The sequence below is a fragment of the Tyto alba genome, unplaced genomic scaffold, assembly GCF_018691265.1.
Source record: "Tyto alba isolate M040663 unplaced genomic scaffold, T.alba_DEE_v4.0 Super-Scaffold_17, whole genome shotgun sequence".
NCBI lineage: Eukaryota > Metazoa > Chordata > Aves > Strigiformes > Tytonidae > Tyto > Tyto alba.
Window position 1 is genome coordinate 3,257,588 of NW_024881279.1, and position 71,402 is coordinate 3,328,989.

Below are 71,402 nucleotides of genomic sequence, written 5' to 3' on the forward strand. Positions count from 1 at the left end.
TCCTTGAATATTGAACTTTTTTGAAAGTCAAACAATCTATTTATGTGACATTTTATTCTTATTAGTGTTAATGTAGATGATATTTAAAAGGTTTAATTAATATTTTTTTTCAGAATCTGAGGATTGAAACTCCAGAAAATATAGATGTAAGTAAAACTGCCTTTTTTTTTTTTTAATTAACTTTTTCATAAATTTAGTCATTAGAAATAGAGGTAGTTTTTAAATGGTTATCTCCTAAAATACTCTATTTGTATTTAAGAACTAACAATGACTTTAAATGTAGCTATTATAAGATATAGAATGTTACTGAAGTTATTAAATGTTATTTTAAGATATTAAATGTTATTTTAAGACATAAAATGTTATTAAAAGCAACATGTTGAGTCAAAGGAAAATATGCTGTGATACAAAAGTAGCCAAGGGCAGCAATTATTCTTGTTCTATGCTGTTGTAAATCTGCCGTAGAACACACACACACAGAGTGATTTTTCTGAATCAGCTTTTTAAATGTAGGACAGTTAGAAAGGAAAGCACAAACTCATTCACATTTCTTGTCTGTCTGCAAAAATACTTATTTTTAGTCTACTTTGCTTAGTCTACTTTTAGACATGGCTTTTTATACCTTTACCATCAGTATGGGGATTAAATAGTTGTATTACCACATCTTGTCCGAAGGATGGTGTTAATGCCCCAAGAACAAGACACCAGCTACTGTATGTCCATGACTGAGGTCTGTCTTAAAGATCAAATTCTTCTTTATGCATTTGCCATCTCCTTTTCCATCTCTAATAAATTTCTCCTCTTCCCTCTTGGCTTAAAGGCTCTTTTCTTTGTGAGCCGACTTTAAACAACTTCCTCTCGATGCAGATGCTGCTAACAAGACTTTTTCTTCTGCTGTGCATCAACTGGAAACTTGGTTTCAGCATGAGATGACAGCCCAGCACAGAGCTCTTCAGATAATATGGCCATTTGTGGGAATGTAATCTGAGTCATTAATTTATTGAAAGAGCAGAATAATTCACATCTGTGCAGTAAAATAGCTGCAGGAGGGTGGGGTTTTTTTTGGTGGCAAACCCAGCCCATTCCTTGTAAATGAGGTGTAAAGTTCCCAGCTCTGTCACTTCTCACTGGATCCGTCTGGAAGAGCTCTCTTCCCCAGCTGGGGCTTGGGCTGGGTTTAACCCCGAGCTTTTAAAAACGAAAACAGAGGCAGAGTCAGCGGTGTCGAACGCCAGCAGCTCGCTCGTCCCTCTCTCTGCGGAGGTTCCCGGCGGTGCCTCGGGGAGAAGAGCGGCTCCCTCCCGCCTGTGCTCCCGACACGGAGAATTTCCCAGTGTCTCCGCGTGCGTTGCTCATCGGTGGCAGAAGCGGGCAGCTTCCCAAGCCAGGTCGTGGGAAAAACGATCCTCCTCATCGTGCAGCCCCCAGGAACGACTGATGGGAGCCCATGGGTAGCTCGAGAATGGCATGAGCATGACGCTGGCCTTCCGCAGCGTTTCCTCCGATCGTTGCTGATTAGTTTTTGCTTCGTTTTTCATCACTTTCCTCTCCCATCACACTTCAATCTCTTCCTGCCGCTGATGGTAGCATCCTCTCCTCCTTTTCTTCTCCGCGAGTTTAGCGGATCCCTTCCAAAACAACCCTGTGCTGGTGAGTGAAACCATCACCACCCTTTGCTCTGCTTCCATCCCCTGTCCCCTCTAGCCCTTCTGGCCACCTTTCCTGGACCAGAAGGTCTCGGAGACAAATGCCAGCTACCGCTCGGTAGAAGAAGACCAGTGTGCCCAGTGCACGGCCACCTTTGGGATGGGACAAGCAGGGCTGTGAGATGAGAACATGAGCATTGTCCCCATCCCTCCTGGCACGCAGATGTCAGCTGTCACAGAGGTTAATGTTCGGAGTAGTTTCAGGTTCATTTATTTGCCTTCCCTCGCGTTCAGACAGCTCTGGCTTCTGGGGCAGAAAGCATCTCGCATCCAAACTGAAGACATAAACCTGCTGACGCGAGCAGATGTAAGAAATCAAACCGGTCTTCAGATGGCTGCAGAAGAGACAGGGCTAAGTCTTTAGATAATGATATGGTTCATTTGGATGTTACAAAACACGCACTAGCAGAAATTATCATCTGCCAGGTTTCTGTCCACAGAGTAAATAAGTGTTAAGCATGTTTTCCTAAGTCGTTTGCAAATATGAGCCCAGAAGTTGGTAACAACTTCTTTGCTACCCAAGCAGTTGGATGTAACCCAAGATGATTTTTAATAAACTTATTGTAGTTCATGGTTACAAATTCTTGTATCTCAGTTTTGCTATTTCTTCCATCTTAGGATGTGAATTGTGTCCACACAATTTTTGAAGGAACGGAACAGCTGAAAACTATTCCAGCCATGAAAAAATTCAGTGTTTTTTTCCAAAAGTTTGAAAGACTTAAGCAATCACTTGCACCAAGCCTGGCAAAAGAGGTAGGAATTTATTTCTTATCTAAAAGAGATCATGCAGCAGAAATGTAATAAAATATGATCCATAATTCATAACTAAGCCCTTATTTCTACAAGAGAGAGAATAATTTTTGTACTCACTTGTGTTGAGTACATGGAAGAAGAAATCCTGGCATTATTTCACATTTCTACCCTTCCCTTGTTCTAGCCTTCAGCTCGACTCACCTCTAATTTTGTCATCAGCATATTTAAGGTTTAAGGAAAATCATATCATTTATAAAATTATTTCAAGATTAAAAAGCTCTACATAACAGTTAAATATTATGTAATTTCATTTTCTTTATTAACTTTTCAGGGGAAATGTGATACAGAAAGAAGGAATGCAACACTATTCATAGAAAAGCTGATGACATTCATCCGAAAAGCATCAAAAAATGCAAGACTGTAGAGTTATCATTTTCTAGAATTGCTGTAAATTTAAATTATCAGTAAAACGTTTATTTGTTTTAAAAGTACTCTTCCTTTGTGTTAAAATCTGACAGGGCGCATCCTCAGTTTCAGTCGTACTGTACTGCTTTGTGTTTGGCATGCAAGCTCTGAAATTGTCAATGGCAAAATGCCATTTGTATTTCTAGAGGAAAATTTAAATGTTTGATAGATCAAATTGCACAGGGGATTCTGAAAGGACCTGACTAGGCATAAACCTTTGGGGTTTTTCATGAAAAGTTAATTTCTGAACAGTCACAAGGAGAATGAACAACAGATGGATGTGAGTAAAAGCAGCTGTGCCTGATCTAACCATTGCCTGGCCCCGTGGCTTTCACATAAACATTGACTGATATGTCGAGCTGTGAGATGAATACATTTCCTTTGCTTTTCCTCAAGACCAGGGTGGACCAATGTCGGGGGGGCGGGCTGTCAAGCACTCGAGCAATATGGGCTGGGGACCTTAGAACTTTTCAGGTTTAAGGTCAAATTTTTGCTGGAAAATTTTGCGGGTATTATTCCTGATAACATTTCTGGAAGAGCAAGAACCTGTGTATAGACCATTAAACCAGTATATAACTGATGCTGCTGAAATAGGTGATTTAGCTCAGGGAACTGGTATGGATATACTGGGAAAATCTCAACATTGTAATATCCATCTATAGGAAAGAGGATTAATCAGTATAACTACAGGAGCAAAACTTTTCTGGTATGGACCTGGCTGTGCCACTGCTTTGAAGCCAGATGAGGATGAACTGCAAAAGTCATATTCTCACAATATTCCACCTGTTAAGCTCTACCCAAGCTTTGCTGTATCTATGCGTATCACTCATCAGCAAGGAATACCAGAACGTTGTGCTCACACATGGTTTGGCACACTTAGCACTCTGCCCAAAACCTTTCACAAGCGCTGAGCAACACACCCTGAGATTCTCCTCCACCTGCAGCTTTGGTAGATCAGTGTAAATTTGGCAAATACAGATTTGTAAGGATCTGGGCATATGCCACTTAGAGTTAGTGTTTTTCCTAAAGCTAATGGCGAGGATAGTAATGTTTAGATCAGTATGAATTTATTTTTACGGTGTCAATTAAATTATATTACATTTTATAGATATATGTATTTTGGAGAAAATATTTATTCTGTGTTTTTACTACTTTTAATAAAGTGAACAAATGTTTGTGTCTGCCTTTTTTTTTTTTTCCCCCTAAATTTCTTCAGAGCTATTCCTACACGTGAGCAAATCTAGTTATTGTAACATCTCTGATAGTCAAATGAATTAGATCCTTGAGGTGGGCAAGCAAGATTATTGCTAGAAGCTGTTTCTAATGATGCACAAATTAAAACCCAGAGAGCCTATTAAGGTGCATACCTCTGTGATGGAGCTGAGCTTGCATGTTTGATTTTACTTTACCAGAACTGCTGAGGGGCCCCTGCTAGAACACAGAGTGATGGGCCATGGAGACCTACGTGGCTGGTCACAGGAAAGCTTATTGGTGTCTCTCTTTCCAACAATTAAAATAGAAGGGGAGAGAATCCAAGTGACAGTCTAACTGCAAAACTTGCTCCAGGTGGTGGCAATGCCTGAGGCTTGAAGCCAAACATTTTTTTGGTGCTTATTCTCAGATGCAGACACCCACCAGCATCTGACCAAGCATCCTACATACAGATTGTCTGACTTAGCTGAGTAACTCCGAGCAATGGGGATAAACATGCTGCAAACAGAGGAAAAAAACAGCCAGTGAGGTTCCTAATGTAAAATAAATACCTTTTAAATAAACAAGCAAGCATCTCCTCAGACCTGCAATGGAAATTACAGCCCTTGCCATTCGCAAATAAACGTTTGCAAAGAAAGTACCTGAGGTGGAAAATGTTTTCACCCTCCTCCTGGGAGCTGGAGGCTTCCATGCTGAGAGCATCCCCAGAGCTGGCTGGGTCCACAGCTCTGGAGCCCCCGGCTGAGCAGAGCCCCCCCCAGACACCGAAACACCGTTAGCCGTCCTCAATTGCTCTCTCAGCTCAAAACAAAATCCCAGCCTACACAACCCCCGGATGACAGCTCTGGGCATTGCAGTCTGCCTATTAAAAATACTAGAAATAGGATGTTGTGATGAAGAACACTTAATAAAGTGGGGAGTGCAGAAGCTGGATGCTGGCTGTAGGTCCTTCCTGTGCTAATTGTACGTCACCCAGAACACAGGCAGAACTCCTCGGTTTGGCAGAGGGTTTTAGACACCCAGCTGCAGTCAGCACTCCAAGCAGGCAGGAAAAATAATACTAACTAGAAATTACTACAGAGGGAAAAAAAAAAAAAAAAAAAAAAAAGAGCCAGAAGGGATTTTGCAGCATTTCAGACTTAATTGGGATAAGACAAAAATATCTAAATATTTTACATGAACAAAAACTAAGGAGAGATCTGATTCAAAGGGCCGGCAGGATTCCTTGCAGGGTGAGCTCTGCTCTGCTGAACAACTCCCCACCAGACCCAAGAAGTCCCTCCATCAGCATTTTGTCACCTTCTGGGACCTGATCCTGTTTTTCCCCATTTGCCCCCTCTCTGGAGCAGGCAGGGAGGAGGCAGCCAGCACCACAGGCTCGTTGTGCCCTGCAGCGTTACGCTTGGGACGCCCATGGCACGTGGATCTGCATTTATTTCTTTCCTTTTAGTCTGTGTCCAGCCTGAGGCATGAGCTCCCCCTTGCCAGGTATCCCTGGGGAGGCTGTGGGTATTGAAAAATAATTGTTTTTGTTTTTTAACTAATTTTTTATAGCTTTTTTTTTGTAATTTCAAATTATTCCTTAATCTCTTTTGGCTTGCACAATGGTGATTCTGCCTTTTATCTGCCAGGGGACTGCTTGGATGCCATTTGGAGACAGTTTTAGCCTTCTGAAGATGCTTTCTGGTTTTGACTGCTCTCCTCTGCCCTGCTGTACTGTTTTTCTGGATTTCTTCCACATTTTCACAAGACATTTTGATAGATAAGCACTTGCATACTGACTTCCAAAATACATGTTGTCAAACAGCTTCCTGACCACCTGCAGAAATTTATGCACAAACAGATGGAAGAAATGTTTCTGATATTTGTATTAGAATTATCAGCTCCTAGAAAGCACAGTAGGTTGGAGAATATTAAACAGGCTTTACAGAAAACCTGAAACTGGGGGAGTCTTGGGCACATTCATCCTTCTTCAGCTCTGCAGGTAGCACAAAGCCACTCCAAAATTTCCAGCCAAAGCAGCTTTCTCAGGGAACACTCCTGCAGGTTTGTGGCTTGTAGGGTGGGTCTGTCCCCAGCCACAGTTCTAAAACCCTCTTAGATGACACCTCAAATTAGTAGAACTAGCAATTTTACCCATGCAAGAGCAACTACAAACCTGGTTAGCAGCTATTACAGCCATGGACAATGCATCTAACCCCAGAAAACCCTTGTGTCAGGTACCTCAGACGAACCTGCCACTTGTGTTAGCTTCTGCTTCTTAATCAGAATAAAACCAGGTTGTATAATATATTACAAAAAAAAAAAAAACAAAACAAAACAAAACAAAACAAAACCAAGCTTTATTTGAACCTAAAATCTAGTTTTCATTTTTCAGCACAGACTCCTTCATTTTTGCAAGCTCTTTCTGAGCTCAGGGCAGCAAAAATGGGCAAGTACTCCCAGGGGCAAGCCCAGGTTGGTGTGCTGCCCGCAGCCTGACTCGAGCAGAGAATGGAGGAGGCAGGATACCAATAATATTGTCGCTCCAGAACCCTAGTGCCAGGTATATTTAAAATCCTGATATTAACCCGGTATTGGTCTATCTTCATCCCAAATTTAATTCATCACCACAAAAAAAGCTCTGCTTTCAGCTGGAGAAAAACAAAGTGAGATCCCTGGAGAAAAGTTCAGGCTGCCTTGTCAATGGGTTTCCTCTAGTTCCCCAGATGATGCTTGCATTTTTTGCTATAAGTATCCCAGTGTAAATGAATTCCTTAAAATAAAAAAAAAAAAAGTTTTAAGTATAGGAGAAAGGAATGAGAAGCAAACTGAGATGAGATTTTTGGTGAGAGAGAGAGGTGGTTTCCTCCAGTGTCCTTCTAATCACAGAAAAAAGCTTCTTGCAAAACTTACCAATTGTGACATCATGAAAAAAGGAAACTGAGTAACTGAGCAAGGCACCTGCAGTCACAGTGTTCCCAAGCACTTGATTTCATTTGTTCTAAATTTCCAGGGTCTGACGTGTCTTTATACAACCTGACAACGTTACTACTCCTTTTTCAGGTGCATCTCCAAGAAACCCTCACTGAAGCAGGGGTGTGAATCCTGTGATACCAGAACAAATATGCAGCAGTAAAACATTTTCTCATCACAACAGTACTGATTTTCTCAGTGTTTTCAAGTGTTATCATCCAACTTTTATGAAGGAAAAATACAGTTTTTCACAGTACAACTCCATATGATGGGGGGAGAAGGCATAGTTGATGGTGAAACAAGGATTAATCAGCAAAATTATTATTTATAAATTATTTGTACAGACACTGAGTACAGACATTGATCTAGAAGACTTTTTACTCTGCCTGCCTGCAATCCAGACTCCAAAACAGAGCAGCCCGAGTGGCCCCCCCGTGAAGGAGCAGGCAGAAGGTGGCTGACGGCAGATGGCACCAGGAGACCAGAAATGCAAGATGCACAGTCCTTGCTGGGGAAGCTTTTGAGCAGAAAAAAAATCACAGACAGGGGTTTCCTTCGGACGTACACAGAGCCAAAGCTGTTCACAGAAAAGGAGTGATGATGCCTGGCTGCCCTCTGGTAAGGATGGGGCAGGGGGACGAGGCTCAGTCCCTGTCCCCAGGACAAAGCTTTGTGCGGCTCAAAGCATCGCGGGGCACCTGCTGCCCATCCTGGGTGGGGACCCCCCCAGCCAGCTGCACCCCAGGGTGAACCCCTCCTGCCAGCCACCCCGAGGCCGAGTCCCCGTCGGGGTGAACGGCACCGGCTGCCCAGCAGGTCACCCCTTCCTGAGCCCCAACTCCAAAGCACACCCCCCTCTCAGAAGCCAGCCTTTTCCTGAGCCGGGCTTTGAACTATGAGCCAGCTACTGAGGGTACAGAAGACTCAGAACAGCCCCCCCTCATCCTACCCAGAGCAGTGAACCAAAGGTAAAGGTAAAGGAAGAAAAAAAATATTTCTTCCCTCATTTACCTACATTTTCATTCTACGAAAGAATGACACCGTTCTGGTCCTTTAATGCAATGGCCCCATTTCACAGCGATTCTGATTTCTGAGATGAGCCAAAGTCCTGTTTGTGTTCAGCAATGCCAATGCTGCCAGGCCAAAACAGTGGAGGCCCTGGGGGTAGGACGGTCCCGGTGGGATGCGAGCCACCGGGCTCATCCCTCTGAAACTTTTGCCTCAGGTGTAACTAGAAGGATGGATGTGTCAGCCAAAAATATAAAGTTCCTGGCTGGATAACAAGTGGGCATTAGCAAACCAGTATAACCCCTCTGTGCAATCACATAAAAGTTAAATATTGGCACATGAGTACTTACTGTAAAGATTCTGGGTCAGACTCCCCCGGGTTCTGCGTGTGCGTTTTAGAAAGGCTGGAAAGGTGGAGGAAAGGAAAGGCCTGGCCAGCCCCTGGCTGTACAAGGCTGCAGAAAACACCATGGGAATGACAAGAATAAATGAGTGTGCAAAGAGCTGAAAAGGTGATAAAACCACCCGTGAGAAAGGAGACATACCACTCTCCATCACCGACACGAGTCGAGCATGACAAGTTCAGTATCACCAAAATAAGAGAACTTTTTAACCTTAAAGGAGCCGGTAACCCTCCCTGGAAAGCAGCCAGCTTGTCCTTCTGTCCCAAATACCACCTCAGCCACCTGCCCCCATTCCACCTGGATCCTTTTTCAGATGTGAATGGTTCCAGCTGGATTTTAAGTTTGACTTTCTATAGAAAGTTCAAAATAATCATCTTTTCTAGAATGTCCAGGAAAAAAACAGCATATACTTAATGTAAAACAATATTCTTTTACTTTAGTTAACCTTTTAATACTTTACTTTTATACTTTAGTTGACCCTAGTAAGCATACATTATTCATTCCCAGAGAGCAAAAATCAAACCCCTGGTACGCAGCCTGGGGGCATATCACAGCATCTATGCAGGGCTGGGAAATCTGGCTGAAGGCTGCAATCCCCAGATAACGAACCAGCAAATTAATCTCCAGCTGTCAAAAAAGGGGGTTCTGGGGTGGGGGGAAGAGCATGGTGCTTCACAGTGTCCGTGATTTGGGGGAAGGAGGGTGCAGGGCTGGACTGGGCAGCGCCAGCAGGATCCCATGGGACCAGCATGTTGGGAATTGAAGGACACAACTGACACTGTTACCTGAAAAGCTTAACCATAAAGCACATGAGAAAGGAAATTCGGGTGTAATCTGAGGAAATCGGAGGGTGGATGAAGCTGCAAAACGAGTGGCACTCAGTACTATTTGAGTTTTAATTCCATTGAGAGAAATGCAGACAGAACCCCCAGAGTATAAAGAGAAAGAAGACAAATTGGCTGAGTTACTAAAATGTGTAAAGGACAATAGAGGGTGGTGGATTATCCCACACGGACAATGTGTAGTGACTCCTGAAATCATGAAAAAGCCAATGATTAAAACCCATGGAGAAACCTATATGGGAGCAGAAGCAATAGTAGAATCAGTAAAATGTTATGCAATAGCGGTCAAAATGTTATTTATTGCCATAAATGTGAGTAACCAACATGAAATCTGTCTTAGGAACAACCCAAAGATACAGGCCCCATCCCCGCTGGGAGAGGTAAGAAAAGGCAAAACTCCTGGTGAGCACTGGCAAACAGATTTCACAGAATTACCAAGGTGTAACCAATACTGGTATTTATTGGTATTGGTGGACACCTCTGGATGGCCTGAAGCTCTCCTGTGTCAGACCAACTAGGCAAAAGAGGTAACATAACATTTACAAAAATAAATTATTCTAAGGTTCGGAGTACCTTCAGGAATGTCCTCTGACAGGGGTCCACATTTTGTAGCTGAGATTATCAAGAATATGAGCAAAATATTAGGAATCACGTGGAATTTACATACCCCCAGGAGGCCACAATCCAGTGGACAGGTAGAGAGAATGAATCAAACACTAAAATGACAAATTTCTAAATTATGCCGGGAAGCCAAATTAGAAAGGATTGAAGCTTTGCCACTTGCCCTGCTGAGGATCGGAGTGACTCCCAGAACCAGGGAAAGGATAAGCGCTTTGGAAATGCTATATGGCAAACCTGAAAAAGTCAATCTGACAGGGAGAGGCCTGAACAGACACAGATAGTAGAGGAAAAGCTATTAACTGATTATCTTATCCCTAAACAAGATATTGTGTTCCATCCACAAATATGTACTTTTAAGAGCACCTGTACCCCTCGATTTCCCGGTACGCTCGTCTGGCCTGGGGATCAGGTCAACCTACAGATATGGAAGGATGATCCCCTTAAAGAGAAGTGGAAAGGACCCGACCAGGAGTTGCTGACCACCAACAGCAGGAAGAGTGGAGCCTTGGATCCATTACACTGGCCTAAAGAAAACACCTCCTGCACCATGGGCGTCAGTACCTAAAGCACCATTGAAATTAGCTTTAAAGCATAATGAATGAATTGCACCCAGAATGCTGCTGAATCATTTGAGCATTTAGGTTGTATACAAGGAATATTTCTTTCTATATAAGGGGGAATAATCATATTAACCTATTTGTACAAAGAACTTAACCAGTGCTAAGATTGTCTAGAATGGAGATGAGGGCCTTACTGACTTTACTGGTGCTTTTATTATACAGCAGTCAACCCCAGTTCTTGATGCCAAAATGGGATTTTTGTTCGCATTACTTGTAATAATTTTGATTATTGTAACTTGTTGCTTAATCCAATGTATGACACTTCACAGTCCAAGAATCTATAAGAGAAAAATGGTAACGTTTATAACATCGTGAGTCTCAAAGGGGGGAATTGATGTAGTACACTTCAAACTTGCAAGTGGCCATAGTTAATAACTGATAGAAGTACACTCCACACTTGCAGGTGGTTACAGACAATAGTTAACATACATCAAATTGTTGGTAGCCATAGCTACCACACATATGGGGACAATTGCGAGGCCCTGCAGATTAGTTGAGCAAAACTTTGGATACTGGTCGAGATGACCTTGATTATGCTAAGGAATTCACAAAGGATAAACTTTGCAAAAGAGGTAGAACATCTTGGATCATAATAAATCTCTCTGGATTGTGTTGAGGATAAGTTATTTGACAACCTGGCGAAGTGACTATTCGATTAAGAAACTTAGCAATTAAAGTAACTTTTAAGTGTCCTGAGAGTGAACTATCTTCATTAGAATACTGAAAACATCCTCCCAGTTCAGAACAACCCCTGCCCACATTAAAGACCTTTGCCCTAAGCATGCGTAGTGCTAAAAGCCTTGTGTAATCTGTATTATAATTGTATTATAATCACTGACCAATTAGTATCTAACAGGCATGTTTGGAAAAGCACTAACCTGTGATTTTTGTGTATAAAAGAAGCACCTAAGCCTGCTGCTGGGCTGCTTGATGTGCGGAAAATCCACCGAGCACCCAGGCCTGAATAAAATACAATTCTCTCTCCTGAGCGTGTTAAGTTTGGCTTGTTGCACGCCAGGCAGGAATCTGCTTTTTGGGTAACAACACGACTTTTTTATCAATATCTTTATTTTGGGGAACTCAAGACACACACACACACACTCCCACCCCCCCACATAGTGTCGGTCTGCGGGAGAAACGACTAAAAACATTCAACATTTTCTTACCGCATCTCGGGGCCGGGGGGTCACTGCCACTGTCCCCCCCCGGCTTCTCCCCCAGTTTTTCCCTGCTTCCACCCATAATTTCGCCCCCGGGACATCCCGGGCTTTATACGGCAAATGAGAGACGGGAGGTAACGCGCGGCCGCGGAGAGGGTGGGGGTGGTAATTAATGAGCTCATTAGCCGCGCTCCCTCCCTCCCCACTCCCCCGACGGGCCCGTGGGGGCTTTTTGGTGGCGTTTGGTTGTTTTGGGGGGTTTTTGGCTCGCCAGGGGAGGTGGGGGGGCGGGCAGAGGATGGAGAGAGCTCTAGCGCCCGCACGGGGGTGCCCCTTTGCCCCACCCACCCCCGGGGGTCACCGCAGCAGCATTCAGGTGCCGGGGGGGGTTTTCCCGCCGCGGGTGGGTTTTCCCGGGGGGTGGGGCGGCTGGAAGTCCCGCCGCATTCCCGCCTCTGACTCACGTCTGGCCTCGCCTCTCCCCGCCCAGGCCCCTCCCCTCCCCGCCCAGGCCCCTCCCCTCCCCGCCCGGGCCCCTCCCCTCCCCGCCCGGGCCCCTCCCCTCCCCGCCCGGGCCCCTCCCCTCCCCGCCCGGGCCCCTCCCCTCCCCGCCCAGGCCCCTCCCCTCCCCGCCCGGGCCCCTCCCCTCCCCGCCCGGGCCCCTCCCCTCCCCGCCCGGGCCCCGCCCCACCTGCCCTATGGCGCCCCCCCGCGGCCGAACGCGGCCCCGCCGATTCCCGGAAGCGGCTCGAGCGACCCGCGCCGCTGCTGCTGCGGGAAACCGAAACTCGGCGGGAAAGGGGGGGGGGCGGGGTGTGTGTGGGGGAACGGCGGGGCCTCCCCTGGCCGCGCGCGGGCACCGGCTGCTCCCGCGGCTGCGGGACGAACAGGGTGAATCGGGGCGGCGGAAATATGTAGAGAAATACGTCAGGTGGAAGCGAGCAACGGCAGGAACGCTCCCCCCGCCCCAGAAAATAAAGAAAATAATAAGGAAATAATAATAAAAAAAAGATAAACTAATTAAAAAAAAAAAAAAAGGGAAAAAAAGGCAAAAAGGAGGGGGAAAGAAAAAGCAAAAATGGGGGAAAAAAAGGGAAAAGGGGGGGGAGGCAAAAAGGGGGGAAGGAAAAGAGGCAAAAAGGGGGGAAGGAAAAGAGGCAAAAAGGGGGGGGGAAATGGCAAAAATGGAAAAAAAGGGGAAAAAAGAGGCAAAAACGGGGGAGGGAAAGAAGAGGCAAAAAGGAAGGGGAAGGGGCAGAAAGGGGGGGGAAAGAGGCAAAAAGGTGGCGGGGAAGGGCAAAAAGGGAGGTGGAAAGAAAAGGCAAAAAGGGGTGGGGGAAAAAAAAGAGGCCAAAAGGGAAAAAAAATGGGGGAAAAAAAGGGAAGAAAAAGGGCAAAAATAAGCAAAAAAAAAAAAAAAAGGGAAAAAAACATAGGCTGGGGGCGGATGTGCCCCAGCCCTGCCACACTTGTCCCCGGTGCTGGGCAGCCCCCAGCCCCCCTGCCACAGTGCTTCAGCCCCCGTTTAAGTCCCACTGTCACTCAGGCCAGGAGCCCTGTCCTGCCACGCGGCCCTGGCAGCCCCCCCAAAGCAGCGACTGGTCCTAGCAGTGCGTGGCCCACGCATGGAGCTGCCCGCCAGGCCCCGCCAACCCCCAACTTCTCCATTCCGCCCCATAAATCAGCAATTCTGTGAGGGAGGCCACCCAGAGTCATGCGCTCCCCGCAGCACTCAGGGGCAGCTCCCACCCACGGCAACCGCCTCGGGTGGGAAACATGGGTGGGATGGTCTCTCCTGCCGTCCCCAAGGGAGGCGAGGGTGGCTGCAGGGCAGGGACCCAGCCACGGGAGGCAAGTCGGTGTCTGGGGATCCCCGTTGGGGCATCAGAGGTTGTTAAAAAATAATAACTGAAAAAAAAAAAAAAAAAACAACAACAAAAACCCAACAAACATATCTGTGCTGCTTTCAGAAGAAATCGCACCCGCCTGATGGGAAGGTGACATGGTTTGATGAGAGGATCTGTGTGGGACAGCCATTCCCTGCAAGGTGTCCCCTCCTGGCTGGTGGGTGCTGCTTGGGGGGACCCCCCAGTCCTTGGTGGGGAGAAGGACATGGGGGGGTCCTTCCCCCTGCCACAGCCCCACCGCTCTCTTTTTAAGATGAGACGGTGAACTGAACTACGAGGAGCTCTCCAGTGTCCGGGTGGACACATCACTTAGCTTTTCCCTTTTTTTTGAGGGGGGGGAAGACCCAACCCAGCGTGGCAGGAGCTGCAGGGGCTGAGGCTGTGCTGCTGGCCATGCCCAAACAACTCTTGAGTATTTTTCAAGCACCAAATTTGACTCTTGCTTGTGGAAATTGTGTTATTACCAAAGGAGGCTGCCGTTCCCACCTGTATCTGGACAGAGACGTCTGCAGCCTGCTTCAAGGTTAATAGCCAATAAACCATTAATAATAAAAGAAGGGACTGAACTGCAGATGGTTTAAGTATTTGCTGTGGTTGCTCTGGGAGGTTCTTGGTGCCAGTGTGCCGCGGTCCCTGGAGCTCCCATTCCCAAAGAAGCCACCCTGGCTCCTATGCCGTTAACGTGACAAGCCCAACAGTGCTTCTCAGCGTCTGTAAGAGCTTCCTTTTTGGCAGCCCCTTTGCACGAGGATGGGATGGAGCATTTCAAACAAAGCAGGGGTTTTCTTATGTTTTTCCCAAGGCTGAGCAGAGCTGCAATGCCCACAGGTCACTGCCTGACCCCCAGATCAAGATGTTTTTTGTTGTTTGTTTGTTTGTTTGTTTGTTTGTTTGTTTGTTTGTTTTGTTTGTTTGTTTTTTGTGTGTGTGTGTTTTGTTGTTGTTGGTGGTGGTGGTTTTTTTTTGTTTGTTTGTTTTTTTGTTTTTTTATTTTACCTGGAGAGCCATAATAAGTTCCCAGGCTCTCCCCACCTCCATGCTCACAGGCACCCTGGCCCGCTCTGGCTACTGGGTTAAGCTGATGGGCAACAGCAAGGTGCAGGCAGGAGGCGAATGGTGACCCCGCTGACAGCCCCTGGCTCAGCAGGGCTGTCCTTCCCCTTCCAGCAGCCAGGAGGATGTTTGGCCCTTTTTCCCATCAGTCCAGGAAAGAGCAAACCCTCCCAGCTCGGAGCCAGACAAGAGGCACAACTGTTGCCCACCCCATGCTGCCTGTGCTGCGGGTGTATCTCCCTTTGGTTTAACTCCTGCTCTGCAGATGGCATGTGGGTTCAGTCAGACCTATTACCTTAACGGACACTCTAAGGGCACATTAAAAATAAAACCAAAAATCTTTAATAACTCACCTTTTGTTCTGCTGATGCCAGCCCCAGTTGCACCGCTGGGACTTCAGCAGTGTAAAATGAACGGACAACCCCCCCCCCCCCCCCCCCCCCATTTTCCTTCATGTCAGCTACTGGTATGCCAGGATGAACCCTGGATCACCGCAGCCCCACTGCTGCCCTTGGCTGGGCAGGCACAGCAGCTCGGCGAGGAAGAGTGCGGCTGCTGACTCCCATGTGCAGCAGGAGAGGAGCGAGTGAGTCTCTCTGACCTTTGGCAGGGAGGTCCAGGCTGCTCTGGGTCTGCACCCTCGTTAGGCAAACTCATCACAGCTGCCAGGTGCCTGCAGCTCACAGGACTTTCCTTGGCAAATAGTTCACGAAAAGTCTGTGTCCTCCAGCGAGGTTGAGAGAAAAGTAAGGAGTGGGGAAAGTCCGGGGACACAAGTCAGATTCCTGGAATTTCCATTTTCCTACCAAACCAAGCCCAGGATCTCATTTTGCTTTAGTTTAAAAATTCATCAGGCCATCAGTGGGGAGAACTGAATTGATTTCGGATCCTGAGATAGGTCTTCCCAATTCCAGGAAACTGTAAACGGCCCATCCCAGGATATATTTATTGTAGCCCACGGATCAGAGCACTCGCTAGTATTACCTCATGCCATCTGGGCAGAGTTTCAACATTTCTGACATTATTCATTCCCCTGCATGTGCTTCAAGCAAACTTCCTTTTTGTAAGAGAGGCATTTATAAGAAATGGAAACAGCTTGCAGCAAGTCCTGCGCTCTCAGGGCTACCGACTGAGAAGCAACTATTTTTCGTTGTTAGCCTTTGCTGTTCTGAAGGCTGCTACTCCATCTCTGCTCCTTAAGAGCCTGCTTTGCATTAACCCTTTTCAGCCCAGAGAGCCTATAGGAGGGATGTGCACTGCCATGATACTGGGACAGTTGTCAGGTACTTGTTAGAGGACGCTGTGACATTCCCCGAGTGACAGTGAATGCTCTGCCCCAGTTAGCAGCTCCAAAAAGAAATAATTGTTTCTGAGATTGATGGGGAAAAGGAAGAAAGGCAAGTGGAGGATAAAATGAGAAAGGATTTCCATTAGAGCAGGTTTCTCTTAAAACAGGTAGAAAGGAGGAACAAACCAGAGCAGGGGTCTGGAAGGGCTGTTGAGTGTTGGTGGGCATGGAAAGGTCGCGATGCAGCGCTGGAAGGAAGCAGCCAGGGCCGCGAGGAAGCAGATAAGAGGCTCTCTCTCACCATGCTCCTGCTCTTCCCCTCCATGAACCCCTGCTCCATCCTGTGGTTGTTCACTCCCCCCCCCCCCCCCAAATACTGCCTGGGCACGCAGACCTGGGGTTCCTCTCCCTCCTGGGGCTTGCTGCCATCTGCCAGAGGTAGATTTCTGTGACAGCCCCTCTCCCCATCTCCCCATCGCTGGAGCAGGGATTATTGACTATGAAGCTTCTCTGCTGGTTGGATTCAGAGTCCCGGGGAGGGAAAACCTTCAAAACAAAACCTGCCATCGATATTTGGTGTAATGCTCAAGCTCTTTCCCCCCAAGACACCTGAGGGATTTTAAACCCGGGGGTCATCTGCCCTATCCACACCTCACGTATAGCACCAGGCGAGCGCAGGGCTGGTGCATCAGCTGCTGCACGGTCCATGCACTAAACGAGGTGCTGTGGGGCAGCCCCTTCCCACTGCACACACACGTGCTCCTGCAGCATCGAGTTCTGTTAGGGAAGGGCAATCTGCCTCCCACTCAGCTTGGAAGGGAGCCCTGGGCTGGGAAGTTATCAGAAAGCTGATAGATCCCTACACTGCTGCTCCGGCGTATGTGCTTACCTAGTGAGTACCTACTTCTGCAACTAGCTTTGCACTGGAATGTACTGGTTTTCTCCCTTTCACTCCCCAGCTCCTCAGGAAAGCGTTTCTGGATGTTCAGAGCCTTGTGGGTTTGCCCTGGGGGTAAAGCATGGAAGGTGTCATCCCCACTGAAGGGTCATTTTGCAAGGAGCGAGGAGGGAAGAACACTGCAGAGAGAAGGTGGAAAAGATGCTCCTTTTGCACTGCCAGAAAACCAACCTGCTCAGAGCAGCCCTGGCATCAGGCTGGGTACCCACAGATGAGAAGGTCTGTGCCACTTGTCACTAGGGAGGAGACAGCCGGGCCGTTAGCTGATTTGGCTGGAAACTGCCCATTTCACGGCACACAAGGTTCAATATTAACCACGATTTATTTTATATAGTGCAGGATTGAAGCCATCTTGAGCTGCTTAACCAAGCATAGCAGTGAAGACAGGGAACAAAGAACCATGTTAGAGCCTGTATGCCCAATTCCTAACGCTCCCTTCTTGTAAGCTACGCCAGTAGCTCTGTGGTTGATGCCATGCAGTTCATGCTTTTTAGCATTACTTGAAATACAGTCTTCCAGGAGCATCTTACTTCAGGGCACTACTGACTGAGATGGAGAGATGCCCATTATAGAATAGCAAATACCACTTGCTGGAGCATCAGTTGGGGATTTGATTTGGTTTTAAATAAAAACCTTATCAAATACTTCCTCTGCATTAGGAAAACAACCCCAGACTTGGGATGTCCCTGGATTGGGCAAATGTAATAAAATATTTTAGCGATCTGTTTCTCTGTGTCTCAACTTACCATTAAAACAAGAGGACTGGCAAATCATGGGGGGTGGATATGGAAAAGGGGGGATGTTAAAGGGTGTTCAGAGCCAAAAGGCCAAGCAAGTGTGTGAGACAAGACTGCTGTGAAATAAAGCTGGAGCAGGGCTACAGCTCTGCAGAGCATCTGAGATGTTGGCATTCATGGAAATTCTTGCTGGGTGATAAACTGGGTGGAGCAGAAAGGTTTTCTGACCAACCACACCACCTGTGAGGTGCTCTCATTATTCCTTGTTCATACTTTTATACAAGTACCCGTCAAATTGAAGTGCATATTCTTGCTACATTCCATAAACTGCTAACAGGATTGTTAGTGTAGCAGTATAAATCAGAGGAAGGAATCAGTTTTGTAAGGAGAAGGCTTTGTAACCATAGTGTAAGGAGAGCCTGACACACAATAACACTGGGGAGAGACAAGCTGTTATTTCCTTGTTTCAGCTGGGAGATAACAAAGAAGCAAACAAACATAAGGCATCCTAGCTTGGGCAGGTCATGTTGCATGGAAACTTGCTGTGCAGTTATGGGACAGAACGTGGATATAAAGGTCAATTAAGTTCCACTGAGTAGGATCTGTATGGATTTAAACCAGGGGAAAGAAGTGGAGGTTTAGGGCTGGGACTGTTAACCTCCCTTTGTGCATTTCTATTCTAAGTCTATATATTTGGTTCTGGTGCCAATTCCTCATGATGATACAGACTAAAAATAGCCAGCAAGGATCATAACAGTGCTGAAGTCGGATATCAAACAAGTGACTGTTCAAAATGTAGTCATTTACAGTACTTAAGATAAATTTAGTGAATACACACATTGGCCTGTCAGACCAGGAAGCTCACAATTCATTTTTCTCAAAGCTGGCCGAGGGAGTAAAAACAAACCATGGGAGGCTGGAGCTTGAAAGCAACAACAGCACAAACTTTTTTTCTGTCAATATTTAGGTTGTCTAAGAGGTGTCGTGACTATTTTTGTAGATGACATTTGCACTGGACCTTCAAATACCTTCCTTCTGCCATCTCTTTTTCAGGCTACTTTTGTGTTACCTCTTATTACTCTAGATTTCTGAACACCTTACAGTGAGGAGTGAACCTATGCCCTCTTACAGACTATGAACTATAAATGTCCTAGTGCTGTCCCTACCTTGTCTGTGTGCCACTCTCCTTCTTTGATTATTTGTTTAATTTACCTAACATTGTATTTTTCTCCACACTGAAAGCTCACTGGTGAATGGTGCCTCACCCAGCACAAATACCTGACTAGAGGATGCTACCACAATATAGTGTCAAGCAGACAAAAAAATTAGTTTAGAGAAGGCATGAGACACCTACAGGGTGCTTTTCTGCACTTAAATCCAAATTGGGGCTTTAATCTTTATGTTAAAAAAAAGGAGAAAACTTGCCAGTGGAGGCAGGCAGTGTGATTGTGTCACGCTGTTTGTTGAGGATGCCCACACACCTTTCAACCTTTCTCCCAACACACCTTCCTGTTGCATGTGACATCAAACCTGCCTTGAAAGTATTGAAAAGGAAATAGCTAAAAATAATGGACTGAAGATGCCTTGAAGACATTAGGTGCAAATCTTATACTCACTGTCATCCAGATCCAGTGAATGGGTGAGATATTCTGATGGCTTCAGTAGCCTTCTCTTGTGCCACCATTGCCCTTCCATTCGCTTCTTCTGTGAGCAGCAGGAGCAGACGATACCAGTGTCACCCTTTATGTCTCCCAACACCTCTATTTCAGATCAGCCCAGCCCGATGCGCAGCCCAGGACAGGGGAAGATGGAAGAAAAAACATTCCCAGGTTTTGCAAAATGCTGGCGTTGCCCTGCCTCCCACCTCCTGCCATTTACACTGAGGATGGGTGGTCTTACTATAAAGCTATTGCACAACCTATGGGAAACGCGTGCTGGGGAATCAGAGCATCTGGAAGTCTTAAACCCCTGCAGCAAAGCGACTGAGACCAGATCTCAGGTGGGAGCTTTCTGGGAAAAGGCACTGAAAACAGACTCTGTTACGGCTATAACTAGGCTGAGGAATCCCGTTTGACTGTTGAGGCTTTCAAACCAACAGAGCACATCCAGGCAGTGTCTGTAGTACCACTTCTCACCAGAAAAGTGGTCTGCTGAGGCCAGGCAATTCCTGTGCATGTCACGGTGCACCTAAGCACATAAACGCAGAGGAGATGGTCAGGAGCATCACTCACAATTTTCACATATTTTCCTCTTCTGTTGACCTTCTTTCTACAAACAGTGACTGTTCCTTTAGGACTGTTCCTAAACCTGCAAATTGCTAACACCAAATAAATGAAAATAAGGTTTTGGCCCTCCCTGTTCATTACAGTGAGAGCTCGCCCTTTGGAGCTGGTACGGATCCAGGGTCCCGTGGCAGCACCGGGGGGAATCGGGCTGCTCCGCGGCAATGCCGGGACCAGTTCCTCAACACTCTGCAGCGAGTTGACTGGGAGCAGCCCAGCCACTGGCCCAGCTCCCACCCGACCCAGAATAGCCTCCTCCAGACCCTGCCTTTCATTCACTTCCTTTCCGAATATATGAGAGTGGCTGGTGGGAAGTCCTGGAGCCTGCCCCTTGGGATTACCGTGCTGCCTCGGCTGTTTGGGATGTGGGTGACCAGCGGCTGCGCAGGGGGAGCACAGACCAGGGCTGAGCCCCTCAGAGGGATGGGGGCTGGATCCCTCCGTGGGTTGGGGGCTGGATCCCTCTGTGGGATGGGACGTGGATCCCTCGGTGGGACAGAGGATAAATTCCTCAGTGGGACAGGGAGTGCATCCATCTATAAAATGGGGACTGGATCCTTCAGTGGGGATGGGGGCTGGATCCCTTTGTGGGATGGATCCCTTGGTGGGGATGGGGGCTGAATCCGCCCATGGGACAGGGGCAGGATCCCTCCATGGGAATGGGGGCCGGATCCCTCCATGGGGATAAGGGCTGGATCCCTTGGTGGGGACAAGGGCTGGATCCCTTGGTGAGGATGAGTGCTAGATCCTTCCGTGGGGACGGGGCTGAATCCCGTCGCTGGGGGCCGGATCCCCTCGCTGCTTTCGGGCTCAGCAGGAACCCGGGAGGCTCATCCCCCACCCACGCAGGACGGCGGCGGGGAGGGGGGGTGGGGGGTGGAGGGCGGGGCCGTGAGGGGGCGGGACTACACCCCCCCACCCCCCCCTCCCGCGCCGCTGGTGCTACAACAGCGTGATTTCCCCGAAGTGATGCTGGCGGCGTCAGCCAATGGGAGGCGCGGCCGCCCCCTGCGGCGGCGCTGATTGGCTAAGCCGCGGCCGGGCCCGGGGCGGCGGGGAATCCCGGGCGCTGCTGCGTTATACCCGAGGGCGCGCCCCGCGGGCGGCAGAGGCGGGACGGCGGGCGCGGAGGGCTCAGCTCGGCTCAGTTAGGCTCGGCTTAATTCGGCTCGCCACACTGCGACCCAGAGCTCGCGCTGCTCGGCACCGAGAGGTGAGTCGCGTTCCCTCCCTCTTCCCCGCTTTGCGCGGTACAGGGGGAAAGGCTCCCCCGCGGGGTTCCGTGGGAGCGGGGACGCGACGCGACGCGGCACTGCTCGCCAAGAGGGGGCAGGCGGTGGCTTTCGCGGACGCGGAGCGGAACGCGGAGACCAAGCCGTCGGGTGGGTGCCAGGCATCCCGCCGGCGGGCAGCGGTCACGGTCCTTTACCCAACCCACGCGAGGGGACGAGATGAGGCGGGGTGCGTGTCCTCCCCTCCCCCCCCGGCGGGGTCGGGCATGTCCGGGAGCGGTTCTGCGGGCTCCGCTGTTTTGCGGGGGCCAGATCCCCGCTGGGGGCAGTCCCGCGGCCGGATCCCCGCGAGGCTCCGGATCCCCACGGGGGGCAGCCCTGCCTCACTTCCCCCCCGCCCCGGGACGGGCACTCTCCGTGCCGTTTTTCCATCGCTACCGCCGAGCGCTTTGCTGCTGAAAGTTCGAAATGTATTGTTTGGGACATGTTGGTCTGTCTGTCTTGGAAAACAAACAAACAAAACCCAAAAAACCAAACAAAACAAACAAAACAAAACAAAACAAAAAAAAACCAAACCACCGCAAACAGGAAATTATTTCTGCAGAGGAAGGGCTGGGAGGGCTGCGCGGCGGGGCCGTCTCCTGCGCGGCCGCGGCGCGGAGCGCGGATGTTCCGAGGCCGGGTGCGTTGCTAATTGGGGACCCTCTATTCCCCCGCAGGGCCGGCTCCCCTCCTCGCGCAGTTTAATTAATTAATAATAAACTTTTACAGAAAGTGGCTGTGCAGTCAGTGCCTCTGCGTGGCCGCGGAGGGGGGGGGGGTGTGGGTGTTCCCGCGGGGAGACCCGTAGCCACGGGAAAACGGTGCTGGCCTTTGGCCGGGCTGCCCTGCCCCACGCGCCACGGGCCGAGCACCCGTGGTCAGCCCACCCCCCAGGATTCCACGCAGGGGGATGCTCAAAAAGAGTTCAGGCCCTGGAAAAGTCCTTTTGGTGGCATGGGGAGCAGTAACGCTCATGGGATGGAGGGGAAGGGAGGGGTGACATTGCAGAATAGCTAAAATAGTGATGAGGTTTTTGCTGACTTGTTACTTCTTTCATAGACAACATGCCAGTGTCAAGAATGCGCATGAGGCCCTGGTTGGAAATGCAGATTAATTCAAATCAAATTCCAGGACTGATATGGATTAACAAGGTGAGGGTTGTTTATGGCTGTGAAGATTATTATTCTTACTTCTGGATCATTAAGCATCCTTGTTCTTAGATGACACTAAACAGGAGTCAAGATCATAGAGGACAGAAGAACGTGGAGCAAACTTGGAAACATTGTGTTTAGAAAACAACTATTTTTGTTTTCAGGAAAGGTAGCTCTGGTTGGTACACAATGTAGTAGCTCCATTTTTTTCCTGGGAAAATTCGCAGAAGGGAAATGATAAATTACAATAAAAGCATGATGGAGAACCAAGAAAACTCCAAGATCTCTTTTAACTCCTGCTGCCCAATTGAGCCAAGTCACCTCCCTTCCCAGTTAAGGAGCTACTGTTACACTCCCAGTTGCTCCCAGTTTGAAGATTTGGCTTGAAAGAAATGCGGTATTTTTTGGTGCGGAAGGCACATCCCTGTACCTGCAGCACAGGGGGGGTCACTAGGCTTATTCAACCGGGTCTCTCTCTCTGAAGTTTCCACATCCATCCCAAGGTGATGTTTAAGCTGGGACATCTTTTTCTTAGGGTTCTTGCAAGATCTTATGAGCAACCTTAAAAAGGGATTCTCTGCCAGTGTCTACCTAGAAAATACACTGTAGTTTATGACATACTAATAGCTTAGATGCAATGTATTTAAATGATCCTGGGATAAAATTGGCAATATAGTTTACTTCTACTGTACTGCATCACTTGTGGGGTTTTTTTCCCCAGTTTCAGAAATCATAAAAAGCCTTAAATGCCTTGAACAAAACAGATGGAACAATGGATGTTTAATTAAGATATAGAGCAGAGGATTTATAAAATTTCTGAGCTGCTATTGAGAATTCTTTGATTAAATCCATCGTTCCAAACTGGCAAGAGGTGCTTCTTTTTTTTTTTTTAATTGAATTCTCTTTTGGTTCTACTTCAGGATAAGATGATGTTTCAAATCCCATGGAAACATGCAGCAAAGCATGGCTGGGACATGGAGAAAGATGCCTGCCTGTTCCGGAGCTGGGCCATTCATACAGGTGTGTGCTAGCTTTATGTTTCCATCAGTCCTATGACTGTCTCAAGTAAAGCATTTTTTTGTCTTGATTTACACCTCAGGTAGCTATATTAACTACTAGTATATTTTTTTCAGATTTTTTTTTTTTTTATGCGAAGAACTAGCACTGAAAAGTCTATGCACTCACCCTATCTCTTACTTACAGGAAGGTATAAAGTAGGTGAGAAAGACCCTGATCCGAAAACCTGGAAGGCGAACTTCCGCTGTGCTATGAACTCACTGCCTGACATCGAAGAAGTGAAGGATAAAAGCATCAACAAAGGCTCCAGTGCTGTCAGGGTTTACAGGATGCTGCCACCCCTGACAAAGGATCAGAAGAAAGGTAAGTCCATAGCAACCCAGCCTGGGCTATGCTGCATGTTTAAATGCCATTTAAATTTCCTGCTCCTCCTAGGCAGGGGTATAACAGACCTGTTGGTAATGCTGGTGCTACTGGGGTTAGTCACTGGTTATTGCCATCAGTAACAGTTTGTACAAAGGGTTCATTTTATCCCAGATTCTTCAAATGTGCCTAAAGGCATCATCAGGAGGCGACCGGGACTCGCTGGTGCTGACAGCGGTGGCAGAGCTTGCCAAGCAGGGCTCAAAGCCGCAAGAGCTCATGCTCGCCTAAAATGTCAGCCAGGCAGCCCTTTCTCACGTTCGTCTTATTTTTATTTAACAGAAAGGAAGTCAAAGTCGTCAAGAGAAGCAAGAAACAGGAGCAAGAGAAAGGTATGTGTGTGTAGAGGCAGCTAAAGAAGCTAGAGGTTTTAGTGGTTTTTGTGCTTATTTTTTTTTCATATGGGAACTTGTGTTCTTAGGCCAGCCTTTCATGTCTTTGCCCTTATTTCTGTAGTCGTATGAAGACATGAGGACGGAGGAGTCAGCAGAAAGACTAACCACCACTCCTCTGCCAGATGACCACAGCGGCTACACTGTTCATGACTACGCGGGACAGGAAGTGGAGGTTGAGAGCACGTCCATCACCTTAGGTGAGACTCAGTTTTTAGCTCTCTGAGCGGAGTGGAAAGAGCCCTTTGTGCTAAACCCACAGTCCCTGCACCAAAAGACAAAGCTGACTCTTGGGGCTGGGCCCGGCTGTGCCGTCAGACGGGCAGGGAGGAAATAGAGGTGGTTGTGTCTCTCCTGAGTGCCAACTCGTCCTGATGCATCCCGCAGACCTCTCGCCGTGCGAGGTGAGCGGCTCCCTGACCGACTGGAGGCCGCCGATGGAGATCACCATGGCTGACAGCACCAACGACCTCTACCAGCTCCAGGTGTCTCCCCTGGCTTCATCCTCGGAAGGTGGGTATTTATTTTGTCCTGCCTCGGTCTTCCATTGGTCTGTTGGTTGGAGGCGAGTCAGCGGGATGAAGGAGTGCCAGGGGGATCAGGAGAAACAGGAGTTGTCTTGTAGAAAACAAAAAAAAAACCAAAACAAAACAAACAACCTCCATCTGATGGTTTTGGGTGGCTGGAGCTACCAAAGTGGCCAGGTTACAGGAGGGCATGTGCCACCTGGAGACGTAGTTGGTCAGGGGTGGAAGGCTCCAAAATGCCGTTTATTTTGCACATGTGAGCAAAGGGGCAGGCTTTGTCTCGCAGGCTCAACGCGGTGGCATGGACAGGTCAGCCCATAAAGAAGAGAGATTTCTGAGCGGGGAGGGTGGGACTGGGGGTTCCCAAGGCAGCTGGAAGGAGGGGAGGCCAGAAGCAGGACAGAGTTGGGTATAGGAGGTAACCACGCTTCCCAATGGATAAAAAAAAAATAACATGGATATAGAGGAGTTGTTCTTCACTTGGGGTGAAGATCATCTTCCTCCCGCATAGCAAGCGGGCTCTGCTTTGGTGAATCCTGGGAGGTGTTGGAGCTGGCTGGAGCCAGGCACCCCAACACGGGGTTGATGAAGAGGATCTGAGATGAAGGGCTGGGGGGAATCTGGGGCACGGAGCTGCTGATGGGCCTCCCTGCCTCAAACCTGTGAGCCGCTCCTCGGTGTCACCCAAGGGCATGGAAGGCAAAGGCGGTGGTGTTGTGTGACAAGAGAATGTGAAGTGGGGTGTGTGGCAAAGAAGCAGAAGTGAAGGCTAACATGCGAGGAGCTGACATCTATATTTTCTTCTTCTTTTTTTTTTTTTTTTTAATGTGCTTACAAAACAGTCACAGATGAAGATGAAGAGGAAATCAATTCGGAGATTTTTAAGGTAAAACCAGCCCTTCTGGCTAGAATAAAGTTGGCCAAAGTTGCTGTTTGCACTAAGAGAGGAAGGGAGTCAGCTATCTGATCCAGTCCTATAAGAGCTGAATGTACGTTTATGTAATCCAAGACCCTTATTTAATGAGGAAGCCTGAAAAATTAAACATAAAAAGGTGGCTACTTTGCAAACATGAGCTGGAGAGGACACATCCATGGAAATAGTTACTCTTCATGTGAAAGTCAGAGAAAGCTATTGAGTACTGCTATAAGTAGAAGTTGCTGTATTAGAGCTGCAAACGTTCTCTAGACATTTTTATTTTGCCCTTCCCTCCACCTCTGACATGTATGGCGCTTAATCTGTGTTTGCAGACATGTCACGCTAATCCCACTGATAAGGTGGGACTTTCATCACCAAAGGTGCTCCAGCCCTCCGTTTTGCATTAACTTTTTTTTTTTTTTTTTTTTTTTTTTTTTTTAACTGGGAGTAAAACAAGTGTTACAGCATTTAGCATGAGAAGATACAATCTGATCTTTTTTGCTTACCTGCCTTCTAGTTCAGGGAAAGGAATAAAACATTGCACCCATGGAAAGAAGGTCCAGTTTTTACCATCTCCTCGTTCTCTTACAGCTGCTTGAACCAGCCCAGGACTGGCACACCACCAGCGTCGGGGGGAAAGGCTTTCTCACCAACGAGCCAGGCGCGCAGACCATGTGCAGCACTTACAGCTACAAGGAGCAGGATGGGGAGATCGACACGACTTCGGGTACGGCCTCCTCGGTTATCACTGATGGTCAAGGACAGTGCAGGCGAGGGGTTTTGTGCAAGAGGCTAATTGGGAGGGAACAAAGCAAATAGATGAATTCACACATCCCTGTGTTCTGAGATTTTTAAGCAGCCTGGCGGGAGGCTGTAAGGAATTTTTTCATAAAAGGGAAAGGAGAAAAATGCCTCCAGTAAGAGTATACTACAGATTTGTCTTGGGGTTATACACATGTAAGCTATGCCAGCTTTCAGGAACTCCTTGCAATGCAACTGAAGAATTTCCACCAGCAATAGCTTAAATGCGACAGTTTAATAGAGAGTATTGAGCATTTTAGCAAAATATTAGTTTAAGGTATTTACTCACATCTGATGTCTTTCCATTATTGATATATTTATATATATATTTATATATACACACATACACATATTTTGCTCTTGCTGCGTGTGATTCAGTACTCATCCTTGTTTTATTTTGTCTAGGAGAGCTGGAGTTCAGGTTCTTCGACCAGAAAACCAGCCTAGACTTCTCCTGGCTGGACACAGTGAGACCTACCATGCAAGTCATTCCCTGTGGCTTGTAAACCTGGCGTCCTCCCACCACGAACTGCTCTTCTGTAGAAACCTTGACAAGTCTGAAAAAAAAAAAAAAATGGAAGAAATTGTTTGTTACTGACTGAACAAAGAAAGTAGCTTTTATATTCCGTTTAACTTTTAGGCCTGAAAAGGTTAGCAAGAAAAGACTCCAGTATAAGTAAAATAAAAGGACTCTCATCTCAGTAGCAGGACTCCTGGCACCGAAGATGCTCGGCCGCAGCACGCACCGTGTCACGGCTGGAAGGCTGCCGAGGGGCTGTGGGGTACGGCTGAACGGCGTCGGGTGCTGGAGCCCTGGGGAGGCCGTTACCATCCTCCCACATGGGACAGGACGAGCACTTTTACCCACGGAGTGCTCAGGAGAGACACTGCAACGGAGTCTCTTACTTGTTAAGTTTTGGTTGCTGCTTACCTGTGCAACACTGGTGCCATTGAGCTTCACAACTGTCATTACACTTAGAAAAATTGCACTAATTGGCCTCCTCTCTGATTTACTCTATCACCTAGCTCATCTTTCAGATCTTTCAACTGTGTAAATAGTTTAGACCAATAAAATGTGAAAATTCAGTTTAGGCTTTGCTTCCACACAGCACAGTTACCCAGGTCCACTCATAGGATGTTATCTGCTCATAGGCATGCCATATCTATTTCCACATCATAGTTGAAAAGATGCTGCATGAAACAATTTTTGCACTGATAGGGGCAGAGCTGTTTATTTATACCATGCCTTTCTGAGATCCCTTCTAGCACTCTACCAGGATCCCCCCAGTACTGTATGCAGCGAGCTGTACCACCCCGCAGCCCTTCCACGGGCCCGCGCGTGCAGGAGAGTGCAGGCTGGAAGAGGTTCTAGTTCATGTGTAACACATAGGAATCAAATCACTAAGCTGTAATAGACTTATTTTCTTGTACATTTTATTTTTGTATATAACATGTTGTATATTTGTTTTAATAAAAGTGTTTTATATATGACATGTTTACTACTTCTCATGGGAGAGCTCTGAGAATGCAATCCAGATTCCTTGAAAATACCCAAACAGCTGTGCTGTTGACAGAGACACTCAGAGGGGTTTTTTACATGAGTCATGAAAGCAGAGGGAATTTAGCACAGTTTGCTCCTGTTTCCTACCCCCATCCCCCTCCCAGTGCAGCTGCTGGGTGGAATCCCACTTGTCCCAGGAAGGGAAGCCCAGGCCCCATGTAGCTGCCATCACCTGCAAGTCAGACCTAACTTAGAGCAGGGTTACAGGCTCTGCTAGTAGAAAACAAGTCCTTGCCATGAATGTCCCTACCAGCAGCACCATCAGCCGCTACGAGAAGAAACTCAGCAGTGAAGACCTAGCTAAATAACTCATGTTTGCCTAAAAAGAAAACACAATGGACAATTCAGAAAGCAAAGGGAAAGCAAGCCGGTTTTTCCCCTGTATATTTTATTCATTTGCCATACTTTCAGGCTGGAAAGGCCTGACGTGTTACTGCATCGTCTGGGGTGGGAGGCAAGAGCCAAGTTTGGCTGATGCAATGTGTCTCCAGCTGCAGCCACCGGCATCTGACAGTGCCTGGAAAACCCCTGTGCTGAACAAAGCCGTGCCGTGATGGCCTTTGGGGAATAACTTCATTCACTGAGCAAAAGCAAGGGTGGACCAAGGAGATTATCAGGCTGTGGGAGAGGAAGACCCAACCCAAAGGGCTGGAACAAAGCAGACGTTTCCTACCGCCTTCGGCACAGGCTCTATTGTGACTCGAACTGCAGACACACGGGGACAGATGCAGGGTTTACCGAGGGAAAAGGGACAAATTCAGTGCTGGAGGAAGCAGGCAGCGGTGGGGCTTGAATCCAGCACAGCAAGGTGGATGGGCAGCCCCGGGGAGGGAGAGGCTGGGCAGGGTTACCGCAGCTCCTGTTAGTCATTAACTGGCCCTATCTCCGGGGCAAGCCAAAGCGGGCAGCGGCGGGCAGCACCCTTCCAGGTGCCAGCAGGCAGAGAGCAGCTTCCTACGGCCTCATCCTGACCCTGTGTGGGTGGCAACCCGGAGGGTGATGACCTTGCTGTCCCCACCACAGCGGTCACGCTCCCTGGCAGGGGATCTGGCCGCCTCCTGGGAAGGGATCCAGCCAGACAGGACCACCCCCGCTCCACTCCCCAGCTTACCAGGGCTGCCTCGGATCACACCCACCAAAAATCCTGCACAAGTACCCCATGCAGATCTGGAGCAGGGACATTTTTTTTCGTCTGTGCACAAGAAAATCACCCACCAGATCAAATCCACGCCCGGGCCAGCAGCAGCTACTGCCAGGGAGCTGGGTGCTGGGTCTAGAGCCACCTCTGAGCACCCAGGGACACCAGCTCAGTGTCATGGACACAGCCAGAGATAGCATTTAGGAACTTGTTACACACAGGGGGAGGGGTCAGGAGGGAGAAGGGAAACTTTCTAAGCTGCAGACAGTGCTAAAAATAAGGCAGAGATTAATTTGCCCATTCATGCATTAAGAGGAGCGAGTTTTTCACAGTTATGCTCAGATACGAAAAAACAGCACTTACATTGTCACTGATAAAAGGTTTGACCAAGATTTGAAGACAGAAGAAAACAGCAGCTAGTGTCTCACACCCAGGGGCCACAGACAAGCTCTGAGTGTGTTTTCCCAAGGACAGAGGAGATGCTTTCCCCATCCACCTGCCAAGGGACCTGCGTGACTAACAGCACATGAGGTATTTTGCCAGTGAAAAGCAGTGAAGTCCCACGACGGGGTGGAATTTATCTATCCAGTTGCTTCACTGGGTGAAGAACTGCCAAATTCAAAGTATTCTGTTGTTGGTTTATGTTGGTTTGAACTCTTGGGGGGGGGGCGAAAGGCTGAGTTGAGCGCTCTAGCTCAGGAGGCTGTGACTTGCCAAACCCCAGCAGAGCCCCTGAGGGTGCTGTGCCCTGTCGATGCCTGACCCGACTGGCTCCTCCACCACCTCTGGGGCGGGTGGGATTTGTAGAAGCAACATTTCCTCTCCCAGTGCAAACTAAGGAGACCTTTAGGCTGCTCATACCCAGAGGAGCACCATGAGCTCTTTAGGATAAACCTCCTGCATAAGCTATGCGATGAAAATAGTTTTAAAACCTTGACATTGGATTTTTCTGAACTTGCTTATCCTAATCAAGCTCTTCATAAACCCAGTAAACTTCAGCTGTCTTTTCTGTGTTGTAATACAACTTGTTTTCACCTTTAATATACACACAGCTACACTCAGCTGGGAAGCAAGTGCATGCCAGGAGAGCAGGTCACTGCGGAGAGCTCACCCTTGCCAAACCCAGGCAAAGCAATAAAAGGAAAATTTTTATGGGCAGGGCTCGAAGGGTAAACAGCTCTTTCTTACGCTGTGAACCTTGCATGACAGGGAGAAAGATCTACAGGCAAGGCAACCGTTGTAAAAGTAAAGGGAGATCACCTCTCCATGGTGGAAACCAAAAAGGAGTCATTGTATAATCTGTGGTCGTTTGGGAAGTGAATGGAGCTAATGCTGCAGGCTTGGCAGGCTGAGGTTCTCCATCACTTACACCGTACTTACATCATCACTGACTGTGGCTTACTTGCAAACCTTTGAAACCACTCAAAAACAAATCAAAAATTCTCCTTATTTAGTTTTAGAGCTTTAGGTTATCAACAGGACAACACCTCCCGAGAATAACAGACAGTCCCAAACAGTCCCACAACCTGAACCCAGGAAAGCCCTATAGCCACTCTGGCACAGATTTTGCTGCTGCAGCATCCTGCATCAAGGCAGCAGAATACCTTGGTTCATGCCAATAGAGGTTTTCCGTGCTGCAGAGGCAAGGATATCACACATTTGTTAACTGTGGCATTTCCTAGTGAAAAACCCTTGACCTATAAATAAAGAGTTGTTGCTTTTCCCCTGATCTTTGTCCAAATCTATTGTTAAAATGCCCTTCCATAATTAGAGGGGAGCATAACTTCCTCCCCTGTGGTCCCCTTAGCACATTGTTCATAATTTAATCACTCATTAGGAGTAACCTGTGAGCAGCTTGACACACTGCCTAAAGGAACCTTTTGCTCTTGGTTGCCCAGAGCGGTGGCACCTTGTGTGAGCTTTGCTCACCAGGCAGCAGAGCCTGCAATTATGGTTTCACCTTTATTTGCCATGGTGATCGAATCCTGATAATTGGACACATTTCCAGGTAGTCACATGATTTACAGTATCACACCTACAAAGGATAGCAGTGCTTCAGACCAAAGGTATGAATTTATATCTGCAAAAAAATAGTTGAATATCTGTTTGTGGTACAAAGTATTGCTTAGATAGCAACTGAATGCTTTGGACTACAAACAATTTCTCTGCTGTTGTGCTGGATCATTCCTCCTCTTTGGCTCCCCAAGGGTCCATTTTTCCCCCCATGTTTGTGCACACAACATAAGAACAGAAACTTCTGCAGGACAGAAACCTCTTCCAGAGGCTTGGGAGGGCTAAGGAAAAAAGCGTTGTCTGTAGAAAAGTCAGTTTTAGAGCTTGGGGAAAAAGCTTCCTTAGAAAGGGAAGAAAGTCACATTTTCATGGACAAATTGTTCCTAAATTGGGTCTTTTCCTACACCAAACGCTTCAGTCCACTCTGTACCCTCTTTCACTGCAGCACCACACTTCAGAGCTCCTTTTCCTCCCACATTTTTCCAGCCCCTTCAATATTTCCCACTGTTAAATTCACCCCTGTCTTCCCATGTATGAAAAAAAAAAAAAAAAAAAAAAAGGCAACAATAAAAGCATGTTCATGAAGACAGCATGGTGCATGTAGTTCAAGCTACCTGTGTGCTGTGTCCCTCCCCTCTAACCTTTGGTCTTGTCTGATAACGCCGGGATGCAAATGCCACACTGGGCTGCGGGTGACCACCCCGTCCCAGCACAGCTCTGCTGGAGAGGAGAGCAGCTGGGAAGGGATGGGGAAGGCTTCCCATGGCCCTTTCCAGAGTTCAAACAAGAGCGTGGCACGCACTGCCACCGAGCTGAATGCTCACAGGCCACAGGAACCCAAGCCAGCAGAAGCCATAAATCACCTAAAACCTAGAAAACGTGTTTACCCTGCTGGCAGATGTGTTTGGTCACCAGCTGGATGTAAGCAGAGGTGTCAAAGCACAGCAGTAAGGACCCAGGCATGGACAACCATACACTCACTCCACTAACTGCCTGACCAAGGTGAAGAGCAGTGGCGAAGCGCAGACAGCACGGTGGGAGTCACAAGGAAGATGGGGTAGCCGGGAGGATCCGTAGCCACAGGGCTAGGAGATGATGAGGGCCAGGGAATGGGCAAAGGGGGCAGATCTCATCACCCACTCATCCAAAACCACTGCGGGCTGGGACGCAGGTGCCAGAAGTTACCAGGGTCTGTCTCTGCATGAATACAAGGCAGTTAACTGTCCCTTTCTGGTAGTTCAGGCTAGTAAATGAAGTCAGGACAAATGCATGGATGGAATTAGGCCTTGGCCAATGGTTATCAGGAGATTTCCGGGAATAAGGAACCCAATCTGCAGGAGGCAAACAGGACAGCAGAGCCAGCCTCTCTCCCTGCCCTCCTGGAGCTGACACAAGTGGTCGGGCTCCCTTCAGCCTCTTCAGGATGATTCACCCCATTTAATTTGCTCACAATTCATACGGAAACCTTTGAAGAGCCTGACAGTCGGTCGCTGGCCGGCGGAGAGGTGTCAGGAAGGGTTGAGGTGAGATGCTGGCACAGCCCACGTGGCACAGCCCTGCCTCTCGCAGCTCACCAGCATCTCCTCAGCTGCCAAAAAACAGCGGGGAGGAGAAGGCTGAGCTGGTGGCACATTAGGCTGCTGGTAGCTCTTCCCTGGCAAGGGGCACCCAGCTCCTGGGCCAGAACAGCAGCGATGCACATCACTTCTACACGAGCATCGCTTATACAACGTGAGCATCCTGGACAACGACAACTGTCAGTGCCTGCGCAGAGGCTGCTCAGCCATTGCAGACAAAATCATGACCTATTTCAGTATAGGAAATTTCACACTTCGAGTAAGGGCTCCTGCCTATTGTGCATTGTTCCCCGTCGCACGGCTGCGACACGCTACGCTGCAGGCGCGTGGCCACAGCATCAAAGTGCAGAAACGCTGGGGCAAGCCGAGATGTGTGCAGCAGCTTCTGGGGATCTTCCAGGGGAATTCAACCTCGCACACGACTGCCTCAGCAGAAACGGCTGCCTTGCCAGCCACGGGGAAAGGGAAGGACTTTGTTTTCTCCAGTTGCATGGAGCAATGGTTAAAAATACAAAAGCAAGGGAGTGGTTAAAAGGCAGGTTTCACTGGGAGGAGCGGAGGGTAATGGTCTGAGAAGCTCTAAGCAACCGGAAAGTAGATGGAGGTTTTGATCCTTTCAAAGCACGCAGTGGTTTAGCAGTGACAGCACAGAGAATGAAGGATGGAAAACAGCATAAGATGCTGGCCCTAATTCAAAACAAATCCAGCACAAACATTACGCATATTAGCTATTTGCAAGCAGGGCTATTAAATAACAAGACCCAGGCTAACCACAGGCATAAACACTGAATGTGCCCAGTTTTAATGTCTCCATTGCAAGAATATGTTTCACTGAGTTCGTTCTGTCATGAGCTAAATACTATAAAGATTTCACCAACAGTTTTCAGGCAGAAGAAATTAATTGAGAAGCCAAGTCCAGACAGGTACAACTTTGTTTTCATCACCTTTATCGCTGAAGAAAGCGGAAGGAGCAGAGAGAGGAGTGTGGACTAAGCTGGCGGGCTCCCAGCCTGGTAGCTGGTTTTTAGGACATTTTTAAAAAACTCAGGAGGGAGATGGCATAGATTACCAGTGGCATTATTTATAATCAGCAAGTGAACCATGTTAGCATGTATACATTTCACATGGTAATAATAATTTAGTGTTATACGCAGTAGCTGCAGTCGTTGCCATCCGCTTTGGGAGAGTCTCACTGGGGTTTCTCCGGCTCCACGTGCCGCACCCCACGCTTCTGTAAGCCCACGGACAGGCGTGCCCGGGGGTGTACCAAGGTGACCTGCCTGGGTGTGAGTGAGTCACACCACCATTTGCTCTGCCCCACAGCTCCCCACGGCAAGGTCCCAGCTCACCCGGTGCAGGCTGGGCCCACAGCAAAGCTGTGCTTCATTTGCCTAATGTTCATGTGATGGCTGTATCATCTCCGGCTGCGTGCCAAAATCCCAGCACAAGTTGCATCACATCAAGAAACCTCATGTAGTTTCTATCTCCTAATGCATAACACCCATCAAGCTCACACCGACGGCATCTTGGCTGTACCAAAAGCACCTTAGATGTTGCCTACAGAATATTATCTCAGCCACAAGAGTTGCAAAAGTTTTACAACAACCAGCTGCATCAGAAAGATGCTGCTTCCCAGCTACTGTGCAAAATGCTACCAGGCTAGGCAAGGGGAATAGTCCAAACCAGCACAGCTCATCAAAGGTCCACGTGCCAATTCCACGCACAGGTGGTCAGCCTGTCTCACTGACTAGCTTTTTCTCCATGAGGCAGGAAAGCAATCATCAAGAAGAGGAAGAGGGTTTTAAAACACCACAGCAATTAATAGGTATGCTCTATGGACCTATTTTTAATTTACATCTTGTGACTGACCAGATTTCAGGTGCCATTACTGAAACTGCCCTTTCTTAGCTGATTTAATGCTACCTACCCTTAGAGATGAAGACAACAGAAGTTTTTTCTCATTGATTTTAAAAGGCCTGGGCCCACCTAAATTATACCCTTGCCCAGCTGTATGCAAAGCTGACTCATTTTTGGGCCTTAATTCCGCGGATCCCGTTTGCTGCTCGGTTCATCCCAACATTTCAGAACCTGACATTGTCCCTGCAGCTGAAACTTCCCATGCCTCTGCTCCAAGATGGGCAGTGGCCCATGAAAGCCATGTCCAAGACAAAGCGTGAATGTAATTCCTATATTCAGGAAAATTCCCCTCCCTCAAGACAGCAATTCCTCATGGAGAAGCGTGGAGAGCTTTGCTGGGTGCACAGGCTGAGCCCCTCATCCCCACCCCTGATGAATACATTCCTCATGCCCAGCTCACGTTCCTCCAGTATATTACTTGTGATAAAGAGGTAGGAAATCTACCTAATCAGCACCTCGAGTGGGTGGCCTTTCGAGGCAGTGTCCCCAGGATCAGGAATGACTCTACTTCTGCCCCTTTTGCAGGGACCGGAGACCTCACAGCGGGATGGTGGCAGGACCCTGCCTGGGTCAGGGGAGCCACACAAGGCACCCCACAGCTGATGCTCGACTGTTCCCAGTGCCCAGGCTGGAGCGTTGACACCGTTCACGGTACCTTACAGTCAGATCCAAGTAAAGGCAAAATTTCTCTATTTCAGGGAAACCAGCTAAGCCCTGGGGAAGGTTCTTACATGAACAAGAATGACAACCTTAGCCCTGTTTAAAGGCTGTGGGGATGGCGTTGCAGCAAAGGTGTATTCCTGTCACCTTGGGAACTGCCAAGCACCATCCTGTACCCTGCGGGAGAGGCACGGGTGGGCTGCGCCCTGCTTTTAGCAACCGGCTCCTTTCCACTCTTGGGCTGCTGCAGGGATTTTGCATCCCTGGCCATCTCAAAGGGGCTGGCTGAGGGCCCCGACTCATCTGCAGTGCCCCAGCTCCACTGCTCTCCCAGGGTTACCAGTGCTCGCCAAACCCACACCAAAGGCCTTAGGAATTAGGTCTCTGCAACCACAGAAGTGGTGGGAGCAGCCATGCCGGCGGGGGCTGCACCCCAGCCCCCCCCATGGCCCTCGTCTGGAAGGAGCCGCTCCATCATCTCCACAACCTTTTCACATGGCTCTTCTAAAGGGGAGGAGGAAGATGCTGGTCTTCCTGCTTGTTTCTTTTTGCTTTCAGTGCAGGACCTGGTGAGCTGCGAGGCAGAGGACCAAGGTGTTGTCCTTATCACGGCTCCCTCCTCAAAGCCAAGAGGATGGTGCAAGAAACCCACTGGTGCCCTCCCACCCGTGGGATGGGCACAGCCTCTGCTCGGCACAGCCCTGCACTCACCTCCCGACTTCTGCGTAAGGGCCTGGAAGGGATTGACTTCACCCCATTTACAGAATAACAACCCAGGGGTGCCTGGAGCCACTTTGGTGGCACAGTTTCATAATGAACTCGCTGCGGTTCAGCAAACCTCAGGCACCTCGCGTCTGAGGAACAGGAACCTCAGCGACCGAGGTCTGCAGGACGCGAGCCCAGCCCTGCAGGAAAACGAACTCGCTATGGTGTCAAAAACCCAACAAAACACTCGAGAGCTTGGCACTCGGGACGTGTCCCCTGCTGCTGGCACCCCGAGCCTGCACGTGCCACCTGGGGCACACCACTGCCCTCTCTGCAGAGCCCAGCACAGCCTTCTGCTCTGGAAAACAAACTCAGTAAATCGAGGAAAAACTATGAGAAAGGCTAATGTTATACTTGATAACAACTTGCTGCCTCCTGCACCTCTGCTGAGCAAACCACTATTTCCTGAATTGAGGTGTCAGGCATGAAATATTTCGCATGCTGGAGCAACCGTCACCATCTGCTAAGTGACAAACAGAATTTAAGCCTTTCCTGGTATTTAATGCATAAATCAGGGTGCGTCCTGTGTGGCTGTTTGTGATTATGTAGTTGAAAACTCCCTATCTTGCTTGGGGAGGTGACAGTGAAAACGCTTGTATAGCTACCATAGATTTAGTCTAAACCACTTGCTATCAGCATTCCTATCTCATGCCTAATTAGAGTGTGCAGTGTAATGTTAGTGCAGCAGGAGTGTTGCCAGAAGTGCCCATGGGCATCAGGTAGGCCCATACCTGGAGAACCAAGAGCTTGCCTCCTTGGATATCCTCTCTTCCCCACAGCTAATATGGATTTATCCTTTCCTTCTACTCCACATCTCACCAACCGAGCGAGAAGTGACTCAACCGTTACTCGTGACCACACAGGTCTGGCAGGATGATGCTGCATAAGAATTTATTTTTGTTCTTGTCCCTCCAGGCCCCCAGTGATTACCCTACCAAGCCCATACCCAACAAGTGCCCAGCAGACAGAGTTGCCTGGGACCACCAGTCCAGTGAAGAGAGGACAGACCTCCATGCTTGGTGAGCATGGGCTTTGCATCATAACCCTCTACCCACGGGAGCTCCTGGGAGGTCTCCCGTGCAAAAGCCACACGTTACATATTGACACTTCAAAACACGCTTCGCCAACGTTATTCGCAAGACCTGCGTGAAGCCCGGAGGAAAGGCCGAGGGCTGGTGTCAGTCGTCAGCAGGGGAGGGTCCGTGCCGCGGGGGCAGCTCCAGCCCTACCTGCTGCAGCCATGGGAACGCCGAATTCGGCATGTCCGTGATTCCTGCCCCCAGTCAGCACTTCCCCCACGCTGCTCTCCACCTCAGAGCTACCCAGTGAATCAAAGAGAGGGATTATCCCCTCTCCCCAGCACTCAGTGTATCACACCCAGAATACTCGTCCAGTTTTGAGCCCCCCCCCCCCCCCTCTAGTACAAGACAGATGCTGATAAACTGGATCGAAAAGCCCAAAATACATGAAGCCACCAGCACAGCCAGGGCACAGAGCCTTTGCTGTAATAGGAGGGGTGAGGGGGGCTTGTTCTGCTGGAGGAGGGGCTTTGGGGGGGCTCATGGCACCCTCCTGCCAGGGGCATATTGAGAAAGTGGAGCCCAGTTTTTCCAAGGGTGTGTGGTAGGAGCACAAGAGACAAGAGGGAAAAGCTGAAATGAGAGGTTCAGCCTGGCTATCAGGGGATGTTTTTTCCTGCAAGGACAACCAAGCAGTGGGACAGGTCATCCAGGAAGGTTTCCAAGACTAGAAACAGCCCAGGGTGACTTGGTCTGACCTCGTGGCTGATCCTGCTCGAGCAGGATGTTGGGCTAGAGTCCTCCCAAGGTCCCATCCCACATGAATTATCCTACAAGATTCCTCTGCCATGTTCTTCCAACAGTGAGCAGATCATTGCAATGGTGCAGTTCATGAGAAGCTCTTTGCTTTCTTCTGCTGCTTAGTACACTGATTTACTATCTGTTTATCATCTTTAATCAGCAGCTGGCTTCCAGACCATGCTTTCTGAAGAGATTTTATTCTTATCAAGTTTTGATTATGTTTCAGTTAAGGTCTGGTAGTAAGTCTCCTGTTCTTCCACACCTCTCAGCCATAGAAATGCAGCTACCAATGGCCATTCCCCTACTTGATGTTTCTCTGTTGCACAGAAGTACAGCAGCATAAATCCCCCAGGTCAAACTATCTGTATCAGCTTCAAAAGCAGAGGCAAATCCCAACCAGACTTTACATGGAGTTTCTACTAAAGTCTTTCACACTAGCTAAGACATTCTATGCACTGAGGTACTGCCTTCATATTTACTCTATCAAATTCCAGAAAAAAAAGGACTCTCAATTTACTATCTGAGGAAAGCCGAATCATCAATAACAAGAAAGACACCCGCTCTCCACCTGAACACAGAAACAAACCAAAAGCTTTCACTGACTCAGAAGGGGGGAGTAACCTTCACAGGCTGGAGCTGCCAGAAGATGCAGAGGTCAATCTGCTCACCCTTGTTTCTGTCTCCTGAGGGACACCAGCGAGAGCACAACCAGCAATTCTGCAGAGTTGTGAGAAGCCCTGTCTGCCCTCGGCTTTGGATGCGTTGCAGCTGTGCTCACAAGTACTTTTAATTTCTCAGGAAACCTCTCAAACAAAATAACCTAGATGCAAAAAACTAAAGCATGAGATCCCTTGACATCTGTATGATGTGAGAAGTTTCTCTGAAGACACTTTTAATGTGCATTATTATTATTGGAATAAGACACAGTAAACAATCCATTTCTTACTGAAGTATATAGGAGTGGAGGGCAATTGGCACAGACAGGTTAGGAGGAGGCATTTGATGCCTTGGAAGTTCTTGCCTTGTTTGCATGATATTCCCATTTGCATAGGGGCTGACGTTACCTGCCCTCCGGCTTGGCCCCATCCAGAGCATTGCAACAGGTCAGAAATGTCCTGTACAGTGGAAACAAAGAAAAGAACAGGTGTAGTGGAAGAAGAAGAAAAAACATAAACATTGATGATAAAGATAGAAAAGGAAAGCCTAGAGCCAGTGGAGTTTGGCTTCTATGAATGAACAAAAAAAAAAAAAAAAAAAAAAAGGAAGAAACTGTTTCATTTTGTCTTAAAATGCAACACCCTTAATGCGAGACACATCTGTGCAGACAGCTCCACCAATAGTGTTTTCTTTGTTTTCCTCATTTTCAGGGCACCCGGTAAAGCTCTTCAATCATTTTGATTCATGCCAATCAGTGATGGCCCACAGCACCCACTTCATGGAAATGATTATGTTTATTTACTAATCTTCTGAGGGTAAAATGGAATTAAACCCGAGAATGACTGCAGCAGTTTTAAGCCACGTGTAGTTCAAACAACAAAATGCAAATTTCCTTTGATATATTTCTAAAACAGGCATTAGAAACCCCAGATCAAGAGTTATTAAAACCCAGACCCTGTAGTTTACCCGCCCTCATTTCTCAACCCAGCGTCCCAGTAAATTAGCTTGGGGTCTCGTCTCTAACCCCAGGCCATCAGCAAACCAATGCATCCTCACCATCAGGCTCGCACTCCTAGTTTCTCTCAACCACTTCTACCCTTAGGAAAGAAGCAATAAAATTTCAAATGATATGAAGGATACCTGGTGCGAAGAGGAGCTGATGTAACGCTGGCTCAGCCTGCAGCCAGGGCTTTGTGGAGCTAGCGCTGCCGCCCTAGGAGCCCTGCTTTCAAATAAATGGATCTACTGGCTCCTTTCCTTCCTCCTGGTGCTAGACATCACCCCTGCAAAGCCTGGGTAACAGTAGCAGGCTGCAACCACGGACATAACCCAGGCCAAACTGCCCCACAAAATCCACCCCCAAGTGTGGCCGAGTGCTGAGCTGAGGTGAAGAGCTGCAGCTGCTTGATTACAGCACTCAGATGCAAACAACAAACACTTGCAAGGTAAAGAGCAACACATCGGAGCACACCAGGACCCAGCAGCATACAAAAATGCATCGCAGCAATTCTACTTCCTATTTCCTTTTCCTTAACAGCTCTGAAAATAAGAGCAGTAAAGGTCAGGGGGGTTTGGGGACAGTTGCTCGTCATCAGGCAGCTGAGCACCCTCGGGAGCCAGGGTCCAAGCCCCCACTGTTTCCAGCCTGGTCCTTCCTGCTGATTTTCTACTGGGTTTACTATCGGGGTGCAAGCACGACAGTGCAGGAGCTGGTTTAGAAGAGGATCTTTGGTGACAGCAATACCTGTTAGTGGGACACAGGGGTGCCCGGGGTGGGGAGGGACCAGCTGGGTGACACAGCATTGAGCTGGCAGAGCCCAAGGGCAGTTTGGGTCTCAATCTGCTCCTTTCTGGTGGTGCCTGATGAAAGGTCTCTTGGAAAAAAGCAAATTCTTACTGGCTTTTTATGTTGCAGCAGTACAAATGCTCCTGGCCAGAATCAGCATTGCATTGCATTAGTTTCTGTGCAGATAAGAGGTGTGCTGGGTCTAAGAGCCTGCGGGAGGGAAAGCAGAGCCACTGTAGGAGCAAGAATTAACACCCAGACCCCAGGTGTGTGTTGCACCATCAGGAGAACAGTTTTCCTCCCCCTCCTTACTATTGTGCTCTATGGTCCCAAACAGGTGGCACCATTCCCAATGGAAAATGAGGCCTCTGGGCACTGTGGTGGAACCAGCACTGATTAAACACCCAAAAAGCTACAAACTTCCAGGAACAGCAATACAGCGATGAGATGATGGGAATGTGACTTCAGATATTGCTCAGCCAGTGCCAGTCTGATTCACTGGAAGTGTCTGAGCAATTTTCTAGTGATCTGAAACTCACAATTTTTACAGAATATTTGAGATACGAGTTGGTGTCCATTTTGCTTTAATATTAAAGGACAGGGAAGTGGCACAAGGTTTGATAAAAGAGAAAGCTGGCAGAAGGGTCTAGCTAAAAGAAAGAGGGGGGAAAAGTTGAATGTGGGCAAGAGGAGGACAGGGATTATGTCAGTGGCCAGAGCACTGCAGATTGCATGGTGTAAATATCTTCCTATAGCTTGTATTGCTTCTAGTCATAAAAGAGGGAAAGGATTTGTACAAAAGACAATAAATGCCCATTTGAAGACAAAATGCAATAGGAATGTGAAATACTTCATTTAAAGTAGCTAAAGTACGTCTTGATCCAAGGCTCAGACATCCTTGGCAAGCAACTGGTGAAAAGGGCCCAAAGCCGACGAAAGAGGCAGTATTAGGAAACGGGAACTGAAGCAATATCTACTGATGGGAAAAGAGAAGTGGCCGGGATGTTTCTCAGCTGGTTTCACATCCAGGCACCTCTTTTCATGCACAGTCACTCCTTCTTTATAATGAGAGGGAAAGCGAGAGGCCCGAGCCAGGCTCGGGATTGATGAGGGTGTCAGGGTGCCGATGGAAACACACCGACATGTGGGAACTGGTGCATGGGGCACTTCTTGCTTAAGATATCATTTTCCCCCTTGTGCAAAAACTGCAATAGGGAAAGTAACCTCTCAGTTGCAAAGACTGGCTCGCTGCTGCTAGACTTGGCTTGTTTTCAACCCAGGGGAGAAAATACTGAAAACAGAAGGATTTGTTACTTGTGCTAGGATTTAAGGACCATTTCGGTGGGGTAAATGACTGCGTAACGACAGAAGCAAGGTGCAGAGTAAAGAGCAGTGCAGGTCCAGGTGACACGTTGCAGTTTGGTGCCCAAACATGGATGCGGGGAAGAGTTAACGAAGTGGGGATGCAGATTAGCACCGCACGCCTACCCAGCAGTGCAGCTCCTTGGCTGAGGCACCAAACGTACACCTAAAGCACCAGGAGTTGCTTTGGGATGTGATGGCATATCAGGTTTGCATGTGGGCGGTCACAGGACACCCTAGAATAACGTCACCCCAGACTCACACCCATGGGGGCAGCACAGGCTGGCATGGCAAGCTGTGAGCAGGGACGCTCGCACACGCGGTAGCGGCATCTGCATTACCTCCCTCAAAATATGTGGTTGTGCGGGTTTGGTTTAGAATAGCCAAGTACACAGGGATGGTTTATGTTTCTGCTGTCTTATATTTACATACAAATAAAATACATGCATACATCCCAGCACCACCACAGCCAGCCGCATGCAAGGAGCCAGCAGACACCAGCCCTGGCTGTACCCGGAGAGACGGGGCTTGGCTTAATTTTTCATATAGCTCTGCCACACAGGGACTCCCCACTTCTTCCTATTGTAACTCACAGTGGTGTACATTAAGATGCATACAGAGAGGCTCTTTTATTGCAAGCATTTCTTCAGCACCGATTTGTAACTTGTATTCTCACCCATCAGCTGCTTTAACTCAATCTGCTTTGTTTTTTTTGGCACTGAAGTTTAATGATGTCAAAGTAAGACCTGTCAAAGATTGAGAAGGAAAAAGACCTCTGTATTTTGGAAAGAAAGAGGTTTAAAGAGCGGTTGCACATTTGAGGGCACAGGCAGTGAGAAAACCAAGCGTAGCTCTAGGATTTCTTGGTGTAGCTGGGTCTCACACCACTTGAACAATTGAAGCTGCGGGGGCGGGGTCCTGTGTGAGGCACTGGGGACTTCCTTGGTGCCTGGCTAAGCTTCCGACCTTCCATCAAAGAGCAAGCTGGTGTCTCCACGACCACTAGCTAGTGCAAAATTTCTAGAGCAAAGGAGGAAACCAGCATGGCCAGAGCTGCAGGGTTACGCAATCCATTCGCAGCAGAATGCAGCAGGTTTGCACCCACCGGCGGCTGCTGCGGGGCTGGAGGAGCAGTGCGGGGAAGGCTGAGCGTGACCCCGACACAGCTCGTGTTGTGTCCCCATCTTAAAATGCATAACAAGGATGATGCAATTCACCACAGGTCCACTTTTCACAGTCTTTTATCGGAGTCATTTAGAAACACCAGCAGAGGCTGGTGAAGCAGCGGTGCAATGACTGAACTTACGCTCACCTCTAAGCAGCCTGGGAAATATTAACCACAAACTTGAAGTGAATATCTCCAAAGCCACAGGGCTTTTTCTTTTTTTTCTTCTTTTCCTTTTTTTTTTTTTTTTTTTTTTAGCTCATCAGCTATGATACTTTATAAAGGCATTTGTAATACTGCAGAAAAGAAGAACTGAAAATTCCAGAGGTGCATTTTATGCAGTATGAAATATGGTCTCCTCCAGTTTCATATCTTAAATTTGGCTTTTGCTGTATTCCAGTATAATATTCAGCTTGAAAGGAGCTGTGTAATGGCCTACATGAACAAATATGTTACATGTACAAAGGAGAAATGAATCCTGTCAACATCTTTGAGGAAATTTAAATCTGAAATATGAACTAAAGTAGGTATTTTCAAAGATTTTTCTCCACCAACCCTGTTTTCTTTAAACTCCTATGTAACATCCTTAATTTAGTTTTCAGTGCAGCAGATGTTACTTGCCAAATACTTTCTAAGTAATATCTGATTAGTGTATAGTACTGTGTTTTAGGTCAAGAAATCTGTATGGAGTTGCACAGTTAGTTAAGTGAGGACCACATGCCTTGTGTGAGATAAAACTGGTCCCCATTTCAAACTTCCTTCAAACAGTTCTGACAAACCCAGAAGACTAGATTATTAAGATACAATATGAACATTCATTCTGCCACGTCCCCACATGCCTGTGGGAATATGAGCTCTACATTTCTAATACATTCAAAAACCAAATTTCTAATGAACCAGGTAGTTCCAGGAAGGCAAAGAGACCCCCTGAAGAGAGGGATTAAAGTGGCATGAATTAGTTCAGCACAGGTTGGTCTTTATTTTGTGTTAGGCAGAGGAAGCCCTTGCTGGGGGCCCTGGATTTTGAGCAATTGGCCACTGAAATGCAGAGGTGGTCTGATAATGATCTTGGTAGGGTCAGAGTCTGAACGTCAGTGAAGATAAACCAAGCAGTAACAGATGTGTGAGCAAGGCCAAAACCTCAGTGAGACGATGTAAGGTGGAACTTGTCCTTCATCCCCATCACAACGAGGCTGAGCTCCATCAAAATGAATCCACTTCTCTGGAAATGACCTAAAAACACACCCGCTTCACCAGCGTCCCCAGGGCTCTCACGCAGAGCAGACACGGGCCGTGTTCTGGCTGCCGAATGCACAAGAAAGGCCAAAATTCAGATCTTAATCTTTACCAGTTGCAAAGCACACAGCGGTGAACCTGAGTTCAGATTCAGGACTAACTCAACCGTCTTTCCTCCACGTCTCCCTGGGGTGTCCCCTTGTCACATCAGACACCAAGAACCGCCGGACAGCGAGAGCTTCCCCATGGCCATCGCCCAGCTGCCGGCCAGAGCTGCTGGGTGTGCAGACCATCAGCTGCTGCTCCATGAGAATCTGCATCCCTGCTTCCCACAGGGGGAAGGTTTCCCAGCTTTGGCTTCATCCTGCTTCTCTTCTGGCTATAAACCATGTATGGAGCGCTGCAAGGAAAGGGATGATGTTAACATATTGAATAATTCTGTATTTCTAGATCAACTGATAAAAATAATTCCTTCTTTGCCAAGGTGTATTAATTTATTCACCTCCATCCTCCCTGCAACTTTTGTGTGTGTGTATACACACACACACACATATATATATATATGCATTTCTACAACACTGTCATCAAGACAGCTGACAGCGTGTTACCTTTGGTGTATTTTATAAAGCTCTTCTCCAAACACCATCACTGAAGCAGCCACTGGCGGGTCTGCCAACACCCTGCCAACCACCTTCCCATCTCCCAACCTTGTTCTGGCTATATTCCTTTACAGAGGGAAAGCACCGTTGTCTTCCTCACACTAAGAACCATCCCAGGTGAGGTGGACAGCAGGGTCTGCCCCGCAGAAGACTTCAGCACGGCAAGATGTGAAGATGGAGAACTGCATTTTTCTAATGCTCCTACCCCGAAGTCAGTTCCAAGACAAAAATTCTCTCCTTGCAGTCCAGCTGGGAGATGAAAACTTAGATTGGGCAGCCTGAAATTTTTGCAGCCCTCCAGCAATAGCTGCGGAAGCCCTTGGCACAGACTGCTTCCCAGAAGTTCATCCATTCTATCCCACCCAGCTCACCGCGAAAAATAATTTCCCATATTCCTCACCTCCTGCGCTGTCTTAAGGTGCATTAACCGTCTGAGAGCTGCTTTCCCCATGACCCGAGACAATGTTTAAATGCCTGGACAGGACGCAGCTCACACACTGTCCAGCTTGTCATAAGGTTCCGACAGCGCTGGAACTCGCAGGCTTTCCACCGCCTCGCCCCGCACGATGGCTCGGAGCATCACAAAGGGACTTTTAGTTTATGGCTGGCTAGAAGTAGAGCGGGGAGGTATCTGAAGCTCTGGGGTTTATGGCTCCCTACGCAATGAAACTCAAGCAAGTTGTGTATAATGAGAAATAGGAACCAAGATGGGGAGTTCTGTGCCGCTGAGGACCCATGAGATGGCTCTGGCATGGGGATAAGCTCCGGCCTCTGTCTGGTTATTTCCCGTGGCAGCTTTTTTGAGTTTCTGCTCTTCACACTTCACTCTGGAGTCGGATAAAGGTCCACAGGGGAAACCCACCGTACTTGGGAATGCAGATCTGCCATGGGAAAGCACAAAAAAAGTGGACCCTCTCGAGCAATAATTCATGTTTTCTATCAAAACAAATGGACCTAGGTTATCACTGGAATGATTCTGTCCCCTAACAAGGCGGCACTGTAAAAGTGTTCAGGAAAATGAGGCTGCCGGTAGAGGAGAAATAGCAGCTGTGAGAAAAATGTTCACTTTGCCTTCAAATGAAAAAAAAACAAATCCAAGTGATACCTGGCTTTCTTCAGCAGAAAACAGAAACACTTTGTCTGCAAAGTGTAGAAGAATTTGTTCAAATGAGATGAGGGAGGAAGAAGTGCAGAGGAGAAAGAAGAGAGCAAAGCAATTTTCCATAAATCACAAAATAATAAACAATTTCTGTGGAAAGCAGATAATTTATACAAATACTTTTGTCTGCTTTCAACCCCCTCTAATCCCTTGTATTTTTAAATCAAATGTAAGATGAAAAACCTCACAGGAAGTTTTCTCTTCTCCCAAAAAAATCACAAACTAATAATTTTCTCTTTGTTAATGAAGAAGGTTATGAAGAACACTGCCTAGGAAGATAAACTTTGAAAAGATTACGGGGAAATGTTAGCCCTTCCATCAGAACAGAGAACACACCAACCAAATCAGAACATCGTTTTTGGAAAGTCCCTTATCACACACACTATATTCAATTAGAAAAGCAAAGATTGATTACCCAAGAATGAACTTTCATTCAAATAAAAGTAGGAAGTTCTTTGCTTGCAGGAGCTAGAGTATTTAAAGGCTGGAGCATCTCATAATATTTTTTTTTTTTGCCAAGGTGAGTGAAGTGCTTTGGATGTCTTTGTCCTAGATCAAAAAGCAAACTTCCCTTTACCTACTTACAGGCTTGAAAAAAGAAAAAAAAAAAAAACGAGACTTCAGCTTAGAAAGATTAGAAATTAGCCAAAACAAACAGCAATACCAGAAATCAAGGTGCGATGGGGAAGGAGGTTGGGACACAAGGTCCCTATGTGAAATCTTCTACATTTTTTGTGGGTTTTGACACACCAGAAATGTTCAGAAGTCTCAAGTGCCTTCCAACCAAGCCAATAACAAAATTTAGCCTCCAAAGTCCTTCTTGTCTGCTCAGTTCCAGTGGCTCTGAAGCAGCATACTCAGCAGGCAGCACGGAGGTCTGATTTCAGGCAGCCTCAGGTGTCAGACAGGTTTGGACACATCTCCTTTGCAAGGAGATACCCCTCGAAATAACCTAATTTCCTGTAACTCAGGTGACATAAAGCCTGGTGCTTTGTGAGATGTCCGAGCCGTGCTCTGTCCCTCCCGCTCACTGCCGCGTTGAAGGCTTTGCTTAGCAGGTGAAAAGATGGGAAAAGTATTGGAGAAGTGCCCGGTGAAGCACCACACCTTCCAGGGGTTCTCCAGGTACCTGGGCTACCACGCTACTCCCCTTCAGACACTTTGGGATACCTATCATTTTGGACGTTTACAGAACACCTTCTTAGTGGTTTTGCCCACTCACCAAAGTGAAATTTCTCTGTGGGCTCCAAACACCACACTGCCCAGTTTGTGGCTGAGGTTCCATGGGTGGGAGCAGAAGGCCATGGAGGGGGCTCCCAACCTACCTCTTGGTCAAGCCAACGGTGGGCTCCAGCATCTCGTTGCCAACCAGCAGAAACCAAACACGCTCTGATGTGGAACGAGCCAGAAGGACTCGTGCAGGAAGGGAAGACCTGGTCTCTGGGTGGTTTTGGATCTACCACTGGCATCATCCAAGCTCAGGACCAAACCTGAACTTCCCCTTTTGAGCTGCTGAAGCGTGGAACATTTCCATGTGAGTGGGCAGGGTAAGGCTGGAGCCATGTCTAGTGTGGGAAGCAGAACTAGAGAAGAGCTTGACATTTAACAGCAGAAGTCACCTTTGCCTGCACGGCATCTGCAGAGAGGTCTTGGCCTCAAAACCTCTCCTCCTACAACCATCAGACACCTCTGTGCCACATCAGATGGACCAATCTTCATGACCACAAGATCAGATTAATAAACTTTATCATACTCTTGCAAAAGAAGATAAATCTGTATTATGCTGAGACTCCTTGCTGACTTGAATGAACCACCCTATCATTCCGGACAAAAAAGAGATGGGCCTAACACTGTCCTATTTTTTTCCTCATGTAATTCAGAATTGAAGTGGTGTAATTAAGATTACAACAGTGCTATGTGAATAAAAAATAACATCAGAATCCAAAAGTCTGTCCTTATTTCATAACAAATATGGTGATGATTGATGGCCACTTGAAAATACTTCTTATTTGTGATAAATTTCTAAATTCTGCTGTATGGAGCCATGAAGTTCAGCACTAGCATGATGGAAAACTCATACTTCGAAGAACAGCTGTATGAAGTAGAGGGAACATGCTATCAAGATACAAGTATAAAACTGAACAAACAAATCAATAGATTTAAAATAAAAATTATGTGTTACAGCCACAAGTCACCCCAAGTGTTTATGTCCTGTTATCTTGCACATTAAAAAAAACAAATAGAATTTTTTTTTTTTTTGCTCAGCAACATCTGCTCATGTTTGACTTTGGAGGAGCATACTGGAAACAGTCCGACAGCTGGTATATCTAGAGTGTTTTACATGGGGGCCCAATCCAAAATGCAAGGAGGTAGAACAGGGGTAATGACACAGATACTCTCCCCACCACCTCAAAGACAGCTTAACGTTAGTCTCTGAGCATGTGCACAGTTCATCTCCTGTAATCAAATATATATATATTTTAATTTAATGTAATTTTATTTTATTTTATTTTTTTAGCATATGCACAGAACTTTAACTTTATTTGATGGAAGAAAAGCCCAGTTTCATACCTGCATCTTGTCCAGCACACGGGACCATCAACACGATGGGGCAGACGGACCAGCTCCTTACCGACAGACAGACACTATTCGAGATGGTCCCTGCGTCTGCGTGCGCGTCTCCCAAAATTTGTTGATTACAGTCTGATGTCTCGAACCAAAGTCCTGATGAGCCACCAGACTGTGAACGCAACTGGTTCCAGCTGTGGCTGCTCCCTGCGACACTGGCTGAGCGGACGAGCCCCCAGCTTCACCAGCAGCCCCTTCCCAGGGCAGATTTCTACAAATTTGAAATTCAATCTGTAAAACCTCTGGAAATTCTGCAAAGTGGCTCCTCTCCTTTAATTCTGGCATTTTCATTCTCTGGAAAAAAGGAATGTAAACAACAAGTAGTAAGTCAGATTGCTCTGGTCCTCCAAAAGCATTGTATTTGGTATATATTTCAGATTATTTTCCTTAGTACATGCGAAGGCACTGCTTAATGGTATCCTGTCAATAGTCAGCTGGACGTTCCCCCCCGACACAAAACATGCCCTTTGAATGATGCAAAATTCCTTGAACAATATTAATAGGCAATCACCACCAGGTGGAATAATACTGGAAAAATAAAAGAACAAACTCTTGCAAAGCCTCCAGTGGGGTAATGACTTTGACAGGTGGCATAAAAGGGCAACCCCTTCTCTGAGGTCTCTTCTTAACAGCGTTTCCCATGCAGGTGCACGCATTCTCCGTTCAAACAAGGTCTGTAAATCCAAAGTGATGGTCCCATTTTCAGGACACCTTCATACATATCTTCCATGCCTGAGCACATGCACACTCCCTGGTTTACTCAGCCCAGCTCCCCTTCCTGTTGTCCTCTACATCAGAATTACCCATACTCCTCTTTCATAAGTTATTTACCTATACAAAATGCTTTGAAATGGAAGCCAATCTGCCTGCCACTTAAAGGACAGCCTTTAAGACTTTGAGCTGTGTTACCTGTAGAGATAGTTCATGAGTGCTGATAGACTTCCCTCAGTCACGAGATGAACAGTGTGTATGTATGTGTATATATATATATATTATTATTATTATTTTTTGCTAGTTGGAGTAGTTACTCTGCCAGTAACAAAATGCACAGCCACTAAAAAGAAGGTTGGAAATAGCTGATGTAAACTCCAGGACAAGCCCTTGCAGAAGCTTGATGACTTCTCAGCCGCTTGCATCTGGCCGGGCTTGACTCGCGCATCGTCCTGGGAAGCAGCTACTCTTGACGCCTTGTCCCTGCAGGGCTCCAGGCCACGGCTCGGCTGGATTTCCCTGCACACCAGCGATGCCTGGCAGCAGTCCCACTTGTTTGTGTAGCTACTGGAAAGTCCTATCAACTGGCATCGCTCTCGCGGCGTCTGTCACCTGCACCTTGGACCCAGCCAGCGACTGACTGCTGGCAATAAAAAGCACAAGAACATACGGGGATCGCACGGTTACATCATGAAATGAGATGAAATCGAATACTTTGACGTGCAGAGCATCGCTTGCCTCGAATAACTAAAACAAATGTTGAAATCTGAGTTGTTTGGAACTTTCTCACCACAGCGCCTTTGTCTCAGAAAACATGATTTAGATCAAAAGGGGATTTTCCACAAGTGCATTTGAATTTTGCTTAAATCACCCCATATAAATATAAAATCAAACCAAAATGTTTCAGTGGTTTTTTGTTTGTTTGTTTTTAATAAACACCAAAAAGAACAGCTCTCTTGTTGAAATAAGCTGAAATATTTAGTTTTTCTCAGCCTGTGACCTGCATCCACCTGAGCTATCATCAAACTGTGAAGTTTCTCAATAATTTTTGCACCTCCTGACCCCACTTCTGTGGTCAGAGTCCTTAGCCAGAATACATCACTCATAACACAAGCTATTTAACCTTTAATTAAATCTTGCTGCTACCCCATGGACGTTCACGACCACTAATGAGACTGTTCCCAGGGGCTGAATCCCAGTCCTGACGCACCCTGCCCTGTTTTGGTATTACGGGGCACCACGGCGGGTGACTGCCCCTGGCCCGGGGCTCAGTGGAGAGCTGTCTTTGAAAAAGGTGACTGAAAAGCCCGAAAATTTGGATTTTCAGCTTCATACCTGACAAATTCTTTTCTCTCCGTTAACGCCCAGTAGCACACTCACAAGACAAGAAGAAAGCGTAGAAACCAAGTTACATAATACTGCTAATATTAATAAGTTGAGTCACAGTGACTATGACAAAATTTCCTGTGGAGATTGTGTTTCATTTGTTTATGTTTGTTGGTTTTGTTGTTTTTTTTTTTTTTTTTTTTTAAGGTTCATGCAAATACCTTTTGAGCCCATCTGAAAACAAGCCAATAAATGCAAGCTGACCTTCAAATGTGCAAGATGCTAAAACAGATTAATTCCTCAAGCCAGAGTGAGCCCTTGCCATGAGATGTGGCATCACCTTCCTCCTACCACCCCCTGCTCCTCACGCTTCGGCAAAAGCCACAGCTCTCTGAAGCTTTGCTCACCACGAAGCAGCCCAGTTTTTGCAGCTATTTTCGGCACCGCCGCTGTACAGCGGCCAAGTTCACAGACATATTCGTGTGATTTTTCATAACTTCCTCCAAACAGGTCTTTTTTTTTCTTTTCCATACTAAGCTCAACATTTTTACTCTTCCTAGGTCAACTAAGAGGCATTTTGCCTTGGCATCGTGCCTATCTGCCTGGCCCAGTTGCCGCATTTCTTATGAAGGGTGCCAGCTCCCAGGGCGGGTGGAGCAGGCTGGGAGGTGGGGACCCGACTTATTTACTAAGAGCCCATCAAAAACTATCTCTGTAGAGCAGACTCAGCTCCTTCAGAGCTAAAAGGGGAAGGGATTTGGGTCCTTCCCTATGGCAAGGCAGTTCCCAGGCATCTTCCCACTGGGTACACGCTTTGGGGAATGAAGGCAATGTTCTTTTGCTTCCATTTTTATGCCTATTGTTGAGCCTGTGTTGTGTTCCCCGTCCTGCTGGGGACTTCACCGAACGGTTGGTACGTGCCAAGGCTCTGAGCTGTTGCCCTGTTTGAAAGCAGGAGGGAAGGTGGAGGAAATGACACTGGTGGGGTGTTAGGGCAGAAGCACTGAGAGCAGACACACGCTCCGGACATCGGCAGACAACATCCTGCCAAGCGCAGAAAGCTCCGCTTGCCGACAGCCCTACTCATCTCCAACTCCAACCCCGTGGTACCCAAGGTCCACACGAGAGTCTTGGACGAGCATCAAGCCAGCGCAGGCATTACGCTCACAAATACCAGTTTACAACAGCAGAGGACTGACCCCTTCAATCCTCTGCTCTTGCACATTAATGAAGAGCTAAGAGTAGGTTCGGAGCGGGGTGGAGGTGCCTGGCGCTGTGGCTGACCTCAGGCTCTGAAACCAGCTCCGGGTGCCGATGGCCATAGCTGAGGAATCACTCCTGGGGTTTTTCCCACGTGCTAATTCATCCTGTGGGACCCAGAGTTGCCCCGAGCTCCGGCCAGCGCTGCAGCTTCCTGCCCTGGAGAACTCACTGCATAGTTCAAGTTCAGAGGTTATTAATAAAACACACAAGGGGAGGGCGGAGGGCGAGTGTACTTGTGGAATGGAAGCAACCAGGCTGAAACGCTCAGAGCGGACATTTGATGTGCTCTAGTGTTTTTCTTCCCTTTTTTCAATTGCTGCTTTGATTCTTTTTTTTTTTTTTTTTTTTTGACATGCAAATGTTACTTCAAGCTCTTCCTGTTCTCATGTCAAGTGTATGCAGTCGGCTTTCTCACAGCAAAATTGCCCCAAAGCTTTAAAACCTAAAAGACAGGGGGATTGCCAAGGAACATATGCACACTCGTCTGACACTCTCAGCTCTAGAAAAACACCCTGGAGGCTCCCGAACCAGCCCAGCCTCCAGCACAGCCAACAGCCCCTTCTTAAAAATGTGGATGAGGCATTTGCTTTTGAGGATAGACCACAAGAGCCTAATTCTCCCATGAGAGCTGATCCCTCAACACTCACTTCCTCACACACATCAACCAGTTTGCCAGCTGCCAAAACACCCACCCCACACCCCACCCCCGCCCCGCTCTTCCTGAACTTACACCACTCAGCCACCAAGCCCCCACAAAAAACAGAGCTTTCCAGTTCAATGACACTGAAACCAGTGTGTAGCCCTGGTCGCAGCCTCAGCCTCTCCGGACCACTGTCACCCCACGCACCCCCAGCACACGCCATCCCACCCACGCACCCTTCCCACGCAAAGAAAACAGCCGTGAAATGATACGGGTGGGAACGCTACTGTTAGAAATCCATTGCGATGCTGTTGGAAACGCAGTGTGGTTGCCCCGCTACCAAAAATAAATGACCAAAAAATTGAAATGCAGATATCGGTGTCAAGGTTTGCGCAGCCCAAGATACTCGGGGTAGTTGGTAGATGGATCAAAAAACTTGAGAATCACCAGCCCCAGCAGACCTGGGGTACCCACGCTTTACTTCCAACCTCCCAAGAGATGTGCTGGGCAAAGCTTTGGCTGTCCCTGATGATGCCCTTTCCAGTTCTAGGTGGCTCAATCTCAATATTTAGCTATATTACTGAATTTTGGCCCCTCAAGCTCCCGGCCCAGGCTCAGCCCTGGGTGATCTCCCACTGTCTCCAGGCAGCACCCACCAGCCAGCACAAAAGGCAGGGCAGGGCTGCAGGAGGCCAGGGCTCTGCCAGCAGTTATTCCAGCCCTGAGAAAGAGCTGAGTCAGCCTTACACATGATAAATCGTTGACTCATATTTTCAGTTTCTCCGTTTTTAATCAAAATGCGTCTACTGTGAATTCATGCAATGCCACGCTCTCCCCCACCCCCCCCACCCCCCCCCCCCGATGGATTTGCATCATTTGGAGTAAACCCCATCTTCCTCCCTTATTACCTAATTACCTTAAACTGTTGACTGCAGTGTTTCTCAACAGCAAATGCATGTCCTAAGGTCACGTTTTCTAAAAGAGCCCAGATACCTAGTGAGGATAGGGATGCTGAGGATGAGCTGAAGTTATTGCTTGAAGCCCATGGTTCTGAAGGCGCGGAAGAAACCAAGAGGCAATTCACCAGCAATTACACGAGAACAATTAATCAGAAATGGGAAACAGCACACAGCGAGGGAGTTAACCACAGGAACATGCCTTTGGCACTACCTGCCAGGATTACAAATGCCAGCAGGTGAGTTGGAAAACCAGCACCTTGCTGGGAGCTTCCACCAGCTTCATGGCATTCCCTCCTTTATCCATAGTGCTTTGACATATGGGCCTGATCCAACACATATCCATACGTTTTCCTGCTTCCTTAGCAGGTTTGTTTCTATTTTTTGAGGATGTAAAAGGCTCAAAATCCCCCTGTGTGCTAATGTGGATGAAACCCCTGACTTTGAAGCAGCCCCAACCCGGGTGCTTTCCATGTTCCTGTGGCATGTTCAGTATCAGCTCCTGGTAGAAACTTCCAACAACTCCTACAAGTTGCCCAAGTATTTGCCACTTCTGGAGGCTCTGGGAGACGATGGGCAACAGCTTGCTCTGCTTGAGGAGCTGTCAGCGGCGCCTGTTCGCGGGTGCCGTGTACGTCCATGTGCCCAAAAGCTTCCCGCTACCATTTTTCCCTTGTGACATACCATTTATTTTCAACTGCCTGAGAACTTCTGTAGGAATAATGCTTCATCTCAGGACCACCTGAATATCTAATTATCACCTTCATCGAGCCTTGAGTCATTCTAGTGGTTAGATTAAAACAACCAAGCAAAATCAAGAGCATGGAAAAATCCAGGCTGCCTGACTATCTAGTTAAGTAACTCGAATAATTTCATTCACCTCAATCATGTGAATCAACAATATCATGAAGGTCATCGGGGGAACTGCTCTGCATCAACAGGAAGCACGATGCAACACTTAAAGCAGAAGATTAGGGTCAGGAAACCTGCCACTATTTGCTTTTCCTCTCTATTCTGTACTTTCATCATCTATGAAACAGGAATACTGACATTTTTGCTAGACTACAGATGCATATTAAACCACTTCATTAATGTTTATGGGGTGATTGGAGGGGTGCAGATGAAAAGGGCAAAAGATAAGAAACCACAAAAGGTTGTGAGTGATTTGGAAGTGCCTGTGCCCTGAGAAGCACCGAGGCACAGTGTGAGCTGCAGGATTTCTCTGCAGGCAATGCGAGGGCCATGGTGGGTGCAAAATAAAGCACCAGACCAGGGGAGGGAAGTGCTCTGGAAACAAGTGAGACAGTGCAAATGGATAAGTCCTTCAGAAGGTGGCCCAACAGAATATTCCTTTTCAAATTTATTATGTTGCAATGCTGTTAGAGATCCATAACGGGAAAACTTAATTTCCTTCCTCACCACCTGTGGTGGTGCAACCTCCCCACCTCAACACTTCGTGCCACTCGGTCCCTAGTGCAATTTTCCCCCCTCTTGGGTCCCAGACTGACCTAAGATGAGTGGGGAAAAGTGGGGAACCAGAGCATGAAGGCACTCACACTCCCTTCACGCTCCCGACTCCTGCCTCCCTCTTGCTTGGGAATGAGCCACGTGCCAACTCCGATACCTTGGGAAAGGCAGGGGACCAGGGCAGTAAGGTCCCTCCCTGAGCCCACCTGGTTCCTGCCCCCCTCTCTTGCTGTTTAAAGATCAACAGGAACCATCAGCCCCCTCCTGCCAGCCCAGGACACCTGCACTTGGGTTGTAGCCCAAAGCGGGTGGCACCAGAACTCCAAGCTCTAGCAAGTCCCGGGGCCTGTGCTGTTGGTAGAAAGTACCAGAATGTTCCATCATCCGAGTTGGGCTGGAATGGAAAAGTAGTGGACAGAAGTCTGTTATCTCAGCCCCTATAGATAACGATGGCAAGCGAGACCCTTCGAGCTCTCCTGGATGGCCGTGGGGCTGTGACCAGCTCCTCCCCTGAGCTGGGACGCCTCTCGGGCTCAGACTCCTCAGGGTTTGAAGATCGTCTGCCCACAAAGCCAACGGGAGCCCGGGGTGAAGTCAGACTCCTTCCTGACTCTCAATTATCACCCATTGAGAAATACCGATGCATTGGGAATATTTGCCCCAAACTCAAGAAGAGGGAAATTTTAACGCTAGGCTAGCCCTTTCCATCCCCCTCTTTACCTATTGTAGTGCTTAAATATGCACATTTGCCTTCATGACTGTGGATATCTATATATTTCACCAAATATCCAAGTATGTCCATGCTGTCTGTGTGTGTTTTAGGTATTTACATATACATATATATATATATATTATTTTTTTGATTCAGAATATGCTGTAGTAAGTTAGCATGAATCTTGTCATTCTCAAATCTGTAATCAAGCCGCTATTTTAATCATAATATATTTTACTAAATCACTTTATTACTCTTTAAATCAATCAACCATTAAATGCTGCTAAGATTTAACCTCCAATCTACTTCACACTATGAATAAATCTTAAATTGTTATTAAATCATAACCATGTGAGATGCTTTCATCTGTGACACTTCCTAGAAGTCAGACTCGAGCCATTTCTTCCTATCACTGGAGTCTGGGACAGGAAAAGACGCTCCACATGGCAGCTGGAAGGGTTGTTACAGGGTTAAAATAGTAAGACTAAAGTAAAACTAAATTATATAAATAAGTCTAGGAAATATTGGCTGTAACACAACTCTGAAACCAAAGTGCTAGCCAGATCTGTTAAATAGTCATAATTAAATCAACTGTATCTCCATTAGCAACTTATGCTGCAGAGCAGGATTCATTCAGCGAGATGGTTCAAATTTTCAAGAGTTTATTTTAGAATACCTGCACATCAGAGCAGTTTCCTGCGTGCGCAGCCCAGCAGTCAAAATTACGATTGCTATTAGGCTGCAATTAACTGGGTACAAAGCACTTTGCCCACATCATTGTGTAAGCATGAGGACGGGCCAAACCTTTTCTGTCAATCTGCTTTTTTCTTTTTTTTTTAAAGCAGTAAACTGAGTTTTTGACAAAACTGCTTGCAGCCATTATTTGCTTTCCAAGGAAGTTCGCTCATCAATGATTTTATTTTTCAGTGGGTTAAATACCATCGCAGCTATCTGTGAGAGAATTAAAATACCTTTGTTTTGCCTGTCTTCTGGCAAATGGGTATGTGCTTGTACCCCACTTTGGCCTTAGTTGCTTTTTTTTATCCCGACCAGCCTGAAACAGCCTCCATCAGCCTGTTCGCCGCTCGGCCCTGCATGCCTCTGCTGCTTCACCCTGATTTACTGAAAGCAATATTTTACATCCTGATGACTCAAAGCTCACGCAGCCCATCATAACTTCTTTTTTATGGCACGGTTACCCTTTATGTGGCCGCAGCAATACGCGGCACTACTCGCCCCGGCAGATTTAAAGCGACCGTGGATGCTCCTCACCACAGTAACCTTGACCATCACAGTTGGGTTTGTTCCTTCGAACTGTGGGGCGTCTAATTCCTGCTTAATTCAGCCTCTCATCCCGTGGCCAGGCTTCCACAGCAGAGCTGCTGTGACCGTGGCAGCGAGGGCTTCGGCCCACCCGCCGTGGCACCGCCACGCACGAGCATCTCCAGCCCCCTGGCACGCACCGAGTTATTCCTCATTTGCTTCTTGCCGTGTTTCTGCGTCTTCCACATTACGCTGAAGCTCGATTTGCTTGCATACTTCAAGTTACAGTGGCCATAATGTCCAGATCACAGGAGCAGGAATCAATGACCCAGCAGCAGTAACCCCAGGTCCATCACCTCGCCTGCCTCCTGCCAGCTCTCCGTGCTTCTACATTAGATTTGATGATCATCTGCAAACCAACATTAAAGCCAACACAGAATACCGCTTCATCCCTTTTTTGCCTTCCCTCCCTTTTTTTTTTTTCTCTTTTTTTTTTTTTTTTTTTTTTTCTTTTTCTTTCCCTAGCAGGGTGTTTTTTCCAAGACCACAACAGCAACAAAGGAAAGCTCCTGCTAACATGGACTCAGTCATCAGGGCCGTCTCCTCATTGCAATGCAATCTGTTCGCAGAAACGGTACTGCCAAGAGGAAGCCAGACAAGTTCACAAATATGTGTCCAAATCAAACACGTCAACATTCCAAGCCCTAACGAACAAAAAACTCACTTGGAAGCTGCAATCCTTCCTGCTCAAGGCCATGCTACAGTCACATTCTTGGGTTCACCTTCATCAGGCTCAAAATAGCCCGAAAGTCCCCAGCCCACCGCAGCACCAGCCCAGCTCCCGCGGTGGGGCCGTAGGGCACATCGGGAAGGGAAAACTCACCCCGGGGGCAGAAACACGGCTGCAAAGTCAGCCAGCCTTAAAATTGAGCTTATTTATAAGGCAGTCGGGAAAACCTGCCTCCGCTTCTCCAGCTGCCTCTGTTGGGATGGAGACGTGGATGCTCCAGTCCAGACCAAAGGTGCTCCGAGGGGGAGCAGGGGGAGCAGGGACACCCAGCCCCGACTGTGCAGCCAGCGGCAGCTACAGGCTCGACTCCCAGTCTAAAATCTTACTCATAGTCCAGCTGTATTGCTTAAATTAAAAAATAGTGTTAGCCACCGGGGATATTTTTTTTCTTTTTCCCATCACGTTTCCAAGGCAAAAGAACAGACATTCTCAAGCAGGTTTGCTGACCGTAATAGAGAAAAGTTGTATTATTGAACACTCACACAGGCTTTTATGTCCCTTGTTCCGTGTATGCTCTTGGTTCTAAACAAAGGAGAACAGACAAGATATATTAGAGGGGAAGATGTACTTCAACAAACAGATATACTTTTTTTTTTTTTTTCTAAAACCATCTCAATTTTGTTTATACTGGCTAGGAGACAGCATCCTCCATTCTCCTCAAACATACCAAACAAAACCCAAGCTAATGACATGATTCCCGTAATCAAGGTCACAGGCCTGGTTTTCCTGGAGCGTGCAGCTGAACGTTATACCCAGGGCGGAACTCAAAACTTCATTTAGAATGGGCTAAGTATCAAAAACTTAAATAATTTGCTTCACAGGAGGAAAAGCACTTAGGGAATGATTTTCTCTCAAAAGAAAAGTTGGAAAGCTTGTGGGTCCTCTTGGGTGCGTCATCTAGAGCAAGTTGCCAGGTAAGCTGTGATGCTGCTAAAGTCAAGGGCAAAGCTCCTCTCCCCCGGGGTGGAACTGGGATTTTGCTCCATCTCCTTTGGGCTACGCCCAACTAGGAAGGAGGGTAGTTCAAAGAGAGAAGGGATGGCTCACTGCTCAAACCCATCTGCAAAAAAAAAAAAGAAAAAAAAGGTGATTTCCCAGCTGAGAAACTCACCCGGGGCATCAGGTGCCATCACAAACAGCGGCCGCTCCCCACGCACGCTGCACACGAGGGATGCACGCCGTGGCATACAGGCAATTTCTCTCTAAGTGAGGAAATCCACATAAAAGAAGGACTTGCAGCTCAGGTTGCTGACACAGGAAAACCTGCTTTCACTCATCAGTCCACAGTTTGCTTGACACATAAGAAAACAAATTGGATTTGAACCGAGCAGTGCTGGGCTGGGAGAGCTCAGGGTGCGGACGGAGGGGTGCGCGGTGCCCAGGGTGTTGCACCACGGCTGCTTGGAAAAACGTGTGAGCACAAGCCCTGCCATCCTCTCCTGCCAGCCCGACTCCACCGTGCACCACGCATGCCAACCTCGGGGTGCCCGGGGCTGGCGGGGGCTCTCGGGGAGTGGAGCGGGCCACAGCTTCTCTGCGGCTGATTCCAACTTAAAGCGTTGGCGGAACGCTCTGTCTTGGCACCAGGCAGAGGTGGCTGGTTTTTCTCGAGGTGAGCTTGCATGAATCACACAAGGAAATAAAAACTGGCAAAGCTGAAACTACTGCAGGGAGGGCAGCTTTTTCAAAGGTGGGTGTCTGGTCTTCTGCTCCTAGACCCACATTCAAGTGTGTGAGGGAGAGCAGCGGGGCAGTGTTGTGTCCCCCCACCCACCCGAGCACTCTGCAGAAGACCACCTCTGACGAGCAAGGCTGCACTCGTTTAGCTGATGAGTTATGCTACTGCTTGCTCTCCTCTTCAAGGCAAGAGACACTTGCTCTGCTCTCCCCAATAGACTTTGGTCATGAGCAATAACAAAGGAACACAGATGTTTTGAGTCATATCCACTGATCCATCAGTCAGGGAAAAAAAACTACACTCTTTACATTGCTGCATGCAGCAGAAGGGATAAGCAGAAGGGAAAGAAAAGCTACAGGGAATCCCACACAATTTTCTTACAGTGCACTCTACTTCATCTATTGGAACTAATAAAAACAGTTACAGCTGCAGGGCGTATGTTCACACAGCTGGATATAACGTTACACAGTCACTGCGAGGCAATACTTCATCGGCACTATTAGAGTAGGCTGCACTTTATTTTCAGACCAGCTCCCAACTTTCTATAGAATCCAGATGGACGTGCAGGAGCATCCCCTAAAGCAGCTCCTGTAGTGAGACCACCGCCTGGGTGCCTGCCACTACCTGTGCCTGCAATGCTTTCTGCACAGCATGAGCTGGTTTTATTTGCTCTGTATATTTGATATAAATCAAAGCTCTTTTAGACAGCTCTTCCACAGCACCTTTATGTGCTGAGGGACCTCCCATATTTATGCTTGTTATCACTAGATTGTCACACACTACTCTTGCTGACCGCAATACTTGTTCAGAGGAAAATGATGCAACGGCTGCATGGGAAGTGTCAGCTATTTTGTACAATGCTGTTTATTGTTTCAGAAAAAGAGATTTTCAGACTGGAACAGTCACTGCCGTGTTTACTGACCTCCTCAAGAAGGCTTTTGGCTGTGCCTTTTCTTGCCTGAAAGGGAGGCAAAAATATCAGGATGCAAAAAGTAGCGCATGGTAGCGAAACGGCGAAATCAAGCAGCTCTGTCCCTGAGCCGTGACCCTCCTCTGCACCTGCCCCGGCTTCTCCAGGGGCTCAACTCCAAGGGTTGAGCAGATAAGGCAATCCATTTTCTCTATCTAATCTCTCCTCTGCTGCATTATCTCAGCACGAACACATGTTGGTTTCTCCACCACGCAGTTAAACTCTCGGTGGGAGCCGCAGCCACGGTGCTGGTCCAGGGAACAGGGGTGGCACAGCTCTCCCCAGGAAAGGATTGCGCAGGGGAGCTTTGATCCATGCAAATAACACACGCGGAATTAAAATGTCTGCCTGCTTTCTTTTATGTAGCTTGCAGTTACTCTTCCCTCATGAGGGGCATAAAATCAATTCAGCTCCATCAGTTCCAGCCATCTCCATCATCGCTAACCTCATAGGAACCTGCTGCATCCAGGCGTGTTACATCATACATAAACAAAGGAAGGACTTAAACCACAACATAATGTGTCGACAAAAAAAGATGTAGGTGATAAATAGTAGCTTTTGAATGTGCATTTAAAGCAGGTGGGTAAGACGGTAATGAATCATTAGAAGCAAAATTACGCTACCAGTTGACCTGGAGTGGGGCTGCTCTGCAAAGCCATTTCTCGGGGGCAGAAAGCGGCCGCAGCGGCATGCCGGGCAGAGTGCCATGGGGCAGGGGAGCTGGCAGGCACGCTGCTGCCCCGGTGATGTTAAATAGTTGGCAATGTAACCTTTCCACTGTATGGCCTGTCTGGGAGCCATTATCTTTTATTGCTCTCTGGAAATCATTAACTCTATATCCAAGTCTATGCAGACAGAAGCAGGACAAATGGAGATTGATAAACCTCAATTTTTTCCAGATTAAAACTAAATTCTGCTTTCAGACTTCTGGTGTACTCTCAAAAGTGAAATTGTGTGGTTGCCCTTCAGCCAGCACCTGCTTAATAACTCCTGCTGTATGCAAAAATCACAATTAGCATGAGCAACCATGGAGACCTGGCTGCAGGTGCACGTTGCTCCACGTTGCTGGCAGCCACGGCGGGACTCGCCCTCCTGTGGACACACATTCCTGCAGCATCTCCCTGGCTTTTGGTCCAAACACACAAGGGTGGCCACAGTCGGATTAATTAAGACACACTGACATCACGTTAAAACCAATTTCACGCTTCCAGAAAGCAAGTTCAGCGCTTCCCATCAGTGGCGTTACTGCCTCTCTAATAAGACGAGGGTAATTAGCTGTCCAAGATGAGGGTAATTAGCTGTCCAAGCCCACCCAGCAGTGACTGGCCGGGCTGCACAGCCCATCTCCCACCTCACGGCTCAGCAGGATTTGAGATTCAGGCCCCAGGCATCTTCCAAGGTTCATCACTCCCATTCCCCAGGAAGGAGCAATGTCATTTTTTAAGCTTGCAGAAACACTGTAGGACGAGGACGTTATCCTATTTCAGCAATCCTGCCATGAGTGCTTTAGGCAGAATACAACCAAAGCTTTTCAACAAGCATTATGGGAAACCCAGAGAAAAGAAAGCAGAGGCTCAAAGTTTGTCACCTCTGGATTTCCCCGTTCCTCACCTTCCACCAACAGATGAGACAAAGGCAAAAGCCATTTCATCTGTAGAGCCGAGAGCACAGAAAGCTGCTGAGTCGCATCCAGGCGACAGCAGACACCTCTGGTTCACACAAAGCTGCTTTATGAGAAGCTGGTATTTCAGCCGATCCCTTTCCTGTAAATCGGTGGCAGAACTGGTTTTGCAGCCCTTGGGTTTGTGCTGATTTGCTGATGGAAAACAAGGCGCTCAAAAGGGAGAGTAAGCAAGTGAGCTTTATTTAGCTTAGTCACAGGGTTAATTAATTGTAAACCAGATGAATACCATCTGAGTTGTATAACTAGTGTAAAACCTCCTTAAACAGGGTTCACTTAAAAAAAGAGCCTCTCGCCTATGAAACCAGAGTCTTCCCTTCACGTGCAGGTGACTGTCACTCCCAACAGCTGATAGAGGTGAAGGAGGGAGGAGAAGCTGCCCTGAGGCTTTTCACCACCACTCAGGTCAATAAAATCACACAAGGTGTTCCCCTTTCACCAGGGACACAGTCTCAGCTGGGAGGTACTTCCTTGGGCTCTTAAACTTAGCAGCAGAAGGATAAATTGTGGACAGATTTTGCTAAAATAAATGCAAAGGCTCTGTAAGGCGAATGGGACCATCCCAAACTTCTCTGAAGTCACTGAGCACTTTTACCAGCAGCTTAATGGCCCCCCAGGTGAGAAACCTCCACCTATCTCCACGATTTGCCTTTCACAGCAAAGGAAACAGCTACAAGCATTGCGATGAACCAATGTATGGGCTCCTGATTGGGGAAAATTAAAATGCAATTTGTGTCAGGGGCTTAACGGGACGTTGCATACAGAAAATAATCCTAAAGCAAATCATCACAGACTGTGCTGTGCTGGAGATTTCCCAGCCCTAGAAAGCGTACAGACTCCTCCATAGCAATGCAAGAGTGGCTGTGCTGGAGGAGGAATAGATTGTATATTGATGAATTAGTGGGGAATGACAGGCTCATTAGCGGAGTAATTGAATGTGCTCATGAATGTGACTTCTATGCCGCGCAACATGAACTGGGCAGCGAAGCGGCGGTTACAGGAGTTCTGGATCACGATGAATTCGTCTCGAAGCGGCGGCTGGATCGCGTCTCTGTGAACAGAGCTTCCTTTGTGGAGCCTCAGATACTGTCCCAGCGGGAAGGTACGGCGGGGGGTGATGCCCCAAAGGCAGGAGATGGCTCTGCAAACCGCGGCCTCGGCCTGGCCAGTTACAGCACGGTAACGAACTGGAGTAGTTCTTATGAATCCAATGACTGCACGGTGAGCATATCTGAGCCAGAGAGGGAAGAAACTGCTCTTCCCTTCCTCAACCACCGCGTGCCAGTGAGGGCGTACAGCTCTTGACACCTCCTTTGCCTGTTTCTTCAATCAAATCCACCTGGATTTTTTCCACCAGACCAGGTCCAATTCTGCAAACCTCTCTTCTGCAAATAAAACCCCCTTCCAGGTTTCTTCCCGTCTCCCACACGGCAGAGCAATGCCTGCATTCGGTGTCCAGCTATTTCCCCACAATGCTCCATAGTGCCTATATTGAAAAGGCTGGAACATTTGGAAAAAAAAAAAAAACCAAAAAACAAAACAAAAAACAAACAAACCAAAAAAAACCCCCCAACCCAACAAATTAAATAAAAAAAAAAAAAAAAATCTGTATTTGCTTTTTTGAAACTTCTTGTAGCTGAGCAGGCTCCGGGCTGGGTCTGTCTTTGGCAGATGTCCACGGCTGCTGTGAAGCGATAAGTGTGGCTGCCACAGCAGCTTGCCTTCCCCCTCAGCAGCTCGAGGTGAGACAGGAAAGGGTGGGATGGGTGTCAGCTCGAGAACAAGCTGTGACAAACAGGAGGCAGGAGACTGAAACTCCTGACATACCAGAGATGCTGAGAAGGCAACCACAGACCTCCTGGGCCACGAAGGAAAGGAAGCCCCCCAGAGCTGCCTGGGACATGTTACGGGTCCTGAGTGGCGCAGATCCAAAGCCAGTTGTGTTTTTCATGTTTTTTCTCTCCAGCCATACCATAGTCTATGTAAAATCTCTTTGCCATCACACCTGAACTTGACCTCTGGCCCTGCGAAAAAACTCAACGCAGGGGAGAAGCCAATGGTTTCTGTGCAAGGGTCCCAGCGCAAATGGATGTGGCTTCCACCCTGCAGCTCAAAGCCACTGCTGGAGGCTGACTTTGGCTTCCAGATAAAAAAAAAAAAAAGGGCAGAAACAAAATGGAACCATGCCCAGGCTTTGCAACCCAGGGGCTGGCAGCTGGAGGTCTGGGCCTCAGGGGTAAGAAAGTCATTGTGGGCACAAGCTTGGCAAGGGCTTCGGGAGGGTGGCAGACACTTCCTTGGGCCTGTCAGACAGCACAGCTATTGTGTACAGCAGTTTGGGGATTAAGTAAGAACAGAGAAACATTCTGTCGAGGAAGAGTGACAACTGCAAGCTGCATTTCCAGCAGGCGAGGGAAAAGGAGAGGAGTAAAATGAAGTGCAGAGAAGGGCAAAGAGACTGGCAGTAAACCACATGCTCTTCCAAGTGCTCAAGGCAAAGCTCTGGCACAAGATTTTGATCACAGACTGGTATAACCGAACTCTAGCACATTCATTTCTCCCGACAGCTGCACATGACAGCTCTGATAGGACCAGCAGCTCTCTATCCTCAACATAAGATGCTCCTCCAAGACCTCTCGATGCTGCTGCTCTTCTCCGAGGGCTCATTGGGACCAGGAAGCTCTTCAGAGTGCCCAAGTCCCCCACAAGCAGCAAATGTTGGGGTCTCCCAGCTGAGCCCCTCCTTCGAACCCCCGATGCCGATGTGGAGGCTGCCCTGAAGCGTCAGATGATGGTGGGTGTCTCCAAGGTCTGAGGCCACACGACCAGGGGGCCTCCCTGGTTGCGCTTTGAGCATCTTCCAGGCTCTCCGCCTCTGAACCTCACGCCTGGAATCCCCCCGGGGTGCTCGTGCTCCACGTCTTCACACCCCGCCCAGGCAGAAGGTAGCTGCTGCTCCCCGTGTTATTTCTTCACAAGCGATCAGCGCCTGAAAGGTGCCTGACAGACTGACAGACAGGCACTGGGGTGGGGCAAGAAGGGCTCTGTGCGTGCTCTGCTACTGTTTTAACCTGCACCTCGCTTCAGGTACTGGGAGAATCCTTCCCAATGGAGCTGGCTCTGATAATCACGCCGGGAGAATGGAAAGAGCAGGAGGGAGGGTTCATGTCGCCCTTGGAGCGGTGCTGGCCCTGCCCTTGGCCGTTCCTCATCGCTGCGGACCGCTGACCGCAGCCTAAGGGAAGCATCACGGCGGTGGTTGGTCACTTGTGCCTTGTCCTGAGTGGCCGTTCCCCATGGCCGTGGCCGGGAGGGATAGCAGCTCAGAGGCTGGACATGGGGACAGCCCCTGGCAGCCCCCACCCGACCCCCCCCCATTCCCCCAACACATGCAGCAGCTTGCGGAGATGCTCTGCAGAGCGAGGCAATCCACTCAGGGAGACGGAGCCCAGGGAGGGATGCAGAGATTCCCCCAGGGCTCCCACCCAGCCTGCCGGGAGCTGCTCGGGGGGCAGCACCCAGGGCCACCCACGCTTCCCGTGGGTGCCACTGCCCTCTGCAGTCCCCGGAGGAACACGCAGCTCGTCACCACGCAGCCGGGACATCCCGCCGGCATCCTCTCCCTCCAGCCTCACCTCACACCCAGCCCCGATAATTCAACCAAAGAAACACATCTACCAGCAGTGGGAGCACTGGGGGGCAAGCGGGAGGCTCTGACCCCCCATCCCGTACGTCGCACCAGCTGGGAACTCCCCAACTGAGCTGCGGCTCTTGCAGAAGCTGCCGAGGAATGGCTGAAAGCCTGAGGAGGGAGCGTGTCATCCCACACTCATCCCTCCACCTGTGTCGTTTCGCAGGAAACCTTCCCTCTGGCAGCCAGTCCCCAGAACACAGCTAAATGTGTCCCACGCAGCCGAGAGCGGAGCCGCAGCCACACGCTGCCTTCGGTCACGTAGTTTGGGACACGCTGGATTCAGCACGGGTGTCTCGGTCTAAACTGGCTACTTGAAGCTGCCTTTAAAGTCAGTAAAGACTAAATGGGGCGTAACACACTTGGCTTGAGCTCGAAGTGGAAGTTGCAGCGGTGAAGGTGAGGAGGTGGAGAGCAGCCCCAGGAGGGGATATGCTGCAGAGGACAACAGCTTTGGCAAAAAAAAGTTGTTTTTTGGTGTAAAGGTCCTCGTTGAAGCTTTTTAGACCGTGGAGCTAGGTCAGGATCAGGGCAGGGCAGTGACAACTCGGAGGGAGCCAGCATGACACCTCCAGAGTCCCTGCTCTTCCCCACGCTGCACAGAGACACCAGGAGAAATCCCCAGGGAATTTGCTGGTTTTGGAGCCTGGCACTCCTGCCCCCCAGCCCTGCAGGCTGCCAGCTGGGACAGACCTTGGTATGAGCACACTGGCCATGCTGGTGTGCTAGCAGCTATGATTTAGAATAAGCATTTCTGCTGTGAAGGCTTTTCTTAGTAAACCAGTCAGATTATTACACATAAAATCTGCACCTTCATGCAAAAAGCGGAAATAGAGCCTCTCATTTTATGTGTGCATTGCCACAAGCGCTGAGCAGTGTTGGCTTTGTAGCAGCAGGCGAATCATAAAGTCAGCCTAGTATGTGGCTTATTTGCAAAATGGAAAGCAGAAGATAAGAAAGAGCATCTGTGCTGATGGCTCCGGCACCTGGGTGCTTTTGACATCGCTGGAACAAAGACTAATACTGCCCACAGCTCCCACACGACATCCCCCCACTGCCCCAACCTCCAGCTCTGCGTCCCGGGTGCAATTTTAAAAGGCTCTGATGATACTGCTGTTATAAACACAACAAGGGGAAGAGAGACAGCGAGGCTGGGCTGATTCCTGGGGCAGAAGTGGAAGAACGATATTCCCTGACAGAGCTGAAGATTCAGCTATCCATCACTTCCCCTGATCCCAGTGCAGCGCAGAGCACTCAGCTCCCAGTACCATAAACTGGTGCCAATTTTCAAGACCTGATAAGCTGCACAAGAGCCTGCAGACCAAACTCACCCCATGTTTAGTTGTATCAGAACTCATACAGTTTTACCAGTGATCAATTTGTGTCTTTAGGTACAGAATCATAATGGGCTCTGGGAGCAACGTTTTGATGGAGAAACAACAGGGCCGTGGTCACATATTCCGGCTCTGAACACTGAAATCCCCCAACTTGCACGGTTCCAAGATACTCAGCGACTCTGCTGCCCCTCGCCCTGTTCCCCGCTGCTGATGAACGGTGCTCACTCGCTGTGTGCTCTTTCTCTTCGTTGCTCAAGCCTGGCATTCTCTCCATCCTGGTAAAACCCTGCTCCAAGGACAAACCGCACCATCTCACCAGCAATCCCAAGGCGCACATTGCCAGAGTGCTTATTGTGCGATTCAGGGTCTCATTTCTTGGGCTGAGCCAGAGCAGTGACAGGAACGTGGCTGTTCCAGTGACCAACCTACACCACCTCATTTTCAAATGACACCGACAAGCACTTTACACACCCAAAGCTCAGCTCGCTCTCAGCTCTGCTGCTGCTCGGAGCGCTCGGCACTTCTGAAGAGCATCTCCTTGGCCGCTGCTCCTGCCCACACCATCCCCACCAAACCCCCCCCGGCTGCCAGCTTGAGCTCTGGAGGCAGCTGCTGCTCCCCGAGCTCCTGCCATTCCCTCCCTCCTGGGCACAACGCAGAAGCCGGGGACATCCCTGTCAGAGCAAACCTTCACTCAGCCACTGCCTGAAGCGTGTTGCTGACACCACAGCCTGGCCCTGGCCGTTTCGGTGCCTGCAGGGTACCCGGGCCCAGCACACACCCTGGGTTTAAAAATAAGCAAATGCGAACACACCAGGCCATCGGCGTGAGCACGGGCTGAACACAGCCCCCCTTCCCAAACACCTCGCGGGCCAAGTGATGAACGGGATCTTCTCCCCAGCTGCAGCACCCCGTTTTTGCTTGCTCCACCTGCCCTTTGCGGAGGAAGAAGGAGGGTGTTACTTGCTCTTCACTAACCTACAGCTGTGGGAAAGGCAAGTCCTGAGCGTGGCCTGAGCTGTTTGACGTGTTGAGGGCTCTGCTCTTCAAGGGAGGGTGGGCAGAGAGCACGGCTGTTAGAGGAACAAATCAAATTTCACCTGCCAAGGCAGGTAAAGCTTGTGGCACTCAGCTCCAGCAGCAGCCACCTGCGAGGGGACACTGTCCCCACCGGTCTCTGTCCTCAGCAGCTCTCAGTTGAGCCTCAGCCTTACTCCCTTGTCCCAGCCCACACAGTTCCACTGGTCCCTAAATCCTCATTTATTTCAAATCCTTTTCAGGTTCCTGACCCTAACCTATTCTTCCTGCTGTGGCACCAGCAGCAGCAGTGTCTTCCAGAGCTATAATTAATACTTGACCTGACGTAGAACAGAATGACATTAAGCTTATAGTTTATTATACTGTCTGTAAATGAGCTTATATTTAGGCAACAGATTTATAAGATTACAGATCTACAAAATCTGTTCTCCTTTCTCAAATGCAAATCCCTTGCTCGGAGCAGAGAGGGAGGCTGGGCGGGCAGTGTTGCTCCAAGGAAAGATCTCCAAAACTATGGTCATCTGAGGGACAAGGGTCAATCCTTGCCTCCCTCTTGGCTGGAATAAAATAAATACAGACATAAAAGCCAAGCCAAAGCGGACATCCAGGACGGAACATTTTCAGCTCAAACAACTGAAGTTGGCAGAGTTAGAAGCAACTGGAAACTCAATAACAGGAACCTGAAGTGGAATAACCTGACCAACCCGAGCAATGGGCATCGGTGCCCAGCTGAGCGGCAGCCTGGGGGAACCAGTTATCTCTGGCAACACACACACACGAAAGAAAACTCCCCAAACCTAATTTAAAGGTCAGATTTTCACAGGTGCCAACATCAACAGGAGCTCTCAGCAGTTCAAAAATCAGGCCCCTGAGGTGCAGGAAGCCTGCAGGACCCCCAGGAACAACTGGTCAGAGGCAGTGGCGATGGGACGGAGGAGACTTTATCACTGTTTTATCTACCAAAGAGGCAGTTATTTCACCCAAACTCACACCTGCCCACAGTAGAGGAGGAGAGCACTGAGGAGCCAAGAACGGAATGGGCGGCAGCAGCTCCCCTCCACCCCTCACGGCAAAACCCACCCAGCCCCGGGCTAGTACCTATAGATCCATATGTATAGATCCTCCCGCCAGGCTCGACCCAGTCCCCCGGCACACGCAGCTCCTTCCCGGAGCATCCTGACCCTCCACTCCCCTCCCCGCAACCCCGGCCCCTGGGGGTCTCCCCTGAGCCCGCGGGGGATGCCCGGGGATGGAGTGAAGGGTGCTGCTTACCTTCCGCCGCTGCGGGGATGCTCCGGTGGGGATGTTCCGGCCGGGGATGCTCCGGCTGGAGGATGCTCCGTCCAGGGATGCTCTGGCCGGGACACGGTACCGGCCGAGCACCCACCGCCCCCAGCGCAGCCGCGGCCCCGCTCCGCAGTGACACCGCGCTGCGCTTTCGCTTTCCCTTTCCCCGCGGAGAAGGGGCGGCCCCGGCTGCCTGCCGGCCGCCCTCCGGGGAAGGGGCTGGGGGGACCCCGAGGCGGGGAGGGGCACAGAGGGACCCGGGGGGGGGGGGGGCTCTGACCTGGAACCAGGGGTACCCAAGGGCGGTGGGCAAAGCGACTCCTTCCTCGCATGTTACAAAGAGAGTTTATTTCTCCCCGAGGTGCCAAAGCGCCCTGTTCCCCACGACTTGCAGGAGGAACCTTAGCTCGTCACCAGAGAGACCCCAGTCCCCGCAGATGGGACAGGACTGGCCCCTACCAGGTGATTCAGCATTTGGGACTTGAAGGAGAGACGCTGGCAACGGAGGGAGCGACTGCCTGCAAGGGAAAGCAGCATCTCCTAAAAGGAGAGCTCCTCCTGACCACCCCCTTTTTGCAATTCTAAGCAGGAGCTGTGGGAACTCAGGTGACTTTTTCTCCAAGCTATCAGAGCCATGAGATTGCCAGTGCCTAAGGACAAATTAACTTGGTTCACCCCATGGTCAAAGAACCCTTCAGCTGGTCACAATTAAGATGCCTTGAGAAGCCTCATTTCGAGCAGGGAGCCAATAAAGAGCTTCCCCCACGGCCACAGCTGAGGGGAGAATAGCTGGGGGTTTTACACGCGATTAGTAGGAACAACAAACCTCCTCCTCAGCTGTTCTGCTTCGGTCCTCCTGCGGCTGCACGCTCCAGGAGGCAAGCTGCTGCTCCGGGGAATGCTCACATAACAACTGCAGGCTTTAATGCTATTTTCTGCAGGAATTTAATCAGTTATCCGGTGTTCTTGGGCATTTCCTGCTTATCGCTCTTATTATTTACCTTGCCTCAAAATAAAGCTAATACAGGAGCTAGCAGCAGGTATGCTTGCACTTTTTCAGAAGGCAGGCGAAGAGGCAAGTGATGGAGGGAAGGTCTGTTAGTATGAGGTCAGAGGTAGGGTGCGAGTGAGGCAGGAAAACTATCTCCCTACAGCTCTGGGCATCCATCCCCGGGAACTGCACTGGCTCAGCAGGGTGCCGTCTCTGGTTTTGGTTTAGTTTGTTGTTTTTTTTCTTTTCCCAGCAAGCGCTTGCTGCAGCACGGGGAGTTGCAGAACGCTGCTCACAGGCCCCACGCACAAGAATGACCCCAAATCTAAGAAACGTCCCAGTGCACAGGCAGCTAGAGGCACCCAGGGTTCCACAGTCTTAAAAGGGTTTATTTTGCTTTGCGTGTTTTTTTTTGTTTTTGTTTTGTTTTGTTTTGTTTTTTTTTTTTTTTTGGGAGAGAGGGGAAGAGCAAGGGGAGGGCTTGGCCTTGGATCCTGGGCAGCAAGTCCTGATTGCACAAGGGCTGCTGGCAGCTCTCCTCTGGGCTGGGTTGCAGACCGGTTGCTATGTGGATGTACACACTAATCCCTTATAGAAGGATCCAGTACACAAACAGTCCAAGAGGTATCAGGCTGGCTGTTAACCGACAAAACCTCACATTAACAACGCTTCAAATAGCTTCAAGGATTTATTTCTGTCACAGGGGGGTTAAATAAAAGAAGAAGGTTGGTCTTGGGTGAAGAAGCAATACTGTACCCTCCTCCACTGTTTTATAAACTTGCAGAATCATGATCCTTAGATTTTGCAGGTGGAAAAATTAAGCAGAGAGGAACTTCTTAAGGAAACAGCCCCAGGGCCCCCAGTCCCAGTACAGCAACCCATGGGCTACCCAGCTTTCCAAGAAGCGTTTAAGTGATCTGGGAATCCAAAGCACTGCTTCAGAGGTGATTTGTTATCCGAATTCTGGCTCCTGAGGAGACTTACTGAACCTGAAGTTATCTAAATATTTGAAATGTGGGTCACGGG

The 71,402-nt window shown here is 48.4% G+C and overlaps 1 protein-coding gene across 1 annotated transcript; it reads left to right on the forward strand.

Moving 5' to 3' along the window:
* Positions 1-21,060: 21,060 nt before the first annotated feature.
* IRF1 (interferon regulatory factor 1) lies at positions 21,061-27,461 on the forward strand. The gene is made up of 10 exons (XM_033005937.2): positions 21,061-21,184; positions 22,305-22,396; positions 23,317-23,416; positions 23,600-23,776; positions 24,119-24,168; positions 24,293-24,428; positions 24,616-24,741; positions 25,598-25,641; positions 26,263-26,398; positions 26,878-27,461. The coding sequence occupies exons 2-10, from the start codon at positions 22,310-22,312 to the stop codon at positions 26,976-26,978; spliced, it is 957 nt and encodes a 318-aa protein (XP_032861828.1). The 5' UTR covers positions 21,061-21,184; positions 22,305-22,309; the 3' UTR covers positions 26,979-27,461.
* Positions 27,462-71,402: the final 43,941 nt, after the last annotated feature.

Excerpts from the sequence above, each read along its gene's own strand:
- IRF1 (XM_033005937.2), top strand. The coding sequence starts at position 22,310 with ATGCCAGTGTCAAGAATGCGCATGAGGCCCTGGTTGGAAATGCAGATT. Across the intron at positions 24,742-25,597 it reads CCTGGCTTCATCCTCGGAAG|TCACAGATGAAGATGAAGAG; the intron begins GTGGGTATTTAT and ends CTTACAAAACAG. Across the intron at positions 26,399-26,877 it reads GGAGATCGACACGACTTCGG|GAGAGCTGGAGTTCAGGTTC; the intron begins GTACGGCCTCCT and ends TATTTTGTCTAG.